General features: G+C 59.3%; 1 protein-coding gene across 1 annotated transcript; it reads right to left on the bottom strand.

Moving 5' to 3' along the window:
- Positions 1-31,518: 31,518 nt before the first annotated feature.
- On the bottom strand, positions 31,519-60,874 carry HTRA3 (HtrA serine peptidase 3). The gene is made up of 9 exons (XM_027971265.2): positions 60,267-60,874; positions 47,219-47,318; positions 44,165-44,387; positions 42,105-42,299; positions 41,179-41,211; positions 40,122-40,236; positions 36,010-36,058; positions 34,230-34,325; positions 31,519-32,619 (listed from the first exon to the last, which is right to left on the bottom strand). Exons 1-9 carry the CDS (start codon positions 60,649-60,651, stop codon positions 32,454-32,456), a joined length of 1,362 nt encoding a protein of 453 aa, XP_027827066.2. The 5' UTR covers positions 60,652-60,874; the 3' UTR covers positions 31,519-32,453.
- Between the last annotated feature and the right edge of the window lie 7,532 nt (positions 60,875-68,406).

Raw genomic sequence — 68,406 nt, 5'->3', positions numbered from 1 at the left:
TGTGGGAAGTCAGTCTGTGGTTTGGCAGCCCAGGCAAGCTAGCACACAGGACCCATTCCCATGCAGTGTCTGTGAGCCCAGCCAGCGGCCAGGCGGCTCCACCCATTTCAGAGGGTGGTTGGGTGGCTGGCCCAAGGCCCCTCTGACAGCGGGCACTCTGCACCCAGAGCGTGCAGTTTCCCACTTCTGTGAGCACTGTCCAGAGGGAAGAGGCTGAGGGGACAGGGACGATGCGCGTCCAGGGAATTCCTGGGTGTGTGGATGCTGGCCAACGGGGACACTGAAAGGGGAGCCAGGAAGAGGTGTGTGCGAGGCTGGCTTAGGGAGGGCGTCCAGGTGGTGCCCGACCTATAGTCAGCATCCCCTCCCTGCAGCCGGGGGTGGGGGTGGTGGCCAGAGCAAGGAAGTGGGCTCTGGGGTCAGCAGTCAGGGCTGGGGGTGCAGACTCAGGTCCCCTGGTCCACAGCGTGCCAGGCTGCCTCTGGAGAGAAACTGCAGCCACCCGATTCCAGGGGTGGTTTGTCCCCACTTTCCAGGTGAGGACATGGCTCCTTGAGAGCTCAGGTGGCCAGCCTACAGCCCCAGGTGCTTCCACAGCTCCCGCCGGGGGAGTGGGGAGGTTCCTGGCTGGGGGCTGAGCCCTCTCTTGAAGGCTAATGTTTGTGAGCCCAAAGGAGGCCTCAGGCCTGCTGCCCGTGTGCTAAAAAGGGTGTGAGAGAGGAGACCGGCCACCTGGAGTTCTGTCTGGGTGGTCTGCTGTGAAATCATCTTTCCAGAAGTTTCCTTTCTCCTCCCTCTGCAGGCGATGGAGATAGCAGGGGCCTCCACCAGTGTGGAGGTTCTGTCTATAGTGCTAGGTGAGTGGGTGTTAGGAGTGGAAAAGACGAGAAGCTGGGGTGACGATCCTCCCCAGGACCACGAGGAACCACGGGCCTCTGGCTGGCCCCCAGGGCATGTTCCAGGCCCGAGATTGGGAGAGTCTCGCCAGGAGCCCCAGTTGAGGGCCAGGGATGGCATCACCAACACGATGAACATGAGTTTGAGCAAGCTCTGGGAGTTGGTGATGGACGGGGAGGCCTGGTGTGCCGTAGTCCACGGGATCGCACAGAGTTGGACACAACTGAGTGAATGAACTCAACTGAGGCTTCCTCCCAGAGAGGGTGGGCTGTTCCAGGAAGGCACCCTGCCCCCCAGGGATGTCCTGGGCGGGGGGCGGGGGGCGGTGAGGACTGCGGGCGGGCTTGCTGGCATCTCTGCAGGACCCTCATTCATCTCTCCACGTGCAGCCTGGAAGGTGGTGACCACTCTGTGGACCGGGCCGCCCCACCCCACCGGGGCCACGGCACCAGAGGCAACACTGCTCAGAGCTGTGACATGGTCCAGCTGAGGGGACACAGGGCCCTTTGTAGGGACCGGAGGGGAGCAGGTGCGGGCGTCCTGCCCAGCTGCCAGCCTCAGACACTGTCTGGTCTGTGTTTGCTCTGTGTCTTCCCACAGCTAGGCTGCAGCAGCGCCCCACCGCGGTCCGGCCACCGGAGAGGGGTTTCCTCTCCCCACTGTGCTCCAGAACCACAGGGGTTTCAACAACCCTCAGCCTTAGACCCGGTGTCACTCTCTCCTGAAGCAGCCTCGAAAACTCCAGGGTGATAAGCTGTCTGAGAGGCATGAAAATCACTGCAGATGGTGACTTCAGCCTTGAAATTAAAAGATGCTTACTCCTTGGAAGGAAAGTTATGACCAACCTAGACAGCATATTAAAAAGCAGAGATGTTACTTTGCCATTAAAGGTCTGTCTAGTCAAAGTTTTGGTTTTTCCAGTAGTCATGTAGGGATGTGAGAGTTGGACTATAAAGAAAGCTGAACACTGAAGAATTGATACTTTTGAGCTGTGGTGTTGGAGAATTCTCTTGAGAGTCCCTTGGACCACAAGGAGATCCAACCAGTCCATCCTAAAGGAAATCAGTCCTGAATATTCATTGGAAGGACTGATGCTGAAGCTGAAACTCCAATACGCTGGCCACCTGATGCGAAGAACTGACTCATTTCAAAAGACCCTGATGCTGGGAAAGATCGAAGACGGGAGGAGAAAGGGACAATAAAGAGTGAGATGGTTGATGGCATCACCGATTCAATGGACATGAGTTTGGGTAAATTCTGGGAGTTGGTGATGGACAGGGAGGCCTGGTGTGTTGCAGTCCATGGGGTCGCAAAGAATTGGACACGACTGAGCAACCGAACTGAACCGAGAGGCATAAAAAGGACCAGCACGCCGTCCTCCAGCCCCCACCTTTGTCTGGCTCCATGCAGCCCCGCCTACAATCATCCGGCCCCACCCCGCCCCGCCCCCAATTCACTCAGGCCCGCCCCCATTTCCACCCAGCCCCGCCCACAACCAGCTGGTCCCGCCCCCAAGCCACTCAGCCCTGCCCCACTTCCATGAAAGCCTCGTCCCACTCCAAGCACCGCCCTCACCACTCGGTCCCGCCTCTTGCACCACCAACCACTTATTTAACAAACACCTACAAAGCATTTTCTGGGCTTTGCTTGTAGATCAGCTGGTAAAGACTGCAATGGGGAAGACCTGAGTTAGATCCCTGGGTTGGGAAGATCCCCTGGAGAAGGGAACAGCTACCCACTCCAGTATTCTGGCCTGGGGAATTCCATGGACTCTACAGCAACTTTCACTGAGCAACTTTGACTTTACTAAGCCTTTTGGGCTTCCCAGGTGGTACAGTGGTAAAAAACTTGCCTGCCAATGCAGGAGACCACAAGAGAAGCAGGTTCAATCCCTGGGTTGGGAAGATCCCTCCCTGGGGAAGGGAGCAGCTATCCACTCCAGTATTCTGGCCTGGAAAATCCCACTGGAGGAGCCTGGCGGGCTATAACCCACAGGGTCGCAAAGAGACCAGACTGAAGCAACTTAGCATGCAGGCATGCACTAACCCTCTGCTGGGTGGTCTCTGCACAGGTGAGTACTGAGTACGTCGGGGTGCTAGCCGGTCACTGCGCTCAGAACCGCCCAGCAGAGAGAGGGCTGGCCGCTCCGGTGCTCTTTGCTGCAGTCTGTCCTCACGCTCTCAGGTGCTGTGGGGACAAAGTCTGGGACGCAGAGCAGTCCGAGTGCCACCAGGAGGTGGCCAGGCCCAGCAGAGCCGCAGCGCTTGGCTGGGCGGGCCAGGGCAGGCTGCTCCTGTGTGCGCGGCTCCCCTGCATTGCTGCGGGCGCCCTCCAGCGCCAGCGGCTCCTGAACCCCTTGACCTCGGGCACCCGGGGGAGGCTGGGTCTGCCTGCCTTCCTGCCCCCTGCCCCACCTCCCCCAGCCCCTGTACTTCTCACGCCCGTGCTCTGGCGGCTCAACTCCGAGGCCCCGCTCTTGGTGGTCCTGGCGCTCACGGCTGTCCCTGCAAGCAAGGCCAACTCTCCACGGGGGCTGATCCATCCCAGACGCGGGGCCCTGGCCATCCCTTATCACTGAGCCTGGGCGTTGTGTGGAGCCGCCCTGTGAGGCCATGACTGCCCAGTTAATCAGCCTGCTTGTGAGTCAGGCCCAGGCCTGGGAGGCAGGCGGGCTTCTGAGATGGCCCAGTCCGCGGGAGTGTCTTGGGACAAAAGCCCCTGAACTCCGACAGCACTCCTTTGGCAAACTCCCTACCTCTCACCAGGCGGCACATTAGCCACTCGGGTTCCCCCGAGCTCGGTGTCCACAGGTGAGCTGCAGGAGTCAGCCTGCCTCTCGGTGAGCACCAGCTGTATACTGCACCCTGAGGCTGGGCCAGGCCCCTCAGCTAAGTGACCTGCTGAATCTCCCGTTTCCCCAGATTTTGAAAGGTGGGCTCAGCAAGGTCATGAGCCTCACCCCAGGTCACGTGGCAAGGCAGTGGGTCCCGTCAGAGCCACTCTCTCGGGCCCCCTTCACTGGCCTGGGCAGACCTGTGGGCGCTCAGTCCAGAGCCAGGATTGGGATGGGGTGGAGGAGGGTGGCGTGCAGAGCCAGGCGACTCGGGTTTCCCTCCCTCCCAGCACGAGAAGGATGGACGACCATGGTGAGTGGGCAGGTGTGCCCCCCACCCTCAAAGCCTGCAGAAGCAGACAGAGGGCCCCAGGCAGGACGGGGACTGTGGGGGTGAGGCAGGGGTGGGGTGGGGTTGGAGCTCCATTGCCCTGCTGGGCTGGCAAACTGGGGGCTCTTACAGCAATTTTTACAACTATAAGCAACAATGACTGTGTGCCCACTGACGCCACTCGTGTAAGTGGCGTGTCCTCTGGGTGTGTGGTCCCTGCCCCTTTTCTCACTCCAGCCGCTCACGGGTCTTTCTCAGTATCCCTGGTCTCAGCCTCAGGCCTTCACTCCCCACAGCCCCTCCGTTCAGACCTCGTCCCTCCCTCCACCCACTGCTGCCTCCCCAGGGCTCCCCCTGCCCACCGGCCCACACCTGAGCTTCCAGCCCCGTCTGCTGCCGCCTGCAGCCCCTCTGCAGGTGGCTGGAGCTTCAAACGGCCTCTTCCCTCTGCCTGGGATACCTTTCCCTCTGCCGTCTGGACGGTGGCCCCGCAGAAAAGTCACTCTGAAGGACCCTCCTCTGTGCTCCCAGCTCTGCTGCCATGCCAGGCACACGCTAGGGGCGCTGTTGGTGCCAGCAGAGCTTCAGAAGCCCTGGCCGTGGAGAAAGCCGACGGACTTTACCAACTTGCTACCTTTGTGCAAACGTTTCGTGGCAGAGCCCATGTATATCGTCCAGCTGAAACAGCAGCAGGAAACTGAGCCCAAACAAGTCAGCTGTCAGCCTTGAGAGTGGAAGGTCTCATGGCCATGCAGAGGCTGGGGGCTCTGTGCCCTTCCTGCTTCCCATGTGCCCTTCACCAGCCTCGGGGCAGGCGGCAGGCCTGCGTGTGTGTGGCCTGCAGCCGTTTCTTCCTCTGTGCGGCTGGGCCTGACCAGCCTGCTTTCCCAGCCTCCCTTGCAGCTAGGGGTGGCTGTGTGTTACGGGCTGGATGGTGTTCCCAAATTCAGCCCCTAACCCCAGTACCTCGGAGTGTGCCTGGCATTTGGAGTTAGGGCCTCTAAAGAGGTGATTAAGGTAAAACAAGGTTCTGAGCATGAGCCTTCTTCCAGTATAACTGGTGTCGTTTCAAAAAGAGATGAGCACACAGGCATGGACTGCAAGATGAGCCGTGAGCCAGGTGGCCGCCTTCAGGCCTCGGAGAGAGGCCTTGGAAGGAACAGCCCTGCCCGCATCCTAGACCTGTAGTCTCCAGGACTGTGAGGAGATGAAGGGCAGCCTGGTCCCTTGCTCTGGGGCCCCCAGGACCTCTCAGCACAGATGGAGCTTGCCTGTTTCCTCTTGACGCGAATGGAAACATGGAGTGTACCTGGTGTCCGGCCTCTTCACCTGGTGCTGCATTTGAGAGCATCGCCTGCTGACATGCCTGGTTGTGGATAGCTCATCCTCTTGCCGTGCTGTTTTCCATCGCGTGGTTACCACATGGTTGGTCCGTGCTCCCGATGATGGGCATCTGGGCTGTGTCCACTCTGGGGTCATTGTGAACAGAGCTGCTCTGAATGTGTCGTGTGTCGTGTGTCTGCCGCGTGTTCGCTGAGGGGACCAGCGTCTGCAGGCGACCCTGCTGGACAGTCTCCAGAGCGGCTGGACTGATTTCTGCTCCCACAGCCTCATCCACACGCAGCCCCATCCTTGGACTCTGTACCCCTGGTGGTCCAGAGGAGCGGCTGGCTGGGGATCCAGTCTGCATTCCCTGGTGGCCCCGGGGAGGGGCAGGTAGTGCGTCTCCATGCGCACGTTGGGACATCTCCTCGTGTGGAGTGCTTGTCTGCATCCTGATCTCTGCAGCGGTTCTGTCCCACAGCCCGTTGTGCTCTTCCCATGCGGGCTGACAGTGTCTGCACTGGGGTACTCGACCCGCTTTCCTTAAGGATTTCAGGGTGTAGACTTTCGTCCCTGGGGAGCCCAGCTTGTGGAGACGGGCTGGGGGAGGAGGAGGTCTCTAGCTTCATCAGTGTTGGGGAAGTGCACGGTTCCAGGTTGTGGAGAGCAGGTTCCCAGGAGCGCTCATCTCTACCCTGGGGGGCTGTCTCCTAGTCCGCCTCCCCTACCCTGTCCCTGCCTCAGAGTCAGACTCCCTGGAGCCCTTACAGCTGCTGGTCCAGCAGGGGTCACCTGGGCTTGGCAGACCTCACCTCGTCTTCTGCACACCAGCTTCCCCAGGGACCACATGTGTGTATCAGTCACTCAGTCATGTCCAACTCTTTGCGACCCCATGGACTGCAGCCCACCAGGCTCCTCTGTCCATGGGATTCCCCAGGCAAGAGTACTGGAGTGGGGTGCCCTACCCTCCTTCAGGGGATCTTCCTGCCCCAGGGATCGAACCCGAGTCTCCTGTGTCTCCTGCATTGGCTAGCTATGCCTGGGAAGCGCGTGTGAACTCAAAGCTCCGACTTGAGCCTTCCAGCTGACATCATCTCTCTCCACTTAGGGATTTTAAAATCAGAAAAACAATATAAACACATTGCATAAAATTTCCAGCTGAAGGAAGAGTCAGTCACCTGGAGCCCCAGTCACTCACCTCCAAACAGCAAATCCTTCATCATGGGACGTTCCACTCCACACCTTTACCTGCAGTAAATTTTATGAACATAGTTATGCTCCTAGGATCACCTGGTCTTTCCCTCATTTCCTCTGTAAATATTCAACACTCAGTATTCCCTGTGGCTCCATGCAGCACCCACATCCATCTTTTTAAAGAGCTGCGTGGTATTCCGTCCAGCGAGGGGGGCCGTGCTCGCCATTGCCGTTTCCCTGCGGTTGGACAGGAGGCTGTTTCCTGGTTCCCGCTGCAGCTGCCAGCCCAGACAGGGGTGGACAAGGCTGTCTGCGTGTCCTCCCCTCTGTGTTTGGGATTATTTCTTTAGGGTGCCCTCCCAGAGTGGGAGGTCTGGGTTGAGGTTGGCGCACATGGCTGATGTTTTACTGGCTCGTACGACTTTGCTTTTCATACCCATTACCCCCCGTCCGTAAAGTCAACAGTGAGGCTTGGGGATGCGGCTGCCAGCTCACTCCCCGGCCTGGGTGATGCTGCTTCAGGGCATTTAACTCTAATAGGTGGGAAGAGACAACCCCCCACAACCCGCCGTGGCTCTAACTTGCCCCGTTTCTTGGCGACTCAGAGGAGCCACACTGAAAGCAGGTTTTATTCTGCACTCTCTAGTGACTGACCCTCGTTCCCATGGCACGGCCAGGACTCGGGGGAGGTAGGCTGGACACAGAGAGCTCAGGGCAGGCCGGCAGCCTGGGTCCCCATCTCACCGCCCCGACGACTGCGGTCAGTTTACCCCTCTGTTCCCCAGGTCTCCCTCCAGGGAAGGGCACGGCCGTGGGAACCCCCAGCCAGACACCCCAGGGGTCACTGTCAGCCCCTAGGGCCTGGTTCTGATGAGGCCCTGGGGGGGCCCTTCCCTTGGAAGGCCCTTCTCCACGCCCACCCTCACCCCTCCCCAACAGCACTCATCACCTGAGCCTGAGGCAGGGGCCGCATTCTGCTCCCCACCCTCCAGGTCGGGTGGAGGGTCCTTGGACTGGCGTGCAGGGCCCTTCGTGGCAGTCTGTGGACCCCCCACCCTTCACCTTGTCCCCGCCTCGCCCCTGCCCAGCACCAGCCATCCCAGGACACTCACCACCCCTTTGGCCAGCTCCACGTGGACCCTCTCTGGAGCACCGCCTGCCTCCCCAACCCACAGAGGCTCTGCTTCACTTCTGAGGCACGTGGGGACCCTCCTTTCTGCCCTGGGTGTGGGAGGGCAGCGAGCGGAGGGTGGAGGGAAGTGAGGGCCCCACCCTAAACCCCTCTGGGTGGCACTGATGCGGGAACCTGGCCGGCAATGCCAGCCTCCATTCCCAGGCTCGCACTGTTCCCCAAGCCCTGCTGCTTCTCACCCCTTGTCTAGGCTGGACCCACACCCCGGAGGGGACAGAACTTGTGCACCGGCGTCAGAGGTGCCGACCCCCTCTCCGGGGTGCAGGCAAGCAACACAAACTGCTGGTGCCTCAGTTGTCACACCTGTAAAATGGGTGGCACTGCCTACCCGGCAGGGCTTCTATGAGGACTAGGGGAGAGAGTGGGCCTGGCTCCTAGGACATGTCCAGGAGGTGGTGACCAGCCACCGCTGTACAGGGTCACAGTGGGGTACACGGTGCTGTTGGGGGCTCTGGGGGCATGGAGGGTGGTCCCAGGCCCCGCAGATGTTCAAGGTGGAGCCCCGGGTTGGGCAGCTGAGGACTCGGACCTGGGCTCAGCCTGGCCAGGTTGAGCTGGGTTCCCAAGGGTGTGAGAGACACACTGAGGGGCTGTGCCTGGAGGGAGACCCTCTCTTTGAGGCCAGTGTCGTGCCGGCCTAAGTCTGAGGCCTGCGGGGGCAGGGCTGTCACCTGGCCTGGCGGGGCGGCGGGCCAGCCCTCCCAGGTAGCCCTGTGCCCAGGCCCGTGGGAGTCAGTGGGGGAACCCGCGCTGGCCGGGCTGTGACCTCAGGAGTCTCTCCAAATGTCCATGCTCTTCTGGCCTCCCAGATGTTTCTCTTTAAAAAGAAAACACAAGCCCAAACCCAAACAATGAAGCAGGGTTTCAGCGGCACATTTGCAACGCCAACAGCTGTGTTAGAGAAAATCCGCCTGAAAGGGCCCTGCACCCACTCCTGCCCTCTGGCTGGAACTGCTGTCCCCCCCACCATCCCACCACGTCCCTCGAGGACAGAGGGGCAGCTGGGCCTTCTGCTCAGAGCCTTTTCACAGGCTGTTCCCTCTGCCTCCAACACTGTTCCCCTCATTGTCCTCCCAGCAGCTTCTCTTTCCCAGACCTACCTTTAGCGAATCTCTGCACCCCAGGTGGCCTGCCTGTGTTCCAGGGACGTTCTCTCTTGGAGAAGCGGGCTCTGTGGTCCCCCACTCCAGGCCCCTCGAACCTCACACCTATACAACAAGGTCCAGTCAATACTTGCTGGATGGACCCCTCACTGCATGGATGCCTGTAGCTCCCGAGGCCCAAAGCCGCATGGCAGGGCCTCATCCGATGCTCCTTCAAAGCTGCGTCCAAATAGCAGAGCTGAGGCGCCTTCCTGAGAGCCCTTGCCGATATAAGCCACTGAGTGTGGGCAGCCATGTAACTGAGCACCACTTCCTCCAGGAAGCCCTCCTGGGCCGCTGAGTCAGAGCCCTTCCTTTCTCCATCAGAACACTGCGCTCTGGGTGGGCCTCCCTGCCCATGGCTGCCCTCTGATATCTTTCTGGAAAAGGTGTGCATGTGTAGGGAGGAAACAGAGAGCACTGCCCCTGGGGGCTGACGTCCCGTGGGGAGAGGTCAGCTAAAGCAGGGGCGCAGACAGGAAGCACAGACCGCCGGGCCGCGTGCTCCAGGGAGAATAAAGGCAGGATGGGCCGGGCCGTGGGCTGTGAGGGCAGGAGCAGGGAGACCCAGCTGACGGCAGCTCCAAGCCACCAGGGAGGTGGGCAGGTTCTAGGTCTGCTGGAGGTGGAACCTTTGGGACTTGTTGGTCAGATGCTTGAGATGGTGGGAGAAAGAGGGGTGATGGCCAGTCTCCAGAACGCCAAGCCCGAGGGCGTAGATTGCCTTTGAAGGTAGGGGGGAGGCGGATTCTGACGGGCCTGAACCCAGCCCTCTGACCCTGTCACTTGGGACAAGTGGCAGGGCCTAAATCTGTTTCCCGATGGCAGAGGGGACACTTGCTGCTGGGCAGGTCTGGGCGCAGCCGCTGCCCCGAGAGCGTCTGGCCCGCGGGTCTGTTTGGGGCTGTTCCTGTGAAGGCTGGTCCTCCGCCCGGGCCCCAGGCGCTGCTTCCGGGAGGGCTCCGAGCTCTGCCAATGTGGCCCCGCTGGACTGCTGCACGGCCTCCCTGTCCCTACCTGGCCCGAAGCCTGTGACCCTGGACCCGGGTCACACTCTGAGCGGCAGGCCTGGGGGTCCCGGCAGAGGGTCCGGCACGTGGAGCCCCTGAGCCACACCCCTTACACTCCACTGCCCTGCCTGGCACATGGCACGGGGCTGGGGGCAGGACAGAGCCTTCTGTGAGGCCCCGGGGTTCACGGGGCGCCAGCAGAGTGTTCACAGCTGTTGCCACAGCTGGAGGATTTGCCAGAAGCTAGCCCGAAGCCTGAAGGACAGATGGGGCCTAGAGTGTGATTCTGTGTGTGCACACACACAGACACAGACACACACACACACACACACACACAAACTTCGAGGGTTGTTTGTTCCCACGCTCGGGGTAGAGGGACGAGATAGTGTATTTTTCTCAGAATACAAAGGAACCTCGGCCCTCATTCCCGCGTCCTCCACTTTGCATCTGATGGAAGCGGGAGGGCAGAGTCCCCGTGGCCCTGGACGTGGTCAAGTCAGCTCAGCGGCAGGCGCCAGCAATTGCCCAGGCCCATGTCACCCCCCAGCCCGACCCCGAGGGTCTCCAGTTAGGATGGAAGGGCAGGCGGGACCAAAGGGGGAAGACCTAGGTCCCCTCCCACACGGTCTTACTGTGACTCCTTGAAGGCCTCTGGGCCCCTCAGCTGAAGGTCTTCTCCCGAGCTGCTATGGGAGGGGGGACCCCCCCCCCAGAGCAGGTGCCCCCACACTGCCTGATGGTCTCTGGGACCTCCATCTCCACTAGGGAACCTCCCTCCCACCTGCCCCTCAGGTGAGGCGGGGTCTGCACCCACCTCCGGGGGCCGACTGCTCTCTAGCCACAGTGAGCGCCCCTTCTGCCGTTCACAGGAAAACCTCGTCTTTACGGCCTTTAAAATCTAAGTTGTATGTGTGCATAATCTTTTATAAAAGTAATTCCTGGGGCTTTTATAAAAACAGCCATCCCCTGCCCCCCTCGACAGTTATTCTTCCCCAGAGGCGGCCACTTCCCCTTTCTCGAAAAAAAAAAAAAAAAGAAGCATTTCTTTTGGTATTTATGTTTGTGTTCCTAAATAACATTCTCCTATTTCTCAATCTCGTTTTTATCGGTTTATGTGGTATCTACTGACACGCCTTATGAGAGAGAGGCATACATTTTCTCTTATCCACTGCCCCCTTCCTCACCACCTCCTTCCCATCGCCAGCCCTGCAATGCAAAGAATGTGGTTGAGTTAGATTTACATGACTGTGTAAGTGGAACTCAGAGCAGAGCCAGGTAATGTACTGTGATTACTCGTCCTGCCTTATCTTTCTCCCCCCGCAGTTATCCATGGCTACGTTGTTTGTTCTGTTCTTCCCACCCTCCCCGTTATGTGCTTATTGTTAATCCAGCTTCAAATCCTCTGCCTCTTGTCTAAATCTCCAGACCTCAGACACATGGGACGTGTCTTCCTTGGTCTGGATTTATTCCCTTCTCGGAGGAGCTTGTACTCTGCAGGCTTTCCAACAAGAGAGCTGGGGAGAGTTCAACTGTCTGAAAAGCCTCATCCTACCCTACACTTGACCAGGAGATTGGTGCTGCTGCAGCAGAATGCCACCGGTGGCTTGGAAACAATGGGCACCTTCCTCTGACGGTTTTGGAGGCTGGAAGTCCAAGATCAAGGCCCCAGCAGACTCAGCATCTGGCGAGTGAGACCAGCTTCCCGCTTCACAGATGCCGCCGTCTTGCCGTGTCCTCACATGGAGTGGGGGTGAGCGAGCTCTCTGGATCTCTTTGTATAAGACCTCCAGTCCTGCTCACAGGGGCTCCACCCTCATGACCCAGTCACACACAGAGATCCTGCCTCTCAACACCAGCACACGGGAGGTTAGGATTCCAACGTGTGAATTTGGGGGTAGGGGACACTCCCAAACAGCATCCAGTCTATCACACTGGGTATAAAATTCTAGTTTGGAGAGCATTTTCCTACAGGAAAGGGTGGCTGGACAGAGGTCCATTTGGCAAGGATTTCGCCGTCATCTTCTGGTTGCCAGCATAGCTATTGTCAAGTCCAGAGCCACCCTGATTCTGAAATCTTTACGTGTGACCTTTCCTTCTGTATTCAGTTCAGCTCAGTTTGGTAGCTCAGTCTTGTCCAACTCTTTGCGACCCCATGGACTGCAGCACACCAGGCCTCCCTGTCCATCACCAACTCCTGGAGTTGATGCAAACTCACGTCCATTGAGTAGGTGATGTATTACAAGAGTCCCTCTTGTATTATTTATTCAGAAATGAAAATAGAGTCGTTTTTAGAAAATAAAGTAATTTTGAACAGTCTCATTGGCCCTCATGCCTGCATCTTTCAAACAGGCAGAAGCAAGTCTTGGTTTCCAATATGGTCATAGGAGTCGATTTCGTGCCCCAGAAAAATCTTAGGAGTAAGTCTTGGCTTTGTTTCCAGTCTAGTGTGGAGCCACTGGGCACTGTGATGTGAGGGGGGGTCAACCTTATTGTCACAAATCTTATTCCTGGGTCTGTGTGCTGTGGAACTGGCCGTGGACGCCCTGTGGAGGACCTGACATGCAGTGGGCCCTCATCAAGGGAGCATCCGACGTCAGGCCATCCCCTGCACCAGGAACACCCCCTGCAGGAACACCCATCTCTGCACCAGCCCCCACCTGCATCCCTGTGGCCCTTCAGGGAGCTGACTGTGGGCATCTCTCCCAACTCAGGGTGGAGTTGGGGGCATGTGAGACCCCCAGTGCTGCAGGTGACCCTGTGAGGCAGGCAGACTGTCCCGTCCTCCTGTCGACCTTGAGTTTGAGTGGAATCGCTCTGGCTTGAGAGTCCCTTGGACAGCAAGGAGATCAAACCAGTCAATCCTAAAGGAAATCAACCCTGAATATTCATTGGAAGGACTGAAGCTGAAGCTGAAGCTCCAACACTTTGGCCACATGATTTGAAGAGCTGACTCATTGGAAAAGACCCTGATGCTGGGAAGGATTGAAGGCAGGAGGAGAAGAGAGAGAGAGAGGATGAGATGGCTGGATGGTGTCACCAACTCACTGGACATGAGTTTGAGCAAGCTCCAGGAGATGGTGAAGGACAGGGAAGCCTGGCGTGCTGCAGTCCATGGGGTCGCAAAGAGTTGGACGTGACCGAGCGACTGAACAACAATGAGCATGGATTAGAAGGTTAAATCACAGGGCTGGAACTTCCTGATGGTCCAGGGGCTAAGGATCTGCCTTACAATGCAGGGCATGTGGGTTCAATCCCTGGTCAGGGAGCTAAGATCCCACAAGCCACAAAGCAACTCTATCTCCACGCCACAGCTGGAGAGTCTGTGCATGATACAATTAAGACCCCAAATTGCCTAATAAATATTTAAAATGAATATATTTTAGATAAAAAATAAAATCACAGGGCTGACATCATATCATGTAAACCAACATTAGGGGCTTGATCCCTTGGGCCATGGTTTCCACACCTACAAGTTGGGGAGAAGAGAGTATTTTGAAAATTGAAGCGGTAACAAGGTGAGGTTTGATGAGCACCAAGCGGCACCCAGCAGGTTCTCGCACTCGGGGTTGGACTGTCTGCCCAGGAAACGCGGGTTGCTGGGCCCAACACTGCTGAGCACACAGACCGCCTTGGGGCTTCACCCAGACAGGGTCCAGGCTGGTCCTCAAGGAGAGGGCATCTGATGCAGACCACAGCCCCCATGTCCCCAGCCCAGAGCTGTACGTACCATTTTGGGATGTGGGGACTCCCGCCAAGAAAGGCCAGGAGCCAGCTCCCTCCATTCCCGTCAGGACCTGTCACCTCCCTGGCCCTCCCTGCCAAGCTGTAGTCTGCTCAGAGCCCCCCTTGGACCATCAGAGCCCAAATCCTGGTAGCTCTGCAGGGTCAAGCCAGGGGACCTGCGACTTTCAGAGAGGAGGTGGCCTGCTGGGGACTCAGGATCTGTGAACAGGGCTGGGCTGGGCTGCGTGCCAAGCCTGTGGGCCTTCCACGCGTGACTGAGGGCCACGTCTGAAGACCCTGTTGTGGGCAGCTGAGTGTGGCTGGAGAGGGTGGCCCGAGGGCAAGCAGCTGTTTCCACGGGCGTGCCACCCACTCCCTTTGCCCTCACTGCCTCCTGACAGCCACAGGCAAGGGGTCAGCTGAGGGCAGCCCCCTTGGTTCTGACAGCTTCCGGGCAGGAGGTGGCTGTGCGTGTCCACAGTGGTGAGGACAGGTCCGAAGGCCCGGCTGAAGTGGGCATGGCGTCCTCCCTCCCTTCCTCTGGACGGCGAGGCTCAGAGGCTGCATGTGGGACTCGGTGCCAGCTGGAGGGCCGAGGAGGCTCCCTGGTGACCTGAGATGGGGGGACTGCCCGCGCCTTCCTGGGGCTTGGACCGCGTGGGTATGCATGTGCACACGGATACATGCGCATGTGTGCGCGTGTGCATGGACGTGCATGTGTGAGCATGTGTGCCTCTGTGTGAATGCGCGTGTGTGTGTGTGTTCATGCCTGTGTGTGCATGTGAGCATGTGTGCCTGTGTGTGAATGCGTGTGTGTGCGTGTGTTCATGCCTGTGTGTGCATGTGTGAGCATGTGTGCCTGTGTGTGAATGCGCATGTGTGTGTGTGTTCATGCCTGTGTGTGCATGTGTGAGCATGTGTGCCTGTGTGTGAATGCGCGTGTGTGTGTGTTCATGCCTGTGTGTGCATGTGTGAGCATGTGTGCCTGTGTGTGAATGCGCGTGTGTGTGCGTGTGTGCATGGACGTGCATGTGTGAGCATGTGTGCCTGTGTGTGAATGCGCATGTTCGTGTGCCTGTGTGTGTTCATGCCTGTGTGTGCATGTGTGAACATGTGCATGTGTGCCCACATGTGTTTGTGCGTGTGTATGTGTGTGCTGGTGCGTGTGCACGTGTGTGTGTGTGAACATGAGTTCAGTGGTTGAGAGCTTGTGAGTCCGTTGAGTACAGATGTGAAGTTCAGTAGAGGGGGAGTGTCCCCTCCTGGCTGGCAACCTCCTTGCTGCCCACCCTTGCAGACCCCAGACTCACCAGCCCAACCCTCTCCCTGGGCTGCCAGGGGACCCAGGCCCACCAGCCCCCAGCCCCCAGACCAGGCTTCCTGGTCACCCCGACTCCCACCTAACATACTTCAGTGGCTCCTGCCTGAAAACAGGAGGGGTGGGGAATTCCCCGACGGCCCGGTGGTTAGGACTCTGCACCTTCGCTGCCCAGGGCCTGGGTTCATTCCCTGGCTGGAGCACTAAGATCCTGCCAGCCATGTGGCATAGCCAAAGAAACAAAACAAATCAAAACGAAACAAGCCCCACGGGGCTGATGCCCCTGTGGTCTGGTGTCCTGGTTGCCTGGGGAGACCAAGGCCTATGGTCCCTCTGAGAACTTCAGGGTCTCCTGGGCCGAGCGGCTGACGCCCTGACGGCCCGCTGCTCACAGGTGGCGCCTGTCACCTCCTTGCTGTCCAGAGGAGCCGCGGGCTGACCACTGAGGCCCCGCCTGCCCGGTCCTCCCTGCCCAGGGCTGCCCGTCGCAGGCCTGTGCGTGCGGCTCCCCAGTGTCTCTGGCTGTGGGTGTCTGACTGTAAACAAGTGACGTTCTCTTTCCCCATGACCTCATCTTCCTGCCCTTGTCCCCCCGTCCCCTGGGCAAGAGGCCTGCTCTGTTCTCTCTCCTGCCACCCAGGTGGAGGCTGGGGTCCAAGTGGGGAAGGGGCTGGGGGCTCACTGCACCTTCGTTTCCCCCAAAGTCCTGCTTTCTGCATCACCCAGGCCCCTCCTGTGCCCACACCATGCCCACAGGAGCCAGGCCGACACAGACACTATCTCACCCGCCCGGAGCTGCCAGCTGCGGGACCGTGGCCACAGCCAGCCGCTGAGAGGGGACAGAAGATCCTGCGTCTGCTTGGAGCTGCCTGTGGGATCCGGGGGTGTTCCCTTCATGTCTCAGACTCATCCTGCTGCTCACAGCCCGAGGACAGAGGGGCAGGAGCTGTGTGCAGCCCTGGACCGCTTGCCCGAGGGCGCTCTCAGACACTCTCCACAGTGACCCCGTGGGGTGGAGACTGTACCCATCTAACAGATGAGAAAACGGAGGTCAGAGAAGCAAAGTGACTTGTTCAGGGTCTCAGGGCTGTGGGTGGAGGAGTCAGGCTGTACCCCTCTCTGCCTGCTGATGACAGGAGGCCCAACCACCTCCTGAAACACCACCCGCGAGCCTCAGGCTGAGTGTGGAGCCTGCCAGAGCCCTTCCCGCCATCAGGAGGGGACAGGTCGCTGTCTCCTGCGGTCTAGAAGTCCAAGGTCGAGGCCTGCAGCAGGGTGGGGCCGGGGCAAGGAGGGACAGGGACCAGAGGCGGCATCTGAGGGAGCCCCGCTCTCTCTCAGGTGTCAGCCTGAGAGCGACACCTCTTCCAGCGCTGCTCAGGGCACCTCGATTTCCTTGTCTGGACCCTGCCAGGCAGGGGGTGGAGGTGGGGCTGGAGGCGTGGTTTGGGCAACAAGGACCTGCCTAGAACGTGAGGCCGGAGAGCTTCTCTGGAGGTCCGGGGGTCAGGGCTCCATGCTTCCACTGTGGGGGGCTCAGCTTCGATTTCCCATGCTGCATGGGGCGGCCAAAATAATAAGAAGAAGAAACAGAATTCACGGGCAGGACAAGGTGTCCGAATCCTGGAGTCAATGTTGCAGAGATGGTCCAGTCTCACCTTAGAGAGTCTGATCTCTGGTTCTGGGAGCGATTCTCCCTGGAGGGTTGCACTGCTAAAAACATTCTCATATTTTAGTTTTTGGTTGAATGCAATTTATTTCTTCCTGGTTTGAAGACAAACGTAGTTTCTTCAAACATGCTGCCTTCAGGCTGTGAGAAACGGCTGCCATTCCATTCGGCCTCCCTGGCTGACGGGGATGGGGCCTGGGACCACCCTCTCCCCTCCCCCCCACCCCGCTCCCACCCTCAGTCGCAGCCCGTCCGCTCCCTCTGGTGTCGGGGAGACACCCGACGCCCCGGAAGCTCCCAGGTGTCCCCCCACCTGACTTCCTCACGTGCCAGCTCCGTGCAGGGCCCTGTCCTGCTGGGCCTGGTGCTCGGGAGGTGGGCGACGGGTAAGGCCCTGCCCAGGGCACCCCACATGCCTACCCACGGTCCCTGTGTCCAGAGGCTTACATGGGGCTGGTCTAGGGTGGGTGCCCAGGGCACAGGTTACCAAGGTGTCTGCTCCGGGAGGGTGGGGCGTGCAAGGCCAGGGACCCGATTTGGGCATCACAGGTGCAGCCTGATGCCAGCTCAACCACTGGGTACCCCAGGGGCCATGGGGCTCGGAGGGGGCAGAACCACCTGGCCTCGCCTGTCAGGCAGCCTCCAACCTTCCAGCAGTGTGGATGGTGGTGGGGGGGGTCCTGCTGATCAGCTAGCTGCACCTGGGCTCAGAGAGGCTCCAGGCTCCCTCCTCTCCCCCAGACCCCATGTGCCTGCCTGGCCTCCAGCTTCCCTGAGAGGTCGCTGCCTTCCGCTCTCTCCCGGTCTGCCCAGCTCCGGCCTCCTCCCAGTCTGGCCCTCCTCCCACCCCCCCGTCTGCTCCGGCTGCCTGCTCCCCAGCTGGTGGCAGAGCTAGCGTCTTGCCTTCCTCCTGTTTCCCGGTCAGGCTCAGTGTGGGGGCTCTTGGGGGTGCAGGCCTCCTGGGTCCATGTCTGGGGTGCCCAGCATGCTGGGGATTCTCCACCACCTCTCCTCTGCTGGAGTGTCCTGTTCCTCACAGGGGCCTGGGGCAGGGTGTCTCTCCTCTCCTCCAGAATCTGACTTGGGGGCCTGTCTGTTGCCAGGGCCCTGTCAAAGGTGGGACCCTGGTGAGCGTCCTCTCGACAGCCGCCATGCCTTCAGTCACCTGTCCCTGACCTCTGAGTCAGGCACCACTCCAAGTCTGGGCTGGGGAGGCGGGACCCCCGCCCAGGCAGGGTGTGATCAGAGTCTGGGCTCAGTGACTGGGGAGGACAGAAGGGACCTGGGGGAATGGTGACCCGACTCCAGGAAGACCCAGTTGAGCCAGGGTTGGTTGTTGGATCATTAAATCATCCTTCTGCAATGCCGGAGACCCGGGTTCGATCCCTGGGTCGGGAAGATCCCCTGGAGAAGGGAACAGCAACCTGCTCCAGTGTTCTTGCCTGGAGAATCCCATGGATGGAGGAGTCTGGCGGGCAACAGCCCATGGCGTCGCAAGAGTCAGACACAACTTAGCGACTAACACCAACCAGAACCAGTCTATGCAGCTAGAAATTAGGATAGACCGGAGCGGGGTTTCCCTGCCCAGGCACTGTGGTCACTGGGGGCTGGGTAGCCCTCCATTTAGGGGCCAACTTGTACAGAGTGGGGTGTTGAACTGTGTCCCTGCCCACTCGATGCCAACAGCACCCTCTCAGCGGTGACAGTCAAGTGTCTGCACTCACCACCAGGACGTGCCCTGGGGGCAGCACTGTCCCAGGCACGAGCCTCTGGACCTGAGGTGCCCGCGGGCATTCCTGGTACTGTCCCCCCTCTCTCTGAGCTGGTCTGAGTGCACGGCATGGTCAGCCTGTGGAAAGCCGCCAGCTGTGCCCTTGGGATGAGAGCTGCTTTGCACGTACGTGACATCCAGGAAAAGGTTCATTAACAAAGCAAGCACGGAAAATAGGGCGGAGGACGTGGGGTGAGGGTCCTGAGTCTTCATCACTTCATTGACAGCGAGCTCCAAGGGTGTCCATGGTGTGTAGCATCTCCAAGAGCCCCCAGGGACTCAGTCTGGGGCACTTAGGAAGCAGAAGGGGCTAGGCCCAGGAGGAGGCGAGTCCCGGCCGCAGGCTGGCGGATGGGGCTCCCGTCCTGACCGTGCGCTCTTAGGACATTCCTGCTTCTCTGAGGGCCCTGGGCTTGCACACACCAGGTCTCAGCATGGACATGGGGGTGGGGGGTGCCGCTCGCAGAGCGAGAGGACAGCTGACTGAGCACGCGTGAGCTGTTTCCTGAGCTTTTTACTGAACTGCTTCCAAGTGTTAGTGAGCAGAGGCATTTCTTCATTACTGCTGCTGTTCGGTCGCTCAGTAACGTCCAGCTCTTGCGACCCCATGAACTGCAGCATACCAGGCTTCCCTGTCCTTCACTATCTCCCACAGTTTGCTCAAATTCATGCCCATCGAGTTGGTGATGCCATCCAACCATCTTCTCTTCTGTCGTCCCCTTCTGCTTGTGCCTTTGATCCTTCCCAGCATCAGGGTCTTTTCCAGTGAGTCAGCTTTTCCCATAAGATGGCCAAAGTATTGGAGCTTCAGCATCAGTCGTTCCAACAAATATTCAGGACTGATTTCCTTTAGGATGGACTGGTGGGATCCCCTTGCTCTCCAAGGGACTCTCAAGAGTCTTCTCCAGCACCACAGCTCGAAAGCATCATTTCCTTGGTGCTTAGTCTTCTTTATGGACCAGCCCTCACATCTGTGCATGACTACTAGAAAAACCATAGTTTTGACTATAAAGACCTTTGTCAACAAAGTGATATCTGTGCCTTTTAATATGCTGTCTAGGTTTGTCATAACTTTTCTTCCAAGGAGCAAGAGTCTTTTAATTTCACGGCTGCAGTCACTATCCACAGTGATTTTGGAGCCCAAGGAAATAAAGTCTGTCCATGTTTCCATTGTTTCCCCAACTCTTTGCCATGACACAGTGGGACTGGATGCCATGATCTTCATTTTTTTGAATGTTGAGTTTTAAGCCAGCTTTTTCACTCTCTTCTTTCACCTTCATCAAGAGGCTCTTTATCCCTCTTCACTTTCAGCTGTTAGAGTGGTGTCATCTGTATGTCTGAGGTTGTTGATATTTCTTCCTGTGATCTTGATTCCAGCTTCATTACTGTTTTTTAGCTCAAAACAAGCCTGGAAACAAGCTAGAGCTGCCGTTTTTAGCCTAAGAGGCGCAATCATAGGGGATGACGGCGGCACTACTGTGTCTCTTCGTGTCAGAAAATAAGGCGAGAATTAGCATCTGTGCTTGGAGAAGGCATAACATTAAATAATGTGAAGTGGGAGAGCAGGGCTGGCCTTTACCTGCAGTATGATCTCAGTGCAACAAGGTTTAGAAAAAAGTTGAACATCAGAGAAGAAAGAGAGAGATTCCACGTTCACGGAAGAGAAGCCTCGAGAATGGCCAGATGTCAGTTCCCCGACTTGATCTATAGATTCAAGGCAGCCTAACCAGAATCTCAACCTGTTTTCTCGTGTGTGTGTGGACGTTAACCAAAGACCTGGAAAGACTCACAGACGCCGGCAGGTACTGCCGCTGCATCCTGACATTAAAAGTGGTTTTTAAAAGAGTTTCTGTGTTTTAACTTTTAGAGTGTTGTGTTGGCTTCTGCCATGGAGCAATGTGGAGCGGTCATAATTGTATGAGTGACTTTAGTTTCTTTTTCTCGTGTTTTTCTGGGTTTTCTACAGTGAGCGTCTACTACTCCTAACATGAGGAAAGAGCACTGGAGTTCTGTATATGTGTATATATACGCATTTAATTGGAGGACAATTGCTTTAAACTGTGCTGACTTCTGCCGGCCAATGGTGTGCGGCAGCCTCCCCGCCCACCGCCCGCCCCCACCGCTCTGGGTCTCCGCAGAGCAGCGGGTGGGGCTGGTGTCACGCGGCAGCTCCCCACTAGCGCTCCGTTTCACACACGGGAGCGTTTGCACTCCGGTGCTTCGCTCTCAGCCTGTCCCGCGCTCTCCTTCGTCCTCTGTGCCTCAGGCCTGGTCTCCGCCTCTCTCGCCCTGCAAACAGCTTCGTCAGGACCAGTTTTCTAGATCCCGTGTCTATGAGTTAATATGAGATATTTGTTTTCCCCCTTCTGACTTACTGAAGCTATATATTTTTTCAAAGAAATAAACACAGAAAGAAGGGCAGGCAGAGAGGGGCCAGGCAGATGAGTTAGGCAGCAGAGCCTTTTGGAGCGGGCTGGACAGCACCCAGGAGCGTCCCGGGGCAGCTGTCCTGTGTCTCCTTCCAGTGCCTGGGGCCCCGCCCCCATCCCGCCCAGTCCAAGGGCTTTGGTGGGGAGACAATCCCACAGGCCGGCCTGGGGTCTGGGCCTCCCTGCATTTTACATCTGCGGAGATGGAACACCTGGGAGGTATCCATTTTCAATGGTCTGGATGGGCCAAGAGGGGATTACTTCTCCAGCTGGGGTCCTTTCTTTTAAAATAAATGATGGGGCAGATACCGTCGAAAAGGCCAACTGCAGTTCCTCACAATCAAGTCCCCCGTCTCAGAGCCCGCAGTGGAGAGGCCCCAAAGAGGCCCAAGGTCTGTTAGGGGCTTGCTTCTCTGTCTCTGCTCAGGCTTTAAGGCCTTTCTCCAGTGCCACCTCCTCCAGGAAGCCCGCTCTGTTTTCCCGGCTCCACAGAGCTTGCTCCTTTGCCTGGAGTCCTAATGCATGTGACCAACGTGTCTTGGGTCACTAAAGCCTTTCTCCTTGTGGAGGAGCCTGGTGAGAGGGACCAAGCCTTGGCACGGAGTGGGAGAAGGAGGGTACACCAAGCATCATGGCTGCGGGCTCAGGGGCTCAGTCCCAGTGGGGTCCCTGGGAGACCGTGGAGCACACCCCCACCAGGCCATGGTGATGGGGATGGCGGTGTTGATGGGGATGGTGGTGTTGATTATGGTGATGGTGGAAGTGATGGGGATGGCGATGGTGATGGTGATGGTGGTGTTGATGGGGATGGTGGGGGTGATGGGGCTGGTGGCGTTGATGGGGTTGGTGGTGATGGTTATGGTGATGGTGGTGTTGATGGTGATGGCGGTGTTGATGGGGATGGCGGTGTTGATGGGGATGGTGGGGGTGATGGGGCTGGTGGCGTTGATGGGGTTGGTGGTGATGGTGATGGTGATGGCGGTGTTGATGGGGATGGCGGTGTTGATGGGGATGGCGGTGTTGATGGGGATGGCGGTGTTGATGGGGATGGCGGTGTTGATGGGGATGGTGGGGGTGATGGGGCTGGTGGCGTTGATGGTGATGGTGGTGATGGTGATGGTGATGGCGGTGTTGATGGGGATGGCGGTATTGATGGGGATGGCGATGGTGATGGTGATGGTGGCGTTGATGGGGTTGGTGGTGGTGGTTATGGTGATGGTGGTGTTGATGGTGATGGCGGTGTTGATGGGGATGGCGGTGTTGATGGGGATGGCGGTGTTGATTATGGTGATGGCGGTGTTGATGGGGATGGCGGTGTTGATGGGGATGGCGGTGTTGATTATGGTGATGGCGGTGTTGATGGGGATGGCGGTGTTGATGGGGATGGCGATGGTGATGGTGATGGTGGTGTTGATGGGGATGGCGGTGTTGATGGGGATGGCGGTGTTGATGGGGATGGCGATGGTGATGGTGATGGTGGTGTTGATGGGGATGGTGGGGGTGATGGGGCTGGTGGCGTTGATGGGGTTGGTGGTGATGGTGATGGTGATGGCGGTGTTGATGGGGATGGCGGTGTTGATGGGGATGGCGGTGTTGATTATGGTGATGGCGGTGTTGATGGGGATGGCGGTATTGATGGGGATGGTGGTGGTGGTGGTTACGGTGATGATGGTTCCGAACATCTGGGGACACCTACTCGGTCTTAGGCAGGGCTTTAATTTTCCTTGATTTGTCTCATTTATCTCAGGAACCCTCCCTAAATGTACATTATTATAGTCCCGTCATGGGTCCTCTGTCCTCGTTGCTCCAAGTGAAAGAGCAGCTCATGTAGGCCTGAAAAAGTCCAAGGGCAGCGTGGAAGGGGGCGCCTGGATAGTCTGAACCTCACAACAAGCCCTTTGAGGAGGAAATGTTCTCTGCCTCCCAGGTGCAGACAGTGAGACCCAGAATAGGAAAGCCTGGGCCTGAGGTCGCAGAGTGGAGGCGCAGAAACAAGATGAACACTCTTGTGGGCTCGGCCCGAAGCTTCCACTAAACACCTAGACCAAGAGCTAGGAAGGGAAAGAAGAAGCAGACAGACTCGGCCCTGCCCCTGTGCAGCTCACATTCTCATGGGGAAGACAGTAAGCCAATCACAGAGGATGAGAAACGGAGGCCACCCCAGCGGACAGGCCAGGAAAGCTTCCTGGAGGAGGCGGCTCTCGAGCCTGGGAAGAGCCAGGGTCTTGTAAGCGCTCCCCTCACATTCTCCTTCCAGAGACCCCAGGCCTGCCTCGGGCCGTGCAGAATACCGGCCTCAGCAGCCATCTCTCCCAGACCTATTTTTAGATCCAACCCAGCTCTAAATGCAAACACATTGTCAAGATAGTGGCCAAGTTGGACCCCGTCCACAGAGCCTTCTCTGTGACACCAAAATAGAAAATGGCTCTATCTGCGGATAAGCTGAGCTGTTGGCGGAGACTTTGCCTGCAGCAACACAGCCAGACCGTGGCCCAGCCCTTGGATGACCCGGACGCATCGATGCTTCCTACCCAAATACAGTATAAAAATGCTCATAGAAACGTGCTACGGTTAACCTCACAGAAAGGCAACGTCTTCCTGAGACCGATCTTGGGGCCAGGCATGTGGGAACAGGCAGACCTCGGAGAGAGAGCAGGTCCTCCTCACTAAAGGGAGTGTGCTCAGGGTCGTTTACCATTATCATGGCTTCCCAGAGTTAGAAAGCCACTAGAGGTGGAAACACAGAATTTGGACCATTTTAGGAACGCACAATCACGATGGCCCCTGGTTACTCCATCTCACTATGAGCCAGCTGATTCTCCACCTGCAGCCTCTCTCAAGCCACGTAACCACTCCATGAAATGGACATAACTATCCCATCACAGATGAGAAAACGGAGGCTCAGACAGGAGCCTCCCCCTCCTCCTTCCCCTTCCTCTCCTCCCCATAGGACTGCGCCCCAGCTGCCCTCAAAATCACCAGCTTCTTGGCTTTTTCTAGTCCCGACCTGTCTCAACTCTGCACTCCCTGTAGTGCTTCTGGGGGCCACCTGAACCTGAATCCGTGGCTCCGGCTCAGCCCCGGGGGACCCAGCCTCCGATACCATGTGTGTAAATGTTTCCGCACGGGTGTGCTTGACCCTATAGCGTGCACATATGGGAGCTTGGGTTCTGACAAAGGGGGAAAGAATTGCCTTTTATGGGACTGTGATATCTCCAGATGTCCAGGTGGAAGAAGTCAACCTGACCCCGCCTTTGCCTCACACACGAAAGGCAGTTCCAGCTGGATTATGCATCTAAATGTAAGATAATAAAGCTTCAGGAAGGTAGCGATCCCAAGGTGGGAAGAGTCTTTCTAAATCAGGCATTAGAAAGTATAGCTAGGGGAAGATCCCACATGCGTTGGATCAACTAACCCTGCTGAGCGCGTGTGCCCAGAGCCTGGGCCCTGCAACAGCAGAAGTCAGCTCCGTGAGAAGTCGTGGACGGCGACAAAGAGCAGCCCCCGCTCGCTGCAGCTGGGGAAAACCTGCATGTAGCCAAGCAGACCTCAATTCAGTTCAGTCGCTCAGTCGTGTCCGACTCTTTGCGGCCCTGTGAACCACGGCAAGCCAAGCTTCCCTGTCCATCACCAACTCCCGGAGTTTACTCAAACTCATGTCCACTGAGTCAGTGATGCCACCCAACTATCTCTTCCTCGGTCGTCCTCTTCTCCTCCCACCTTCAATCTTTCCCAGCATCAGGGTTTATTCAAATGAGTCAGCTCTTCGCATCAGGTGGCCAAAGTATTGGAGTTTCAGCTTCAACGCCAGTCCTTCCAATGAACACCCAGGACTGATCTCCTTTAGGATGGACTGGTTGGATCTCCTAGCAGTCCAAGGGGCTCTCAAGAGTCTTCTCCAACACCACAGTTCAAAAGCATCAATTCTTCTGCACCCAGCTTTCTTCATGGTTCAACTCTTACATCCATACATGGCCACTGGAAAAACCATAGCCTTGACTAGACGGACCTTTGTTGGCAAAGTAATGTCTCTGCTTTTGAATATACTATCTAGATTGGTTATAACCTTTCTTCCAAAGACCTAGTGAAGCCAATAAATAAATAAGCACATAGACAATAAATACCAGTAGCCAGGAAGGAAAAGAAGGGTAAACTGGGCTATTAAACAAACCCATCAAAGCACACCAATTCAAGAGTGGAGATGCAAACTACAGAGAAAAGGAAGGTATTTTCAGCGCAAAAAAGACAAACGAGCTCATTTCTACAGGGCATAAAAGAACCACCAAGCAATGAGGAAAAGGCCATTCTAGAGACTAACAGGCAAGAAGCGAAAGGCTCTGCACCAGAGAGGAATCTAATCGACCAGCGATGCTGGCAGAGCTTCCCTGCCTCCCAGGAGTCTTGGAGTCACAAGCCGAAACCCACAGCTCCAGCTCCGTGGCCACGGGATGCCTCCCATGCAAAGCGGACCACAGCAAGTGCCGCTGAGGGTGTGAAGCAGCAGGAACCCTCGTACGCACGGTGGGGGAGCGCAAGTTAGTGAAACCACTTTGTAAAGCTTGTATTTCTACCTAGAGGGGACATCCATGCACCCGGTGACCTTGAAGTTTTTACTCCTAGAAATGCACCCAGCAGAAATGAATGCCCAGTCATCAGAGACACACACTCACACCGATGCTCAGGGCTGCATGGCCTGGGGCCAGGGGGTGGGCACGGCCCTGAGCTGCAAATAGCCTGGGTGTCCATCACCAGGAGGCCGGATCTCGTGGACTGGACACGCTACAATGATGAGCATCGGTAGCTACTGTGGAGGAAACTCACAACACGATATTCCGAGGAAGACTCCAGTGAGGACGCGAGGTGGGATCCCATCTGAATAGTGAAAGGTGCAGGCAAAACTCGCCTCGCATTGGGTGACGCAGACGGAGGAGGTAACACCTCAAAGCAAGGGGAGGAAGCAGCGACTGCGGTGTGAGGGGAGGAGGGGGCATCGGGGAGGGGCTGCAGGTGGTCTGGGGCCGGCGGGGCTCTGCTCAGGACTCGGCGGTGGGAGGCTGGTGCGGCTCTGTCTCCGGATGGTGCACTCCACCGCGGGCGGGCCCTTTCCTGCCTGTGTCACGCTTCACAGGGAAAAAATTTTGAAAGAATTAAACCATTTCAAGCACGTCAGCTTGCCTGTCACACCTGGGGCTTCCTTTAGAAAACATTTACTTGAGGAAACACTTCAAAGAAAATGAAAAAGAAATGATAAAAGAAGTCGACACTGAATCCAAGAAAGGTGGGCGTCACATGACATGCAGTGTGAAAGGAGTCGTGTACAACACGGCGCGCCGACGGACGGGGCGAAGGGGAGCAGGGCGGGCACGCGGTGTGTGCACGCCCACGTGCCTGTGCGTGTATTCACCCGTGCGTAGTCATGTGTGCTATGGGCACACACACGTGTGTGTATTCGCCTGTGTGCCGTGTGCACAGTCACGTGTGCAGTGGGCACATTCTGTGCATCCTGGTTGCATTTGCCCTGGCTTGGAGAGCCCGGGGGTACCGGGGGTTCAGGACGTCAGCGAGGACTTGGGCAATCAGTGGGTGAGGGGTAAGGTGAGGGGCTCCTCCTCGGAGCCCTGGGGGGCCCAGAGTGGGGGCCTCCTTTGAAGTAGGGGGAGGGAACGGGGCAGAGGCTGGGGCTGGCGGGTGTGAGGAGGAGGGTCCGTTCCCCCGGAGGCTCCCCTGCCTGGGGGTGTCCCTGGAGGCTGCCGCGGGTCTCAGGCAGGGCTTGGTGATAAAGGAGTAGCACATGGCCGCCCCATCTGCAATGACGCTTGCGGGTGGGGGCGGCACTTGCTCCTGGGGTTCAGAGAAACGTGTGGCAATGATGAAGGTGGTGCCCTCCCCTCCCCGGGTCCTGCCCCTGGCACCTGGTCTTCCTTGATGTGGAACTGGGGGTCTGGTCTGCAGTGATGCGGCAAGCGTGGGCCCAGGAGGGTTCTCCCCAAGCATCTGCTCTGCTGCGGGCACTGAACTGGCTCTGGGGACACGGCTGGGACCTCAGACACGTTCACGGTTCGCCTGATCCTGGAGCTGGCCTTCCAGGGTAGGGAGCGGTCAGTGTGGTGCTGATCAATGGGACAGGCGGGATGCGGGAGAGGTGGATGGCCTTCTGAGATGGTCTGGGGTTCCTGCCCTCAGGGATCACAAGTAGGCTGACTGAACAAAGCCCCTGACTGTCACGGCGCTCAGGGTCAGGGTCACCGCTGAAGTCCAGGTGTGGCCGGGGCGGGTTCCGCTGGGGGTCTCCAGGGGAGACCTCATTTTCAGCTTCCAGAGGCTCCCACAGTCTTCAACCCCTTTCTCACGTCACCCCGACCTCGTGTCTTGTCTGACCCTCCTGCCTCTTTCCCTAAGGACCCTGTGGTCACGTGCCCGGGCCCCGGAGAATCCAGGATCTTACATCGGATCACACCTGCAAGCTCCTTGGGGCCAGGTGAGCTGACATGACAGGTTCTCCGGGGCTATGATATGGACACTTTGGAGACCACTTCTCAGCCCGTCACGAAGAAGATGGTCAGTAGAAAGAAGCAGACACAGAGCAGCCTGGAGCAGATCCCAGGAGAAGGGCAGCTTCCACAGAGGCGGGGAAAGCGCGGGGGATGAGACCAGAGCCAGACCCCGAAAGACCGCAGAACTGTGGACCGAGGTCAGGGCAGCCACGGGGCAGCGAGCATGGAGACGAGCATCCGAGCCTGCGGGCGGAGGGGAGGCGTGAACAGGAGGCGGGAGGCTGCCTGACACAGACCCGGAGCTGGGCAGTGTTGGCAGGCGGGCCCCAGCCGACCCCCCAGGCGCCGCTGCTCAAGTCTGGGGCAGCCATGCCAGGCCCCCTGCTGTTTCCCTCGCATCTCACCCATTCCAGAACTTCCATCTTTGGTCACTGTGTTCTGGATTCACTAATCCCGGAGGGAAAGGGGAGGAGGATGCCTTGCAGGTCCGTAGCTCACAGGAACAACAGCCATCCACCTCCAGAACGCTGGCTCCTGGAGCTCCCGGCCCGGGCCCCACACACTCGGACAGATGGATGCTTGTCCGTCTGCAGCTGCGGCCACAGCTGTCTGCTCCCGCTCAGCCCTGTGCCCTGCAGGAGCCAGTCCCTGGCTCACCTGTGACCCCATGTCCTTCTCCCCTTTGGGCCTCAGTTTCAGCCTCTGTGCAATGGGTTGTTTGTACCAGGGAAGCTGTGATGCCCCCTTCCAGTCCGGTCCATCTAGAGATCCAGGTGTTTTGGACGGGGGTGGAAATCCCAAAGCCAGAAGTGGGGGCTGGTGCTTCTGACCTTCTCAGAACCCTGTTTTCAGCTCCCAGGACACAGAGCAGGGGAGCAGGGGGGTGGAGGGCTTGCGTCAGGAGCCTGAGGGTTGCACAATGGCTCGGGCGGCAGCTGGCGGGCTCTGAAAAAGTTGTTTTTCACCAGGATCCGCTGAAACAGCTGCAGAGAGGCCAGGTCTGCCTGGCTGGTGGTCGTCAGGGCTGAGTGGCAGACAGGGATCAGAGGCCTCGACCCTCACAGAGCCCGCTGCTGCAGAGCCAGCCCAGGGGCAGGTGAGTGGGTCTCCTCCAGCCTCAGGCAAGGGGTCCCTCCGCCCCAGTAGTGGTATCCGTGGGCCTCCCTGAAGGCTGAAGCATAAAGTCAAGGGCGCCCACAGACAGGCAGCAAAGGGCTGAGCTGAGACCCCAGCCCAGGCCTGAGCTGAGACCCTCGCATCCCACCTCCCATTTCACACACAGATGGCCTGAGGTCGCAGAGGGCCGGGTAGCCCTATTCCCCAGGGCCTGGTGCAGGAAGTGACCGGATATGAAGTGATATTTTGGGCACTCTGGGGCCAGACTGTGAGTCAGGAACCTCCTTTGTGACTTCTTTTTTTTTTTTTTTTCTGATTACACACAGGGCTTGCAGGACCTTAGTTCCCTGACCGGGGACGGGACTCTTGCCCCCTAAGTGAAAGTGCCAGTCCCTAACCACTGGACCGCCAGGGAAGCCCCCCTGTGCGACATTTAATTTGACACTTGCTGCAGCAAAGCAGCTTTGGGGCCAGACGGGCCTCAGCCCCGCCCTTCGGGGCCACAGTCACGACTGCCCTCCAAACACGAGGGTTTCTGGGTGGTGGTGGAAGTGGGGGGCGATGCTGATGGGCTGGTCATCATTAACGCCCGCAGAGACCATGTCAGGGAGCCTGGTGCACCCCAGCGCCAGACCTCAGGGGAAGATGGTTCTGGACAATGCCCGGAGGGCGCTGGTGACCATCCTGGGCACTTGCGAGTATGTGATGCCCCTGGACCTCTGGGCAGGCGACGGGCACCCTGCTGTCTGTCTCTCCAAGTCTCAGGCGGGAACGGCCGGCCATGTTCCCCCTACACCGGAACTTCTGAGGACGCCTGCGGCTGCAAGGGACAGTTCTGGGCTCAGGGCTCCCTCTGGGGCCTGGGGGCCCCCTCTGGGCCCAGAGGACACTAACTCCGCCCTCTGGAAGGAGGGCAGGGGGGACCAGCACTGCCACCAGCTTTCCACCTGCACAGCTCTTCACAGAGGCTCAGCCAGCTTTGTCACCCCCTGATCCCTCCAGCACAACACCCACAGGCCTGTGTGTTTCCCTTGCTTCCCCGCTCCGTTCCTCCCGACCGGCGCCGCTGCGCCAAGGACTGGACTGTGTCCCCCAGTTTCACAAGCGGAAGCCCTCCCTATCCTCAGCGTCGCGGGAAGTGGAGGCGAGGCCTTGGGGGAACGAGCAGGGTTAGACGAGGCGGGGAGCTTCACGGTGGGATTACCACCCCTGTAGGAAGGGACTCCAGTCCTCTCCTGCCCACTCCCTATTCCCACCCCTACCCCTGCCTCCTGGGCATAGAGCCATCAGCAACTTCTGCCAGGCCAGGAAGCAGCTCTCACCAGGAATCGAACTGACCCCCTTGATCACGGGCCCCAGAGCCCTCTCAGACACCTGGCCCCATTCAAGTCCAAGCCTCCGCTCTGAGTGCCCTACTTCCCGCTTATCGTCCGGCCAAGCCCAGGCCCCCAGGCCAGCGGCCTTGATCTGGACAGATGGCCCAGCTCCCCCGGGCTCCCCACCCCCAGGGGGAACCACGTGGCCGCTGGGCACACTGTCAGGGGGCCGGAGATGGAGAACAAGGACCAAGCTCTGTGTGCTGTTGTGGATGTGCAAAGCAGGGGCCCGCTCAGGGCCGGTGAGAGCAGGGACCTCAGCAAGTGGACTGACCCTGGGCATCAGGACTGCTCCGGATTGGGCAGTGGATGGGGGGAAGGGGCGGGGGGTGAGATGGCACAGGCCTGCTCTGTGGGGATGGGCTGGTCCACCCTGGGTGGGCGAGTGGCATGGGGGCTGGCTGCAAGGTGGGTGGTCCCACAGTGCGGGCTGGGCCAGGCTCCGGGAGGTGCCTGGACAGTTCCGGAGGACGCTGGCTGCGGGGTGGGCTGTGGTAGGAGCCCGCTCAGGGTGGACGGGGTGTGGGGGTGGGCTGGCTGGTGGGTGGCAGGCACCACTGTGTGGTGGGGCTGGGAGGGGCCTTGCAGGGTGGCCTCTGTGCCCTGGACGTGGCCTGGCAGCTGGGGAGTGTGCTCTGTTCTGTGATCGTCTGAACCCTGGGATTGCAAGACTAGGCTGGTGAACGGGATCACAGCATCATCAGACGCGCTCGGGTTCTTTTACGGCTGTGGGTGCTGAGAGCTCTTCAGTCTGACTCCCTATCCACCCCCACCCCATTTGTCCAGCCGGCCTGTGGCCACACAGCCCCCTCAGCCCCTCCAGCCCCCCACCTTCTGGGCCCATCTCCCACGAGTCCCTCTAGGTACTGAGCGGGATTCCAGCTACCTCCGTGGCCATCCGAGGCTAGCTCCTAAAATTAGCCCCCTTGGCAGGTCATTTAAGTTTGGACCTGTCGAATCTCAGGCTTTAGGAGTTGGGAAAGCGTGACATCTGTAGTTCCCCCACCCCCGAGGGACAAGCTGGCTGGGTCACACAGAGGCCAGCTGGGGGCAGGCCCTGCTGCTCTGAGAGGTTTGGACCAAAGGGGTCTCCATCTTTCCAGGATGGTGGTCCAGAACTCTGGGCTGGGCTCTCCTTCTCAGCCTGGATCAGTGCCCCTTACCCTCCTGCTCATGCGACCCTGGGGGCGGGCTCTGGGTGACTTCACAGCTCTCGGTCCCTGCCGGCAGCCCCTGCTGGGGTCCCGGGCAGCTGACTTTGCTCCGCCCTCCCCGGTACTGCCTCGAGCCCCCTTGCTGGGCGGTCTGCAGTGGGGATGACCCAGGGAGACTTCACCCCACGGCCTGACCGGGCGTGCACTGCACACTCAGTGGGCTCGCTGCTGCCAGCCAGACCCCTCTCCAAGTGGCCAGGAGGCCACTGCCAGGAGGCGGGTGGTCTCAGGACCCTCCTGTGTCAGGGGAGAGGCTCCTGCAATGGGGAGGGGAGGCATCTTGCTGGGGACCAGGGGCCAGGAGTCAAAGTGGGGAGCCTGGGGCTGAGGGCAGGCCGGCTGGGGCATGGCGATGCTCAGGCGCTGCTCCTGGCGGTGGACCCCCCGCACTCTCTGTGCCTGCTGACGGATGGGTGGGCTCTGGGTCAGGAGAAACTGTGCAGCAGCGGGCAGGGGGCCCCAGACACGCCCTTGCTGGCTCAGAACCACGTGCTTGTAAACTTTAATTTCCATACAGTAGAGAGACACACAGTACAAGCAACCGGGGACCGGGCTGCACTGGGGAGCTCACGGAGCCGCCCGGAAACAGGCGCCCCGCCGAGAGGGGGCGCCATGAGTCCCCGTTGCCCACAGAACAGCTGGGGAGGCCAGCGGCTCAGTCCTCACCTCCCCTTGCCCGTGGGTCCCAGCTTCCTCCGCAGCCCCCACCCCACCCCAGGGTCTTCTCCAGGAGGACAGGCCAGCCTCCCGGGAGGTGGGGGTGGGAGTTACTCTCTGCTCCCTCTCTGCTTGCTTCTCTCCCACCTGGGAGGCCAGGGCTTGTCGCCAAGCCCTAGGGCTCGGCTAGGTCGTCAGGGGACCCTTCACAGTGCCAGCTGCCGGCCAGACCCGCCACACCGGACTCCTCAGTGGGAGCAGGTGAGCCAGGCAGACAGCCCTGGTCATTTAAGGTGATAGGCGCTGTGCTGGGTTGGGGGGGGGGCAGAGGGGCACCCCAGGGAGAGGAGGAGGCTGGGGGCCTGAGACCTGATCAGTGAGAGCTGGGGAGGTGCGGATGGGGAAGGAACGGCAGGCGTTTACAGAGAAGTACCCTACGGACGGGTGCAAAGGCAGGAAGGCGGGAGAGAGGAGGGGCTTTGGGGGGAATACGAGAGTCTTCTAGATCTGGGAATGTGGGGGGCCCCCCGGAGCATTTGGGGGTGGGGTGGGGACACCGTGATGCGGCTGAGATGCGGGCCCCCGGCCAAGCCCAGCCAGCCTGTGGCTCCGGTCCTGGACGCCGGGAAGAGTCTGCTGGCTGTGCTGAGGACCGACCCGGGTCCTTCGTCCTGATCCCGTGAGGGGCAGCGGCTCTGGAGGGAGACAGCCCAAGGGGCCCCCGGTCCTTGGCAGTGGGCGGGGTGGGGGAGATGGCCCTGCCTTCACAGGACCACCTCGGGTGCGATGCTGAAGAGCAGGTCGTCGTTGCCACGCCGCACCTCCAGCAGCAGGGCCGACTCGGTCAGCACAGCCTCCTGCAGCTCGCTCGAGTCGGCCAGGGGCCGCCCGTTGACCTTGACAATGATGTCTCCATCCTGGATGCCCCCCCTGCCAACAGGAGAGAGAGGTGGTCACAGCTCATCCCTGAGAGGCTGAGGCCGGGGTGCCTCTAACAGCCGCAGGTTTAAGGAAAGTCATTGCAACAGGCGAAGACAGGGCCGTGACCGCCAGGCTCTCACCCCGGGCAGAGGCCACTGTCCAACCACCGGCTAGCACTTTGTCGGTTGACTTTACTGCACAGCAGCGGGACTGGGGTCACGTTCTGGCTGTGGCCTCCCCACCTGGGCCAGGGACGCAGCCCCGTGAGCCTCGGCTCTCGCCGCTGCAGCCCTGGATGCGGATACTCTTGGCAAATTACAGCGAGGTCCGGGGTATCGATTCCACCACACTGCAGTTACTAAGACTTTCCTGTTAGGGCTGGAGCGAGCGAGGCCAGCCCCCTTCTGCACCTGACTTGCCATGACCTCCCCCTCCATCCAGAGGGCAGGCAGGGTGGCACCAAGGTCAGGTTCACGAGTGACAGGACCCAGATCCACACGGGCTAGCTGCATGACCTCGGAGGACTAGCTGCATGACCTCGGAGGACTGACTGCGTCAAGGCTCAGTCTTCCCATCTGAGCAATGGGACGGGAGCCCACACCTCGCAGGCTGCAGTGAGGAGCCCCTGAGGGGACACACCTGCAACGCCCAGCTCACGACCCAGCCTGGGTCAGCCGCAGCCACCGTCGCCACCAAGCTCCCCTGTCCGGGGCACCCTGCATGTGGCCACTCTCCCTGACGCTGCCTGCTACCCCAGAACCCCCATAGAGAGCCTGAGTTGGGGGTGATTATTCTTTGGCATCACAGATCTGTATCTTGACAATTTTTACTGCAGGGCGGCTGCGGGCTGAGCACGCGTGCCATGTTCAGGGCAGGAAAACTCCAGGGATCTGCGTCTTCCAGCCCAGCGCACAAAACAGAGAAAACGGGTCCTGTTGGGTTGAAGGGGCTGGGGGACCCTCCTGCCTGGCTCCACTCTCCCCCCCGAGGGGCCCCAGACCCTACATGGGCCACTTCTTGCTCCTGAAGCTACAGTTTAGAAGCAGGATGCAAAGGAGCCCACCCACTGCACAGACGGACGCCAGGGAGGAGGAGGGGCGGGCGCTTGTCCAGAGCCGGTCCAGGGCACAGGCTCACGCGTGCCATCACCCCCCAAGCCTGCTTCAGGCCACCAGGCTGCAACATTCGACCTTTCTGTCACGTTCCATTTCCGAGAAGGCAAGGCTTTGTTCCCTAACTGATCTTGACAGTGTCCCGTGGGGCAGGAAGAGTAGGCAGAGTCATACCCATTTTGCTGATGAGGAACCTGGCCAGGAAAGACCCAGGCTGACCCGTAAGGCTGATGAGAGTCAGGCTGGCATGCAGGTCTCAACTTGGGGGGTGCGGACCTCCACTACACTGTCTCTCTAGACCCAAAGGGAAGGACATTCTGGGCCAAGGAGGGGATGGCCTTCACCCTCCAGCCTGAGCCCAGCTTAGAGGACTGGCCAGGATCCCGCCTGCCACTTTCACGTTACACCACGTTGCCAGGACGCTCAAGGTCATGCAAGGTCAGTGAAGTCCGGCCCAGGTCCCAAGCCCACCCGCCCGGCCTCCTTGCTTCCTCTGGTGGAGCCTACCTCTGAGAAGGTGAATTCGGAACAACCTCTTGCACATAAATCCCACTGCTGACTGCAGGGAAGTCCGGGTTACTGGCCTTTAGCTCCTCCACCAAACTGAAAAGACAGTTCCACTGTTAAGGCGCTTCTGGGCCTCTGAGCTGACTCTTCAGTACAAAGCTGCCCCTCGTCCCCTCCTCCACCCGGGACGAGGAGTCTCCTCTGACCCCACGCTGCCGGGTCCTGCCACTCGCCACTCTGGGTTGTCACTGGTTCTTGCCTGTGACCCCCACTCAGCTCGGGCTCCTCGAAAGAACTCTGTGAGGGTGAATGATTGGAAGCGTGGAGAGGGGAGAGTGACGGACAGATGGGAGGACGAGCGGGAGGAGGGGTGAGGAGGGAAGGAGAGGAAGAGGGATGTGTGATCAGATGGCAGGATGGAGGGAAGGAAAGAGCGATGGACAGACAGGCAGACGGTAGGAGGGCGAACAGACAACGGATGGGCGCGGAGAGACAGGAGGCTGGAAGGGAGGCGGGGTGGACGGATGGCGGGACGGAAGAGAAAAATAGCACCTTTAGACGGTGACTTGGCACATTGGTCTTGATTCCAAATCGCTTTCAGATTTACTCCCTAGAGGAACGGTTGCCGACACAGGCACGAATGTCATCTTAGGGACCGTGTGGGTGGGAGGGTCACTCAGGTGAGCTGGGTTCTCCCCAGGTCTCCCCAGCGCAGTGACCTCTTCCTTCTCCAAACCCCTGGACTTTGCATCTTCTTCGCTTCTGCCTCCCTTCCCTCCTCCCTGTCCCTCCTCTTCCCCAGCCCCTCCCCTATTTCACGCACTCAGAATTGCAGACACCTGCCGTGTTATAGTCCTGGCCCTGGGGGTGAGCAGGACCCAGCCCTTGCTCACAAAAAGCTCGTGGCCACGGTTGGGGGTGGGCAGGTCTGCCACCGGGGGACCCAGTGCAAGCTGGGGAGGGAAGCGCAGCTGTGCAAGAGAGGAGACATCTCCTCCCCTCGAAGTGGCCTCTGGGGAGGCAGAATGGTGTCCCATTCCCAGAATTCACGTCTGCTCAGGCCTCAGAATGTGACCTTGTTTGGACATAGGGACTTGGCTGATGCGGCTGGTTAAGAATCTCGAGATGAGATTAGCCTGACTTAGGGTGGTCCCGAAACCCAATGGCTGGTGTTTTTATCAGAGAAAGAAGAGGGAGAAGGCAGCAGGGGCCACCCTCCTTGGACCAGCCCAGCTCTTGTGTGATCAGGCGCTCAGAGTCACCTCTCCCCACGTGGCTGCTCTTGAGAGTCTGGGAGATATCCTGGCTCTAATCTGGGGGCTTTGTGCCCACCATGCAACGAGAAAGGCAGAGCTTGTAGCGATGCAAATGCAACCGAAGAACCACCAGAAGCTGGGAGATGCAAGGAAGGACCCTTCCTCGAAGCATCCAGGGAGCGCAGCCCTGGTGACCCCTTGAGTTTGGACTGAGGGCTTCCAGAACTGTTGACAGAAAAACATTTCTGTTGTTTTAAACCACTAACTTGGGGGTTATTTGTTGTGGTAGCCCCAGGAAAACTAATCTGGGACGCTTCCTGGAGGAGGAGCACCTGAAAGGAGTCCTTTGGATCAGGCTGAGGGGGAAAGGCATTCCAGGCCGAGGGACTGACCTGAACAAAGGCTCAGAAGCCTGGTGCGTGGCCCATGGGAGCACCTGCTGGTGGGCAGGCCCGCCGGGGCCAGGGCCCGGGAGGAGGGTGGGGGTGAAGGGCGGCGGGCGCCAGCGTCCTTCGGACACTCACCTTGGCGTGATGGTCCGCATCCGGATGCCGATGAAGCGTTTCTTCCAGTCTGGAGACAGAGCGTTGGGGCTCGGTTAGAGCCGCCGTGGGAGCCTCAGTGCTCCCAGAGGGGCCTGGCCAGGGAGCAGAGGGCAGCAGGGGCCACCCTCCTGGGCCCAGCCTGGCTCCTACATCACCAGGTGCCCAGAGGCACCTCTCCCCATGTGGCTACCCCTGAGGGCCTGGGAGAGGTTCTGGTTCCGATCTGGGGGCTTCGGGCCCACCCTCATCATCAGGCACCATTCACCCACTTCAGCTCTGATATCTGCTCTCTTGCTGGTCCCCTCCACCCGACCCCAGTGGAAAGCGGAGCTCCAGCCCCCATCCCACAGGCTCCCTAAGTCGCCTTGCTCTGATCTGAACTGGTCACCTTCTCCTGCCTTCTCCCAAAACCAGATATTAATTGATAACACCCAGTGAGCTCTAATGGCGTGGCAGGCCCCCTGGCTGGAGCAATATAAACACAGAAGGCTGAGGTGGTAGCTCTGTGCCCCCAGCCTCTCCAGTCTGTGACTTAGCAGATGCCTTAGACTCCAAAACAACCTCACACAGTCTAACCCTAAACCTGGTGAAGGACGGGGAAGCCTGGCACACTGCAGTCCAAGGGGCCACAAAGAGTCGGACATGACTGAGCAGCTGAACAGCAACAGCAAGCGCTAAACAAGTCTCAGCACGTTTTAAAAATGTCGTATCACAAAAATGTGCTCCCTGGCCACAGAGGAACTAACCTACAAGGTGTCTACAAGGTTCACAATAACTGGGAAAGTAAATATACATACTTCTAAATAACCCAACTTTAAGGAATAGAGCAAAAGAGAAATTAGAAAGCATTTTAAATTGAAAAAAACAAAATACAATATACCGAACGTCGTGGGATGGAGGTCAAGCAGTACTTAGAGGGAGATTAATAGCACTGAAGTACCAATATCAGGAAAAAAGAAAGATATCAAATCAGTGACTTCAGCCTTCTCCTTAAAACTAGAAAAAGATCAAATGAAATCTAACGCAAGCAGAAGAAAAGAAATAATAAAGAACAGAAATCAAAGAAGTAGAAAATGGAAAAAGCGGAGAAAATAAATGAAAACCAAAAGTTGATTTTTTGTAATCAGATACGTTTTTAGCCAGACTAATTGGGGGAGGGGGGGAAGACAATGATCAATATCGGGGATGGGAGAGGTGACGTCACTACAGATTATACAGGTATTAAGAAGATAAGAGACTAATATGAACAACTAGATCTCAGTAAACTGGACGACAGAGGTAAACGGAACAAATTTCTTGAAAATTTCAGACTACGAGAGTTCCCTCAAGAGGCAACAGACAGCCTCCGTAGCCCTATATGGGCTTCCCTAGTGACTCAGACGGTAAAGAATCTGCCTGTGATGCAGGAAGCCTGGATTCCATCCCCAGGTCAGGAAGATCCCTTGAAGAAGGCAACGGCAACCCACTCCAGTATTCTTGCCTGGAGAATGCCATGGACAGAGGAGCCTGGTGGGCTACAGTCCACGGGACTGCAAAGAGTCAGACAAGACGGAAAGACTAACACTTTTTATAGCCCCGTACCTAGGGAGGAAATTGAAGTAGTTGAAAGTCTCGCCACAAAGTAACTTCAAGCCCAGATGGTCTTACAGGAGAATTCTGACGCCTAGGGAAGATATATATCAGTTCTACACAAACGGTTCTGCAAAACTGAAAAGGAGTGACTATTTCGGTGATTCTTTGACTAATAATAAGAGATGTATGCATGTTTTGGTCTTCATCCAGGGTTCCTAACACATAGCTCCTAAAACTTTTGTACTTCCCTAAAGTGATCAGATTTCTAAGGGACATTTTTTTCTCACAGCTACTGAAATAGTTCCCAGACCTCTAAAGGTGAAGTTGTTATTGTTGGTCAGTCACTAAGTCGTGCCCGACTCTTTGCAGCCCCATGGACTGCAGCACGCCAGGCTTCCCTGTGCCTCACCATCTCCTGGAGCTTGCTCAAACTCATGTTCATTGAGGCGATGATGCCATCCAACCGTCTCGTCCTCTGTCGGCCCCTTCTCCTCCTATCCTCAATCTTTCCCCGCATCAGGGCCTTGTCCAGCGTGACAGCTCTTTGCATCAGATGGCCAAAATCCTGGAGCTTCAGCTTCAGCGTCAGTCCTTCCAATGACTATTCCATTGTTGATTCCCTTTAGGATTGCCTGGTTTGATCTCTTTGCTGTCCATGGACTCTCAAGGGTCTCCAGCACCACGTTTTGAAAGCATCAATTCTTTGGTGCTCAGCCCTTTTGTTTTTTTGGGCGCTCAGCCTTCCTTATGGTCTAACTCTCACATGGTTTTTCATTATACACAAGTCCCTTTCAATCACATTTGACTTTAATCAACGAGGTGACCTTTGGAAAGTCCCTAAGGGTGTCTGTTGGTTGCAAGGGGAACCGACCACATAACTGGAGGATTGGAACGTTTCTCCTCAGCCTTCTCTGCCTTGCTTCGGGGAGAGGAGATGAACTAGAAGTTGGATCAATTGCCAGTGGCTAATAACTTATTCAGAGGCTTCCCTTGTGGCTCAGATGCTAGCGTCCATCTGCAATGCAGGAGACCCAGCTTCAACCCCTAGGTCGGGGAGATCCCCTGGAGGAGGGCATGGCAATCCACTCTGGTATTCTTGCCTGGAGAACCTCGTGGACAGAGAAGCTACGGTCGACCGTAGACGGGCGACAGGCCGTGGGGTCGCACAGAGTCGAACATGACTGAGCAACTAACGCATACACAGCAGCTTAGCCAACCATGCCCACGTCACGCGGCCGCCACAGAAACCCAGAACGATGGGTATGAAGAGCTTCTGGGTTGGTGATCTTGTGGAGGTGCACCCAGAGACCACGGGCTCCGCATCCTTCCCTCACACCTTGCCCTATGCATCTCTTTCATCAGGCTGTTCCTGAGACATATCCTTTACAATAAACTGTTATCTGTTGAGAAAACAGTTTTCCTGCTCTAGCAAACGATCCAACCCAAGAAAGGGGTCATGCGCAATTCTGGTTTATAGTCACAGTGTGCAATGGGCCTCTGAAGGCAGGGCTGGGGGCAGTCATAGGACCAAGCCCTTAACTTGTGGGGTCTGATGCTATCTCCAGGCAGACAGTGTCAGAATGGAGTTAAATTGTAAGACACCCAGCTTGGCAGGGAGAAACCCCACTTATTGCTGACCGGATGTGTCAGAAGTAAAACAGCCCTGCAGTGGAAAATGGACAGTAGAAGAGACGGACAGGGGGACTGTTTTTCCTAAGCCACTTCTCAGCTCATTATCCCAACACCAGAACCAGAAAGAGAACTAGACCCACATTCCTCATGAAGATAGATGTGGAAAGTCTTGAAATGCTTTCAGCAAATCAAGCCTAGCAATATATAAAGCAGGATAATACATCACGACTAAGTGAGGTCTATTCCAGGAATGCAAGGATAGTTTAATATTATAAAACCAACCAAAGGAATTTACCATATCAAAAGATGAAGAAGAAAAACCATCAACTCAAAAACTAGATAGATAAAAAGAGGCAGGAGGGGTGGATGCATGAATGAGCAGGAGGAAGGATGGAAGGAAGGAAAGCAAGAAAAAGAAGGAAGAAAGGAAAGACAGGTGGATGAAGGGATGAGTGGATGGATGGCTGAGCTGGTGCGTGGGTGGGATGGTGGGTGGAAGGATGGATGGGTGGGTTGGTGAGTAGGTGGATGGGGTGGTGGGTGGGAGGGCAGATGGGTTAATAGGATAGAAGGAAGTTCTGTCTGGGTCTGGCAACTATGGAGTGGCTCAGGCAAGTGAAACCTAGGGGCCACCACCTTAGAGGCGGGAGGTGAGATGGATGATCCCCAGCCAGAGGGGACCGTCTAGAGGGGTGGGGGTGGTCATCGTCATGAGGTGAGGAGAGGATGGGAGAGAGGCTGAGGTATCCCGGGTGGGGGTCTCGGCACATCAGGGTGGGCTGGGGGGTGGGTGCCGTCACGGAGCACTGTGGGATCCCCTGGCCCTGCTGGAGGCTGTGAGCTCAGCCCTGGGACAGCGCTCCTGACCCCACGTGGGGGCTCCGTACCTTTGCCGGTCTTGTCCTGGAACTCTGAGAGGAAGCGTGTGATGCGGTCCGAGGGGATGGCAAAGGAGATGCCGGCCGCGACCTTGAGCGTGTTGATGCCAATGACCTCACCGTCCTGGGGAGGAGATCAGAGCGGGCAGTCACTCCGAGAGCCCAAGTGGCCGCTGCCCTCAGCGGCAGAGCAGCGTGTCCGTGGGACTTGGCTCCCAGATGGGGGCCCTCCCTGAGAAGCTCCCTAAAGGTGCTCCAGGGTCCAAGTCTGAGTCAGGGACCCCCACCTCTCCTGCCATTTGCCTCCACACCTGACCCCCTAGCTGCATCACTGCAGAGTGTTGGCCTGGGAAGCTACAGTCTGCCCCCTAGAAGCTGTGCCTACTGACCGAGGACGCCCCCAGCCAGCCTTCTGAGGGGCTGGAGCCAAGAGGGATGTGGTGAGGACTGAGGGACCCTCTATCCTCTCTTTCAAGAAGCAGGGTGGGGGGACGTGGGGCCAGGGCAGCCCCCAGCATCCTCCGCTGACTGTCCCTTTCAACCTGGGCTCCCTCCCTGTCCTGCCTGCCCCCCACATAAGGAGGCAGGGGCAGCTTGGCCTGATCTGCCACCTGAGACCCCACTCCTGGACGCAGCTCCTCCCAGGGGTGCCCAACAGACACCCCTGTCCCAGAGCTCCTGCGGGACCCCGCCTGTGTCTGTCCTTACATGGCCCAGACACCAGCCCCAGGGAGCCTGGGGGCTGAGGTGCGTGGCAAGCCCAGCTCCTCTCCCATCAGCATGATGTCGAGGGGACCGGCCCCTGACCCGTGTCCCCTGCCCCAGGTCCACCACAGGCACCGGGTCCTGCTGCTCTGAGAACTCCCTTGCTCCGCTGACAGCACCAGCTCCCCTGGGGGCAGCACATGCTTGGGGTCACATCCTCCTCCAGGGCCCGCAGACTGTTGGGTGTGAAGGCGTGAGGGCCGTGTTCTGGGTCCCAAGTCCCCATCAAGGCTGTGCCGCCCACCCCAGTGTGAACAGGGCCCCAGGAAACCCGAGGCTCCCGCCCCCAGGGGACACTCACCAGGTTCACCAGTGGTCCCCCGGAGTTCCCGTACTGCAGGGAGGAAATGCACGTCAGCCAGGCCCGCACCTCCCCTCCCGGAGGCCTTCTGAAGCTTTTTCTTTAGAAACTACCATCCAACCAGCCCAGAAACACGTAATTGAATTTCCTCCCCCAATAGGGTTGAATGGAGAAGGAAATGGCAACCCACTCCATTATTCTTGCCTGGAAAATTCCACGGATAGAGGAGCCTGGCAGGCTACAGTCCGTGGGGTCGCAGAGTCAGACACGACTGAAGCGACTTAGCACAACAGGCTTCAAAGGCCTCAGTGCCCATTCCACAGACAAGAAGGCTGAGGCCCACAGTGGCTGAGTGCACAGCCGTCTCTGATCATCGGGGTCTGAGCTGGCCGGTGCTGTCCAACCAGACCTCACGGGCTCCCTCCAGCCTCTCATCCGTGTCTCTGCCCTCCCCAGTGGATGCAGGACAGGGCACCGCTTCTCATCCCACTGGCATCGAGAAGTCTTTCAAAGACCAACACTTCCCAGAAGAGGGTCTAAACCATGGCAGAGCAGAGGTGGCGGGTGCTGGGTGTCTGGGCAAAGGGCTTCGTGAATGCAAGAAGTGGCATCCAATAAAATAACAGTAGCAGCAATAATAGTGGTAATGATGTTGATGGGGTGAGTGATTGAGGCAAAGATGTTTCTGAGGTCTTGGCTGCATTTCCATGACTCTGAAGGGCTGGCGTAGATCAGGGCTGCGGCCTCTAAGGCTGCGAGGGCCGGCCTGGTGCCCACGGGCAGAACTCCCGGGAGCCAGAGCTCCACTTAATGTAAAGAAAGAACTTCCAGCTGGTGGACATTGGCGAGATAGAGGGGCTCTGGGGGGGCGGGGCCCTGTGGGCGGGGCTCCGGGGACCGGCCTTGAGGCCGCTGTGCGGACTCACGTTGATGATGGCGTCCGTCTGGATGTAGTCCATGTCCGAGTCCCGGAGGCCCAGCTCCCGGCCGTCCCGCTGGGCTGTGCTGACGATGCCAGTGGTCACCGTGTTCTGCAGGGCGAAGGGGCTGCCGATGGCCACCACGAACTCGCCAGGCCGCAGGTCTGCCGAGTGGCCCAGGAGCAGCGCCGGGAGCTTTTTCTGGGGGTGGAGGGAGGCAGGGAGGACAGGGAAGGGAAGCTCAGTGGTGGGCCTTTGGTGGGACCAGAGCCAAATTATGGCCAGGCCCCCGGCAGGGTGGTCCCTGGAGCAGCAGAGCCATCAGGGTGCAGGTGACCCTTGGGGCCACCAGACCCAGGGCTGGGCATTCGCAGAGCAGGGCCTCAGCCCACCAGCGACCACAGGTCTCCCCAAGGCAGGCCACGGGTCCACGTCAGGGAGGACACAGAAAGGTCTGGCTGGGCACAGCCAGGAGGCACAGCCACGCCCAGATCCCAGGGGCCTCTGCTGACTCTGGAGGTCAGAAGGCAGACCCTGAGCCACAGACCCTCAGGACCGTGGGCTCCATCCATCTGGCCTCTCCTCCCATGTCAGGAGCATCCCCTGTGTACTGTCTGCCTCCAAGTCAAGTAAGAAGTTTTCTGTTTTCACAGCAGCTCTTGATAAAGCAGGAAAAATGCTGTACACAGAAGTGAGGGTTAAGGAGGCGTTGAGCAGCTGTGCCCACGTGGGAGGCATGGAGCCTCAATGTGCCACGTTCTGTGCTGCTGGGCAGTAAAGCCTCTGCAAGAGGCACACGAGGTCCCAGGTGAGGACCTAGGAGGTGGCATCTGGGATGAGGACCCAGAGGGGACAAAGCAGGTCAGCAGCTTTCCCCAAAGCCCAGTTTAATGCAGGGCTGGGGGCTGAGAGTCAGACTGCGGTCAGGAGAACCCCATCTGGGCACCAGGGTACCTGGTCTTACTGACCCTGCCAGCATCTTTGGTGGCTGCTAAGATGCACCCCTCCACTCCCCAGGGGGAGATTCCAGTGCCTGGAAGGGGAGAGACCCAGCGGCCGCCCACCCAGGGCTCTGAACGGCTCTGCCTCTCCCCACAGGGGTCCTCGGGCAGGGGGCGCATACTATGGCCCTCGGCCAAATCCAGCCAGATCCAGCAGCCTCTTCTGTAAACACATCTTTCCCTGGACTGCAGCCCAGCCATCTGTCTGGCCTGTGGCTGCCTTCCCAGGACGGTTCCGAGTGGAGAGGTCGCGACAGAGACCACGGGGCCTGCAAAGTCTACGCCGTTCACTGTCCGCGCTTCACGGAAAGGGTCTGCCAACCTCTGACCTTGCGTACGGCCCTCCCGTCGCCCCCAGTTTCCCCGTCTCCAACACAGAGGTGGTGCCCCGGGCTCAGGAACAACTGTCACAGGGCTCCGAAAGTGGGCGAGGGTCTCCCTTAGGATAATTTCGTGGAGTCACTGAATTCCCTCTCGCCTGACCAGGCGAGAGGAGGCCTCCTTGCAAGACATTGATCATCTCAAGTCCTGGCAACTTTATTCAGAAAGAGCAGAAGCTGGGTGCAAGCTCAACCAAGCTGGACTCACCAGCCCACATGGGCCCCCACCCCCACCCCACCGCTGCCGCCTCCATGGACTTCATGGCGTGGGCTGGGCACAGGTCAACCCAGGTGAGCCCACGGTGCCCCATGGAGCTGGGACCATGAAGCTGAGCAGCAAGAAGCATGCAGGAGGGAGTCACCCCTTCTGTGACCCCCAGGGGGACAGTGGCATCTCCAGGAATAGGCCCAGGAGGGACAATGGAAGTGTCCCCAGCCTTGGAGACCCTCCACCCTCCATGTGGGAGCGGCATATTTCCTGGACGGCAGCCTGCTCTGCCCTGCATGGGCCACTTAGGGCCCTGCAGGGCAGTGTCCAGATATCGGGGTTGTAGTCTGACTAGACCCAAGACTAGGACATGTTGCCAGTCCCCAGGGGCCTCAGTTCCTCTGAGTGTCTGACGGGAAAGTGGGGCTGAGAGGTCCCTGAGCCCCAGGGTCCAGGAAGGGCTCCCCCACCACTCACCTTGGGGTGGATCTTGATGGTGGCGATGTCCGACTTCTTGTCGATGTCCTTGATGGTGGCCTCGTAGGTGTCACCATCCTGCAGCTGCACCCTGAGCTGCTGCCGGCCTGAGACGGTGTTGGTGCTGGACACCACGTGAGCGTTGGTGACGATCAAGCCCGCTTCCGACATGATGAAGCCTGAGCCGCTGGACAGGGGCACATTGCGGCCAAACAGAGGGTGTCTGTGGGGGAGGCAGGTGGGTGGGCTGGGTCAGCCACAGCCAGGGTCTGGGGGAAACGAGCATCCACCAGGCCTTAGGATTGAATCCTGGCTCTGCCACCTATTGGCTGTGGCCTTGGCCAGTCGTTAAGTCTGGACCCATTTCACAGCCACAGAGAGGGCAACAATGGCCTGTGACTTGCCATTTGCGAGGACGAGATGTGAGGCCTGTGAATGTCAGCTCCATGACAACGCAGCAGGCACTTCCTGCCCTGGAGCCAGACAGACCAGGATTGTAACCTTGAGTCCAATCCCCACTTACACCTGCCTGACTGTGGACAGCCACGGGGCGGACCCCTCTGGGCCTCAGTCTCCCCATCTGGGAAATGGGCCGATACCACCTGCTCCACCAAGCAGGTGCAGGCAGTCGGTCAACAAGCCATAGGGAAGACAGGAGGATGTGCACACAGCTCCACGGGACTCAGCAGGCCCTCGGGGAATGTCAGCTTCCTAATCTCCAGCTGCACAGAGAGAGGGTCATAAACACTGAGGGGCCCATGCTCCCACCTCCCTCCGGCGCCTTGGTTGCCTGCCCTGAAGCCCTGGAAGGCTCAGGGCCTTCCCGGGGGAGGGTCGCCACTGTCTCTGGGGCCGCAGTGCAGGGTCTGGACGGGGCAGGTCAAGCATGCCTGAGGCTGCTGGACAGACACCAGCCATAAAGGGTCTAACTGTGTGTGTGTGTGTGTGTGTGTGTGTGTGTGTGTGTTAGGGGGCGGGGATGGGGAAGGGCGGGGAGGAAGAACAGAGAGGATCTCTGGGAAGCGCAGAAACGCCACCTCCCCAGCAGGTCAGGGACTACCAAGGTCACCAAGAGTGCCCACGGAGCCAGAGACCGAGTCCCACCGTGCTCACGGCCGGCCTACAAGAGAGAGAGGCCCTCCAGTTCACAGGTGGGGAAACAAGGCCTTCAGCCGCCTGGGTCAGTGGAGGTGGTGTCAGCCCCTTTCCTGGATGAGGAGACTGAGGCTCAGAGCGGTCAGCCTCCTGCCCACAGTCAGTTCACAGGTGGTGACCCAGGCCTGGTGACATGAACCAGCCTCCCGGGTCAGGGGAGGTGGTGTCAGCCCATTTCCTGGATGAGGAGACTGAGGCTCAGAGAGGTCAGCCTCCTGCCCACAGTCAGTTCACAGGTGGGGACCCCGGCCCAGGGACACGAACCAGCCGCCCGGGTCAGGCAGGGGAAGGGCAGAGCCAGGCTTTGACCTGGGCAGCCTGGCCACTCAGCCCCTCCAGTGGTGACCAGAGCATCTGTCTGCTCAGGCCTGAGACCAGCTCCAGCCTCCACCCGGTTCCGTGCAGTTCCCTGAGCAGTGGCTGCACCCAATTTTGGGGCCTGCCGGGTGCAGGATTCGCCTCGGGTCTGAGGAAGAGCCCCAGGCAGTCCAGGGCCCCTCCCTGTGCACTCGGAGGTCACAGCCGGAGGTGCCTGTGCTGGAGGACCACGCTGCCCATGTCTGGGATGGTGCCCACCTCGGCCTCACCCTGCCCTCACCCCAAGACTTCAGCCTCCAAGGAAGGCTGGACCCACCATTGCGGCCTCCCACTGTAGTCAGCAACTATCTGGTTCAAGGGCTGGTGTCTGGAAGGACGCTGCCCCCCAACAACCACCTGCAAGGCCAAGGACGGGCCATTCACACATTGGGCTGTCGTTTCCTTAAAGACACATCTCAGGGTCTGGGGCCCGTGGGAAAGGCAGTGAGGGGTCAGCGTGTTGCAGGGGGATGGGCTTGGCTCTGAGATGCCAGAGACCTGGGGGGCAGCCCTGAGCCTGGGGCAGCTGCCTGGGCCACTGTTTCCACATCCAGAAATGGGAACATGGGACCCTGCCTTCCTGACCCGTGGGAGGGCCTCGGAGTACGGTGCAGCTGCTGTCGGTCAGCGCTGAGGTATGGGCTGCTGGGCCTGGCTGTCTCCTCCGGGAGGCGGCACCAGGCCGGGGCGATGGGAGAAGCTCAGGAGGGCAGGAAGGGCAGCCCGTGTGGCGACGGGCACAGAGCAGGTTCCGAGGACCGTGCTGAGCTCGCGCCAGGCATCTGCTCAGCCCCTAGGCCTCCAGAGGTTGGGGGCGGGATGCAGGTGCTCCCACTGATCAAGCTCCACGGCCAGCGGGCAGGGGCGGGGTCCCGTGCCGGGGTCAGGAGTCAGCGTGGGAGCGATTCTGCCCACTCCTGGCCCCCTGCTCGGGGTGGGGTTGGGGGCGGGTTGCCTCATCCCCTGTGCTTTGGGGGGCTTGATGACGCTGGCTGCCCCCACTGCTTGGGGAATGCCGTGAAGTCAAGTCAAGCGAGGCCCCGGGGTTGTGGCCGAGGCCTTGGCGATGGTCCCCTCGGGCAGCATGGCATGCAAGAGGCTGGCTCCCTCTGACCCCAACAGGATGGAAGGGGAGTGTCTGACCCTACGTGTCCTGTCTGGGCCCCTGCCAGCCCCCTCCACACACAGCGGCCGTGAGGTTAAGACAGAGCTGCAGTGTCGAAGTTGGTCTGGGAGGAGACCCCAGGATTCTGTGGGAGCCGGGGGTTTGCAGGGCGGTATCAGCTCAGACAGCCCTCGTGACCCTGCAGCAGCCGCTACAGCTGGGTCAAGTGCGAGCTGCTTTCTGCCTCCTTAGGCCACTTGGTCAGGGTCGGGGAGGGGCGTCCTCCCCAGGGCAACAGCGACCAGGAAGTCTGAGCAGGGTCCGCTGGACTCCACAGCCACTCTCGTCTCTACTGGCCCCCTTCCCCCCAGTGCTGGGATCGAGTCTAGTCTGGGCCCAGCAGATGGTGGGGTGGGGGTAGGAGGGGCTCCACGCACCTCAGGAAGAGCTCTATGTGGACCACAGCCGGCGCGATCTTCTCCACCACATCGGCAATGAAGTTGAACTTGTACCGTGGGCTGGTCAGCTGGTGGAGACCTGTACTGGCAGGAAGAATCAGGTGCATTAGTGAGGCCCAGACCTCCAGGCACAGGGCTCGCTTCTCCCAAGGGTGGCGGATGCCGGGCTTCCCCACCTTATATCTCCAGGGCCGCCGGGAGGCTCCGAGAGGTCAGGACACTTACGCTAGGACACATAGCACTCACAGGAAGTTCGGGCTGGACCTATCTGGGCCAGCTGCCAAGGGCCCTTGCCCTTTCTCTCCTAGACAGCAGTGTGCTGGTGTGAGGAAACCGTCCCCCACCCCAGCTTGCAGCTCTGGCCTGTCCCTGCAGGCCCTGGGCCCATGCAGTGGTTGGACAAGGTCACGGCCGAAGCCCCCGGCCATGGGGTGGCCCCCTCCTGGGCCGCGTTGGGCTGCCGCCGTCTGAGTTGCCAGGGCCCCTCCACGTGTGTGCCAAGCTTGGCCCGGCCCCAGGATGGCCTGCCAGGCAGCTCACGACCTTCCCTGGAGCTTTCACTGGCTCAGATTTCTGCTGCCATCAGCAGCCGCCTGCCGGGACCACAGGCCTGAGGTATGTGGGTGCCACGAGACCCACTCCCCTTGGTCTCCCTGTGGGCACATGTGCTGGGGTCTCCCAGGTCCTCCACTAGACAGCAGGGTCATCTGTAGCCCGTGCTGCTCAGCACTGCTTCTAAGAGGCTCCCAGGGCCCTAAAGGAGCAACGGGCTGGGCTCCAGCTGTGTGGCTTCAGGCAAATCGCTTACAGTCTCTGGGCCTCTCCACCCCTGCCCGCTCCAGAGAGCTGAGGGAACAGGCCGTGACTTGCAAACCTTAAGGCTCCCCGAAGTTGCTGAGTAAAGAGGGCTCAGCCCGTAAAGCCCAGCCCCGCAGCTGAGGATCTCTGGGAAGTGGCTGGACACCAGGATCTAGAGAAAATCTGGTTTTTCCTGACTGTCCAAAGGGACGGGAAGGAGCGCAGGCCCACGGTCGGGGCCTCGGAAACCTCTGTGGACAAGTGAGGTCCCCACCCACAGCCGGACTCATCTCCCCAGCTGTCCAGGGGGCAGCCAGGGCAGGGGTCATCAGTTCCATCCCGAAGGTAGAAAAACAGAAACTCCGTTGGAGGAGAGCCAGGCTCTAGACAGGGCCACAGATCTCCCTTAGGTGACCCTTAGGCCACCCACCTTAGGGACCCCCTCCCTGCTGGATCCCCTACTCAAGGCCCTGACTGTGCATTAAAGCCTGACTGGGACTCGGGGCCCAGAAGAGAGCTTGCCTTGGGCTCTGTGGTCAGGGGAGGCGAGGAGGGCCCACCCTACTGATCCTGTGATGTCTGCCTCTCAATCAGCCCATGGTCACTGACCGTTCAGGGCCCAGCCTCCCGCGGTCAGCCTGAATCAAAGGCCGCCTGTCCAGGGTGGCTGGAGCCTAGCTGGGATGTGCCCCACTCTTGGCTCCTTGACAATCAAACGGCGGGCCGCCAGGGACCCCCTGCAGAGGCGGAGCCCAGTGGAGGGATAGCATTTCAGGTTCAGAGGTCGTGGTCAGAGACCTGGGGCCCACCCCGGCCAGGGCTCTATGGCTCCCAGCACACACAGGTGCCCAGCACGCTTATTTCCATGTGGATTGCTAGTGGTCCCCGAAATTCTGGAGGAGAAGCTACTGGCCAGCTAGCCCGTGGAGGCTGAGCCTAGCTCTGCGGCCCTGCCCAAGGGCGCTGGGAACCTGCATTCATGTCTGCCTTCAGGGCGGAGGGGCCACTTCAGGTTCTGCTGTCTCACAAATTTCTCCCCTACCAGGCAACCCCCCTGTCCCCAAGGTTCCCGGACAACCCAGGCAGCGGAGGGCTTGGCACTAGGCCTGGATATTCTTTAGTCTGGGCTCGTGCCCACCCCCACTCTGCACTGGGGCGGGCAAGGCCGGGTGTCACCCCTCCTGGTGGAGCCGCTCACCCCCAGGCCCTGCTCCGTCACCCGCTGTCTGTGCCTCCTCCTGCCCGCATCTCTCCCGAGCCCTCCCCACCACGATGCTCCGGCCTGTCCCAGGTGTAGCTCAAGCCCCTCCTCCTCCAGGCAGCTCCCCCACCCCGGCCAGCAGGTTCCTCCAGATCCTCCCTGGGGCTCCCGGCATAAGACCGGTCTGCTGCCCTCGCTCTCATGGGGTGCCGAGCACCTTCTGGGCACACAGCCCGTGCTGGGAACGGGCCAGTGACCGGCCAGTCCCAGCACCGTGCGACCAGCGATGGGACCGAGGCAGGCCTGGGGTGTGCTGTGGAGTCCAGTGCCTGGAAGGGCGCACTGAGTTGGGGGAGCAGAGGTGCAAAGACACAGCGTGAGGGCAGCTCCGGGTGGATCTGGCTGAGCACAAACTGGGCCCAGTGTGAACAAGGCAGAGAAGGGTGAGAGCATCTGGCCAGAAGAGGCCGTGCCACCACACAACCCTGTCCCCGGCCTTGGGGACCCCGTCCCTGACCTCAGGGACACTGACTCCATCCCCGACCTCAGGGACCCCGTCCCCGACCTCAGGGACTGACTCTATCCCCAATCTCAGGGACTCTGACTCCATCCCCGACCTCAGGGACCCCATCTCCGACCTCAGGGACACTGACTCCATCCCCGACCTCAGGGACTCTCACTCCATCCCTGACCTCAGGGACCCCATTCCCCATCTCAGGGACCCCATCCCCAACCTCAGGGGCCCTGTCCCCGACCTCAGGGACCCCATCCCTGACCTCAGGGACTTCATCCCTAACCTCTGGGACTCTGACTCCATCCCCGATCTCAGGGACTCCAGAGCTTTAGGCACGTCTGCTCCCCACTGGCTGACCCTGCCCAGCAGGTCCTGCCAGCTGGCAGAGCGTGCCCTGAGCTGCCCAAGCCGCTGAGGCGCTGACCCGGCTGCCCGCAGATCCAGACCGCACATGGACCGTCCCCCAGATGCTCTCCTTTCCAATGCAGCCTCTCCAGAGATGAGTTAAAATAGGCCACACTCGATTTCATGTAACGATTTGAAGACAAAAACCCCCTGTAAAACATTCACAGGTTACAGGCTGGTGGGAAAACACATCACAAGATTTCATGGTGGCCACCGGGGCAGAGGCAGGGCGACGGGCGACTGTGCTTCGGTTTGTGGATTTCCTGAAGGTTCTCCTCTAGGCAAGTTAGACGCAGAAAAAACAGAGACTGGAGAGAGGGAGGCCTGGTCCGGGCTGTGTGTGCATGCGTGTGTGTGTGCTCACGTGCGTGTGTGCATGCGTGCGTGCGTGCGTACACGTGTGTGTGCGTGTGTGTGCACATGCGTGCTTGTGTGCACATTCATGCATGTGTGTGCGCGTGTTTGCATGTGTGTGCACGTGTGTGCTCACGTGCGTGCGTGTGCACGTGTGCGTGTGTACACGTGTGTACGTGCGTGTGTGCACATGTGTGCATGCTCACGTGCGTGCGTGTACACGTGTGTGCGTGTGCACATTCATGCATGTGTGTGCACGTGCGTGTGTTTGCATGTGTGTGCACGTGTGTGCGCTGGGCTAGGGGGGTGTGAGAGCAAGAGTTTCCAGCGCCGCAGGCGGCAGGGCCCTGGTGGCTGCAGGAACCCCAGGGAGAAGGTGGGCAGGACTTACCTCCCACCCATGCACCAGCTCCTTTGGGACACAGCAGATGTCGGGATGCCCCACAGCCCAGCTGTCACCAGCAGAGGTGACCCCCAAGGCAGCCCCTGAGAGGGGGAGGGTGGGAAGGATGGAGATCAGGGATGCTCTGCCAGACCTCAACTGACCCAGCAGCACACAGTAGGTCTGCAAACACCACCACAAAGGTTGTTCAGCCTGCTAAGCAGGTCTCGCCGTGGGAGCCGTGTGCCAGGAAACAGGCTGGAGGTAAAGACGGTTGAGGGTGGACACAGGCCTGGTGCCTCCAGAACCTCTGTCCTCCCTGACCCTGGGCCCCTGCAGAGCTCCTGGGTCAGCCAGCTGGTTCACAGCAACTCCCCCACCCCCCACCCCCCCGGAACCAGGTCCTGTCCCTTTAAGAGGGCGAGGTGGGTGGTGGGGATGGGGGGGAGGCGGGGCAGGGCGGGCTGCCTGGGCTGCCTCCCCACACACAGATGAGTCATCCCATGAATCAGTGGGAAAGGAGAGACGCGGTTCCCACCGCCGTGCTCCACATGAAAACCGCGGGCCCCACGGCTGGGAGGCGGACTCTGTTTATTTGGGGGGTTTTTGACAACCCCCACCCCGGCCTCACCCTGTCCTGGAGCCAGAGTTCTGAAGTCAACAGTGAGTCTTGACCAGATTCAGCTGTTAGCACTTTGTGCGTGTGTGTGTGTTAGCCCTAGCCTGCGGGCCTTGGAAGTCCTAGTCAGGAAGACCTTGAAAACAGCGCAAAGCAGTCAAGGCCAGGTGTCCAGTGGCACCTCCCGGGGATGGGAAAAGAGCCGAGTGTGCCCAGCGCCCGCCTCCTGCATTTCTGTGTGGCAGCGCTTCCGGGAGGGCTGACAGTGGCGGACCCTGAAAGAGGCTCTACTGTGTGTGCTGACTCTGGGTGCTCACGACGGCCCGGGGAACGGGTGGGGAAGTCCCGGCCCAGGAAGGCAGAGGGACTGGCCCAGACACCCCACCCAGGGCCACGCGTATTGTCGCACAGGTTGTGAACTGTACAACCCTGGCCGTTGTTAACAGAGATCACAGCGTGGCAGCTGCCCTTGGAACTGTGCAGTGCGCAACCTGCCCAACTGTACACCTCACCTGTCTAGCACACAGCGGGCAGAGCCAGGACTGAGACTCAGGGTTTTTCCCTCTAACTCGGAGGTCACTGCCCATTCTTCTATTGCCTCCTGCAATCAGAAGACTCCCCTGCTGCCCCCGTCCTCACCCAGCAGTCAGCTAAGAACTGAGGATGGAGGGACCATCAGCAAGTGCCCACAAGGTCCCAGGCTAGGCCCATCCATCCACAATGCTGACAGCCTGCAGGTCGGAGGGCAACCTCTCGCCCAGGCTCGGTGGCCGGGGCTTCCCCTTTAGTCCCGCAGCCTCGCTAGTGCCGTACCTGCCTCCCGGTGGCCTCGGCTGTGGTTCCCCAAGCACGCACGTTCTGCAGTGGCCCCCCCAGCCTTTGTAGTCAGTCCTCCTGCAGACCCCCAGGCCAAGGCCCACACACTGCCCCTGGGGAGGCCACCCTGCCTGACTCAGTGGGCTCAGGGACCAAGCTGTCTCATCTGGGGCCCAAGGCCCTGTGTGACCCCCTCCCAGACCTGTCCTTCGAGAAAGTCCCCATGGCCTGGGCACCCCGACCCACAGCAGTGAGCAGAGAGCCTCAGAGAACGGGGGGCCTGAGAGTGGGTGCACCGTCCCAGGGGCTCCTCCGCAGCCTCTCGTCCACACCCCTAGGCCCCACCCACCACCCACAAGGGGCCGCTCTGCAGCCCCAGGGGCTGCCTTCCGGATCTAATTAGTTCCCAGGATGGCTCTCTGCCTGTGTTTTTCTTTTTCTTGAAAACATGCCTGTCCCGGAGTGAACTGTCTCCCCGCAGCCAAAGACGGTGACTTCAGATCCCTCTGCGGCTCCAGGGGTGGGGTAGGAGGGAGGGGGGACCCCTGCTGTCTGTGACCCCCAGGCTCTCATCCCTGGAACACAGGGCTGAGGGCTGCAGCCAGACCCCCACTCCACAGGCCACACCAGCCCAGGCTCTGGGCATTTAGGCTTCAGGGAATTTTCACAGCTGTTCTGCAGGGCAGGGATCATCATGATTGTACAGGCGAGGAAAAAGGCTCAGAGAGGTCAGGGCACCCAGCAAGGCTGGCAGCCAGGTCCCCCGACCCCTAACACGTCTCTTTCTCCTCGTTGATCCTTGTCCAGGGTGGCGGGCTGTCCTGCTCCCAGGAGAGCCTGGCATGGCCAGTCCTCAGCTTGGGGCCAGCCCAGCTCTTCCAGCTGTGAACCCCACTGCGGCTGCAGCCAATGCCACAGGGCAGAGGGCTCTTCCACCAGCCTGTTTGCGCTTTATGAAGGGGCCCCACAGGCCAGGCAGGACTCCAGGCCACCCGGAAGCTAAGGTGGGGTCAACCCCCTGGTCTCCCTCTTACAGGAAGCCCTCCCTGCCCTACTGGCTCATCAGTTGACTCCTCTGGCCCGTCAGTTGACTCAGCTGTGACATGGGGGCTAAACGAGGCCAATGGAACCCCCGTGGGCAAGGCCTGGCACGTGGCAGCCTTTCTGCCAGTGCTGCCTTCTGGCTCCTTCCCATCCTCAATGGCCCTGCCTCCCTCTCATAAACTCCATGCACATCAGAAACGTCCACTTGGCAATGTTTAGGTTTCTTTCCACCAAGGCCTGTTAACCCTTACACGGGGGTAAATTATCTCATCGACTGTCAGTGATCCAGGGAGGAGGGTCTGTTGGCCCCCCTTCACAGATGGGGAAGCTGAGGTGTGGAGAGCCTAGACTTGCAGGGCCTCACCTCGGAAGTGGTGGAACTCGAACAGAACTGGGTCTCAGTCCTGGCTCTGCTAGAGGGCTAAAGCATACAGTCGGGCAGGTTGTGTGGGGCACAACCCCAGGGGCCCCCTGCTCCCCTCTGCAGCAGACCTGGTGTTCTGTTTGGGAGACACACACCCACATGTCCTGGCCATGTCTGTGCTACTCTAGGACGAGGAGTCTGTGCTTTCTTTCTTTCTCCAACTATTCAACACCTTTATCAAAGCTGGGAGGCCACTTCCTCAAGGGGCTGGAGGCCTGCCCGGTGGCCAAGACCAGTCTCAGGGCAGAGCTGTCTCTTCCCACCTGCTGACCTCGGGCAGGCCACTGCACCTTGCTGGGGTCTTTTCTTATAAGAGCCATGACAAACACACCCAGACATGACGGGCGTTCAGCCTGCAGCACAAGGCCTCGCCTTTGACCCTGGTAAAGCCTGCTGGCTTCTCTCCATCAGAGCAGCCCAGGAGGAGGTGGCTTTCAGTGCCTCCGGCGGGACTCAGCCAGTGGCCCACCACTCCACACCCGGTTTGTACAAACCCCAGGCCTGCAAGGAGGCCACGTGACTCTGCTTGTCCTCATTTCTCCCAGGCTTTCGGCAGCTGAGGGGCACGTGTCGGGCCAGGTGGACGCCGTCAGTGGGTTGAGCCTGGCTCACTTGGGCTCTGGCTCCCCTGGCACAATGCTCGCGGCATGATGGACTCGGGACAGTTTATCCCCCAAGTGGCTGGGTGGTCTCCATCGGGTCCCCTTGGGATGTGGACTTGAAGACAAGCTCAGACCTGGATTTGGATGGAGTGGGGGTGGGGCTCCATGGGCCCCGCAGGTCATGGAGGGGGCTCCCACAGTCAGGAGGGGCGATGAGCCTGCGGCCCTGCCCCAAACCTCCAGCCGCCCCCCTCAATGATGCAAACACAGCAACACAGCAGCACCAACCCAGGGACAGGGCCGCTCACCAGCCAGGCTCCTGCCGCGGAAGCCCGTCTCCCACTGGATACCCTCCACACCAGAACCCACGCCAGAACCTAAGAGCTCTCCAAACCTGTTCTTTCAGGACAGGCCCAGCCACCCGCCTGCCCTGCACCCTGCCCCCTCAGTCATGAGACCCCAGAGCCTCTGGGGCCTGTCCCCCTCGGCTGCCAGCCGAGCTCAGACCCACTCAGGCACCAGACTCCCATGAGCTGGGCCCCATGCCCTGCTCTGCACACCTGTTACCCAGAAGCTTCAGGGGTCTCTCACTTCCTGAAGATGGCTCACCCTCACTGTTCCTCCCGCCTATGCTTAGCATTTCCTGCTATCCTCCTCTGCACAGGCTCTGCCTGCATCGGCCATCTCCACGGCTGTTTAGATGCCACCTCCTCCAGGAAGCTCTCCCTGATTGCTCCTTCTCCTCATCCCAGAGATGTGTTCTCCCTCCCCTTCACGGCACCGATGATCAGGGATTTCACAGGGACTCGGCTGGTAGTGGTGGTGGTGGTGGCAGTGGACAGGAAGCAGAGCCCAGGATATACTGAGCCGGTGGGCTGCATGGGAAGTCCTGCTTGGTCCCCAAAGGCAAGTGGGGGTCCCGTGTGGAGGTGCACTGGAAGGGGACAGGCCTGGGGAAGGCAGGACCGGATGGGGTGCTGTGGGATCCCAGCGCACCTCCAGATCAGCTTTAGGGAGCGTGAGGTGGCGGGGTGAGGGTGCCGTCCAGGCCAAGCCCTGGCCGGGAAAGGATGGCAGCACAGCAGTCCAGGCCCTAAGCTCCTCTTGGCCGGATCCCTGGCTCCTCACGGGTCCTCAGGAGCCACCAGAGGCTGCAACTCAGCCCCTGGGCCGGGGTGGGGGGTGGCGGAGGGGAGAGGTGGGGGCCCTGGTGAGTCCTGAGTGCAAGGCCCAGGAAGCTGCTAAGAGGATTAAGCACCGAAAGTCAACAAAGCTCTTAAATAAACAGAGCCCAGAGTCTCCACTGGCACCTGCTCTGGGGCTGAACAATAAAAACTGGTGATTAAATGCCACGTTGTGAATTGCCCTCCAGGATTCTTGCTGGGAAAATCCCAGGGACAGGGTCGGACGACTGACCTCTCAGCAACTGAGAACAAATGAACTGCCCTGGGGCTCGAAATTCTGAATTGCAGACGCGCAGGCCTCCTGGTCTGCAGCTGTGGGCAGAGGCTGTGAAAAGAGACCCCTCTGCTCCATGCAGACGCAGCTTTCTGGCCTTTACTTTCCCCTTGATGGATACTCTTCCCCGACACGTGGCATCTGCCTTGCACAGACATGGGAAGGCGCAAAAGCTCCCTGGGTAGGTAGTGAGCCCACCATCACTGGGAGTATGCAAGGAGAGACACCCACCATGTGGGCCGGCCTTTCATTCCAACAGCACCAACTGAGCTCAGCTGCTGGACCAGGCCTGCAGAGAACCAACAGACCAGACGTCCGCCCTGTGAGGCTCAGAGCCTGGTGAAGTTGAAAATAAGACATTGAGTCAGAGAAGAAATGAGAGGTGGTTCAGAGGAGTCCCCATGGTGCGCCCATGAGGCTGATGCAAGGGACCACCCAGGCAGTCAGGGAGGGCAGCTCATCTAGACTAAGGCAAGTTGAGGACTCGGTCCTACGAAGGTGAAGGAATGGGAATTGGGTGCAGCAGACACTGTACTTGCAACGACCCCGAGGCGGAAAGGAGACCAGTGTGGCTGCAGCAGGGGAGGAGAGGGTGTTGGAGGGGTGGGCAGGGCCAGACGGCACAGGGGGTTGAGGCTCAGGGTAGGTGCTGGGGAACGGCTGCAGGGGTCCCACCCGTGATGGGCAGCACGGATTTATCACGGTCACCCTGGCCGCCGTGTGAAGAAGTGACCGAAGGGAGGATGAGGGAGGTGGAAAAGGTCCGCGGAGGCCAGCGTGGCTGGAGGGACCCTGGGGGGAACATCTCAAGGTCGAGCTGAGGACCCTCCTGTAGACAGGGAGTGAGGAACGAGGGGAAGTAAGGGGTCAAAGCGTGATGGAGCCTTCTGACCTAAACTCCCCAGGGGTGGTCCTGTCGGACCAGGACACAGGACTTCGGCTCAGGGAAGGAGGGGGCTGGAGACAGGACCCTGGGTGCATCCGAAGGCAAGTGAGGGTGGAGCCAGCAGGACTCACGTCCAGGGGGATATGTTGAAGATAGTAGCCCCTTACCTGCCGCTACACGTGGACATCACCCAGTGATTTCTGACCAGGCCCTGGGAAGGCCCGGGGTCGGGGAGCGAGTATCGCCACCAGGGATGCTCTATAGAGGTTGAGCCTATTGGCGCTGGAGACCCAGGCCTGATCCTGACCCCAGGCCTTGGGGGCCCGCCGCCCTGCCTGAAGAAGAGTGTCAGCCGGACCCGGGCCAGGCCTGCCTCTGTCATTTCCCAGCCGAGTGACCTCAGCCCCATCACTTGGCCCTTCCCTGCCTCCGTGAGCACATCTCGGGTGCATGAGTAAGGAACGGATTCGCCAAGTGAGATGGCGCCAGTCCACAGGGGCTGGACTCTGCCCCTGCTGCCTTGCGGGAAGCCGGGTGTCTGAGGTCCCTGTGCCCGGGCGCCGGGAGCAGGGGCGGGCCGCGAACCGTGGTGTGCAAGGTACCCATGGGAGGCTGGGCCCATCTGGCCCCGCCCACCGAGGCCGCCGTGGCCGCAGACCCTCTGGGCGCCCCCTGCCCCGGGGGGCTCTGAAGACAGGGCTTGTGGTCTGCACGCCCACCCGGTGCGGCTGGTCCCTCTGCCTCTGCCCGGCTCCCAGCTCCCTGCATCCTCCCCATCACCTGTCCAGAGAGCCCAGGTCACCTCCCACCGCTCAGCACTGGAGCTCCGCCTCTGGGGAGCCTCCCAGGCCTCGTCAGGTGATGGAAAGGGTGGTGGGAGGCTTCAGAAGCGCGATCATGACACAGAAAGTAACCGGCCGTCTGGTGACCGCTGGTTGAAGGCACGTGTCTGCGTGCCGTAGCTCATTACTCTCTGCACCAATTCACCAAAACTGAGCATTCGTCCCACTTAACAGGTGAGGAAACTGAGGAGCAGGGCCTCGTGGGCAGCACCGCGTTCGGAGGAGGGGCAGGGCCAGCCCCAGCTGCGGGCCTCCCACTCCACCCCTGAGCCCTCTGCGGCTCCCTGTGGCCGCCACGGTACCGTTCTCTGCTCAGCCTCCAGTATCTCCCTCCATCCGTTTCTCCAGGGCCCAGCCGGGCTCTGCCTCATTGCAGGGGCCTTGTTGCCAGCCCACGGTGAGCAGGACACGCAGAGCAGGGGCTTCGCAAGCTGGGACTCCATCGGCCAAGAAGAAAGGTTTCATGACGCCCCTGGTGGTCCAGGGACTAAGACTCTGTGCTCCCAATGCAGGGGGCCCAAGGTTCAACCCCTGGCCAGGGAGCTAGGTCCCACTTGCTACAACTAAGAGTTCACCAACCACAACTAAAGATCCCCTGGGCCTCAACTAAGCCCCGGCGCAGCCAGGTAAATGAACATTTTAAAAAAGAATACAACATTTAATAGTTATTAAAGAAAATAAAGGCTTCGAAATGCCTAGACCACCTCCAACCCACTCCAGCCCTTGGCGCCCTGGAGCCTGACTCTAAGAGCATCCACTACTTGGGAGAGTTGGCTTTGGGGAGCCCACCCTGAGCCCTCTGCCTATCTGACCTGCCAGCATGGCCTGAGATGGGCCTGCTGGCTCTGAGCCCCAAGGCAGAGGGTGAAGTGGGCACGAAGTAAATGATAACTTTTCCACCCCCGTGACATTGAGTGGCCCCACACCCCCAGTCTCCCAGGCACAATCCAAGCACAAGCCTGACCACATCACACTCACTTCTCTTAAAACCCTTCAAAGGCTGTCCCATATCATCATGGCTAATCCCACATAATGCTTCCCAAACCAGGCTCCCTGGAACCCCGGCGTGCCAGGGGGAGGCCCCGTGCGTTCTCCCAGGAAGGAGCTTTTTGCTGGAGTTCTCTTGGGAAACCCTGGGTGTTTATCATTTTTTTTTTTTTACCGTGTTGCAGGGAGCTCTGAAAGACTCAAGCTGAATGTGACTCCCCACTGCAGGGCTGGAGTTTACTTTCTAGAACGTTTGGGCCCCAGGACACTTGTTTTCAGAATCCCAGACCCGATCTGGGGAGCCTGGCCTACAGGGTGAAATCTAAGGCACAGTGTTTATGGGACACGCATGGTCCTGTCCCTGACAAGCTGTCCAGCCTTGGGTGTCACACACATGCACACACATGCACACACGTGCACACATACACGCACACGCACACACACACGCACATGCACCCCTGCTCTGGGCTGTGTGTTCTCCCTGACCTGGCTCACCACACACGCTAAGGTCTCCATGTGGCGATTCACACTGCCGTCTCTTCCCAGAAGAGCTGGCCCTTCAGCCCTTCCAGGCTCCCTGGCTCCCAGGTGGCCTTGTGCCCCACGGTGGAGCCCGTCCTGGGGGTCAGCATCTCCCCAGCTATGGGCTGAGGGCACACTCGGAGCCTGATTCCTCTTGGTTGCTGTGAACTCAGCGCAGGGTGCTGTGCTCAGAGCGCCTAAGAACCAACGCGGGAGCCTGCCTTCCCAAGAGATGCCCCAGACAAACATGGGCACAGCAGGGTTTTCTAGCATTTTCTTTCACAGGGTCAGCCTGTGTGGCAAGAAGCCACCTGGAGCCAACCCCAGGTTAGGGGGTCTACTCTAAGGTTGGGCTTCTCCTGCGGCTCAACGGTAAAGAGCTGGTCTGCCAAGGCAAGAGACGAGAGATGTGGCTTCCATCCCTGGGTGGGGAAGACCCCCTAGAGGAGGGCATGGCAACCCACTCCAGAATTCTTGCCTGGAGAATCCCATGGACAGAGGAGCCTGGTGGGCTACAGTCCATGAGGTCACAAAGGCACGACTGAGCGACTTAGCACGCACGCACGCACGCATGCTCCAAGCTTTGATGGGACTGAGAGATTTCTTACCCCACGGCCTGTCCACACAGAGCCCCCTCACACAGTCCAGAGACGCCACACACTGGCTCACCATTCCTAAACGACCTTCCAGAGACGTATTTTAAATGCAGTACAAAAAAAGAAAAAGAAAAAGAAAACACCCTATGTGGCTCAACTGCTGTCTGTCGTACGGATACCCAGACATGGAAGGCCAGGAAAGAGTGCTTTGCATCCAACTCCCAGGCAGGGCAGGGATGTGGGGACCAGGGGAAACGAGACACAAGGTGGGTACATTTTAATGAGGCTGGAGAAATGCTGGGCGGACCAGGCCCACTGAGGTGGTCAGAGCCCTTGGTCTCACCACCGGTGGGCTACTTCTGCGACCTTGGGGACAGCATTTTACCTTTCCCCGTCTTGGTTCCCCGACCTGAAAACCGGAAGCCTGGTTAGAGATCTCTAAAAGAAATCGTCACTTGTTCCCTGGGGAGCGCTCCGCCCTGGCTCTGGGCCCCGTTTCCCAGGAGACGCTTCTTCATCCCCACCCCCCCCAACCCCGCCAGCGATGCTGGCGCTCCCTCCCCGGCCGAGCGCTTACCCGATGGGCAGGCGCCCTTCTGCAGCTGGCGCACGGGCGTCCCAGAGAGCTGCAGCGCGCGGCGGCTGGCCGCCTGCAGCGCGCACACGTTGGCGTAGGTGTGCCCGTCGGTGCCACACACAGCGTGCGCCCAGCGGCAGCGACACAGCCCGCGCACGCACTCCAAGCTCTCCCCGCACGGCGAGTCGACGGCGCGGCCGCACGGCTCGCCCTCGGTGGCGGCGCACACCAGGCAGCAGTTGCAGAGGTCCGGCACGTAGCCGCCAGGGCAACGGGGGCTCGGGCACCGCGACACGTCGCAGCGCGCGGGGCACGACGCGGCTGGGGGCTCCCGGGCCAACGCCAGGGCGGCCAGCGCGGCCAGGAGCAGCGCCCGCGCCTGCATGGCGGACCGGCCGGCGGCGGGCTGCAGCGCGGGAGACCGGCCCGGGGAGGGGGCGCGCACCGAGGCCGCGGCTCCGGGCGCCGACGGAGGGAACGCGGCCACCTGCGCCGGCGGCTCGGGCTCAGGCGGGCGGGCCCCGGGACCGCAGGGACATGCCCGGGGCGCGGGGAACGCGGCGGCGAGGGACTGGAGAGGCGCCCCGTGCCGGCCGGGCCGACGGTCTGCGGGGCGGCCGGCCCTGCCGCGTTTTAAGGCGCCGGCCGCCCGCCCTCGCAGAAAGGGGGTGGCCCGGCCCCTCGCCAGCTCCGCCCCAGCCCAACCGCCGCCCCCCTCCACCCCCGCGCCGGCCTTCCGGGGCCTGGACCCACCCGCGGCCAAAAGCTGGGCCTGCCTGGTCTGGGGAACCGGGTGATAGTTATGCAGCGGCCCGCCCGGCGTGTCAGGGGCCTTGTAGGGGAGGAGCCACCGCGTGCAGGCCGCGGGCACCATCCCGGGAATCTCTGACCCGGCCCGGTTCGTGTCCCAGTTCCAGTGACCTCAGCTACTCCTCCGGGTCCCCCCCTTCAAAGAATGGGCAAGGCCAGACCGTTAGTCCCGGCCCCTCCTCCCCAGCCCGTCTCCTCTCCCTGCCCTGCGGCCCAGCGCCCCCACCCCCACCGCGGGCCTCCTGGGCCTGGGTGCCCTCAGGACTCACAGGCCTGGCCCCCGGCCCACCGGCCGTCGAGGTGGACATCGCCCCCCCTGGGGAGATGCTGGGGACAGACCTCCAGGAAGCACCTCCACCCCACCGACCGCGCGGTCCTTAGAGCTCGGAGGAGTTGCTTCCTCGGGCTCCGCACAAGGTCTGTCTGGTTCCGCCCGAGCTCTCGGTGCCCTGGAACCCTGGCGGGGTCTCCTGACAGCCCTGTGCCTCAGTTTCCCCTCTGGGAAAGGGGAAGGCGTAGGGCTGTGCCGTATATGGGGCGTCTCCTGCGTTGGGGCATGGCATGCAATCAGCCCACAGGGGGCGGATTATTCGGCACACGTTCTCAGAAAAGACGCTCCAGGCTGGGGGCCCTGCCCCGAGGGCCCAGAGCCTGGTGACCGGACTGCCTGCAGTGTGACGAGGGCTGTGGGCGGGTGTGGTCCAAGGAGACAGAGGACAGAACCCTCTTTGGAGGTGAGCTTCAAGAGGGTGTAGGATCTGGATGCTGTAGTGGGCCTGTGGGTTGCTGGTGTCAAGCAGGGAGCTAATTCCCCCCTGGGTGAAGGCTCGGAAGCAAAGCCAGGTCAGAGGGGCGACCTGTCAGGCGGAGAAAGCCTTCGGCTGAAGACCCTGGAGCTGGGGGTCCGCACCTTCTTTGCAAGGCCCTGCGGCCGCCTGCTGAGGTCTAGAGAGCCCTGCTCAGAATGATGGCTTTACATGCATCAAACAAGCTGCACAGCATTACTGGGGGGGGGGGAGCCATGCTGTCATGAACACAGTTGTTAAAGTATGTGGTAAAGAGCCCACCTGCCAACGCAGCAGACTCAAGAGATGCGGGTTTGATCCCTGCATCGGGGAGACCCCCTAGAGGAGGAAATGGCAACTCGCTCCAGTATTCTTGCCTGGAGAATCCCGTGGGCAGAGGAGCCTGGTGGCTACAGGCCATGAGGCCACAAAGAGTCGGACACGACTGAGCGACTCAACAACAGTGGGGAAACTGAAGCCTTAAGTGAAAGGACCCATCCCTCGCTTTCCTTCTCCCATCTGAAACTGGGGTGCAGGCCCCTGGGGTCGCCTTAGTTTTTGCCTAGAAAGGGCAGGCCCCCCGGTCGCAGAAGCTGCCGTGAGCATGGCTGTCTGGAGGCCCCAAGTGCTCTGTTGGTAAAGGGAATCGGGTTCCAGGTGTCCTGGCAGTGCCCAGGAGATGGAGGGAGCAGTGCCCCCTGCTGGTCAGACTCTGTCCTGCCTCCGGGTGCAAACCAGGACACCTTCAGGGCTTCCCTTTGGGCGGCAGGAATCCTTCACCACCACCCCTGCTCCCCGCATCTCAGTCTCCCCCAGAGCCCCGCCCCTCCTGAGGGTCAGTTCTGTTCAGCAGTCGCTCAGTCGTGTCCGACTCTTTGTGACCCCACGGACTGCAGCACACCAGGCTTCCCTGTCCATCACCAACTCCCGGAATTTAATCAAACTCATGTCCATCGAGTCGGTGATGCCATCCAACCATCTCGTCTTTTGTCGTCCCCTTCTCCTCCCGCCTTTAATCTTTCCCAGCATCAGGGTCTTTTCTAACGAGTCAGCTCTTAGAGGCCAAAGTATTGAAGCTTCTTCACCTTCAACATCAGTCCTTCCAATGAACACTCAGGACTGATCTCCTTTAGGATGGACTGGTTGTCCTTGCAGTCCAAGGGACTCTCAAGAGTCTTCTCTAGCACCTCAGTTCAAAAGCATCAATTCTTCAGTGCTCAGCTTTCTTTACGGTCCAACTCTCACATCCATACCTGACTACTGGAAACACCATAGCTTTGACTAGACAAATCTTTGCTGGCAAAGTAATGCCTCTGCTTTTTAATATGCTGTCTAGGTTGGTCATAGCTTTTCTTCCAGGGAGCAAGCGTCTTTTAATTTCACGGTTGCTGAGGGTGGGCATCCTCAAAGCTCTAGGATGCCCCTGGGTGGAGCTTCAGGATGCTGGAGGTTCCTCCTGTTTATTATTCATTTACATTTAACCCCCCAACCCCCACCGCTGCTCTCAGTACTAAAGCCCCTTTACAAACAAGATCAAGATAAAAAGGAAAGAAGAGAAACCAAGTAAAGCCAAAAACAGTGATAGAAAAACAAAAAACCAGGAAGCCAGAGGTAGGGCTGGTCCACAAATTGTTGCCCTGAGATGCTGTTTTTTGGTGCCGTGGTCCCCAACCTATTTGGCACCAGGGACCAGTTTCCTTGAAGACAACTTTTCCACCGACCTGGGATGGAGGGGATGGTTTCGGGATGAGTCAAGTGCGTTACATTTTTTGTGCACTTTAATTTCTATTACATTAGCTCCATCTCAGAACATCAGGCATCGGATCCCGGGGGCTGAGGACCCCTGTTTTAGTGCATGGCTGTAAGTTTGGCTCCCAGCTTCCTAGCAGCTGGGGCAAGGATGGAGATGAGATGCCCGTGTTGCAGAAACAAGCCGTCACTCCAGAGCAGCCTGACTTCTCACTACGGAGAGGAGAGAGCGTCCCCAGGGGAGCCTCAGAAAGGATGCTGTGGTATGTCCAGGCACCCCCATAGCGGGTCCCGCGTGGCTCCCCAGAAAACAGCTCTCAGTGGGAACGAGGGACAAGCAGCCTAGGCATGCTTCAAGAAACGCCATTCGTTAGCAGGTGGGATTCAGACGCCCCGGGCAGGCAGGGGAGCTCTGCAGTAGTGCCTAGGCCTGGCAGAACATCCTGGAAGCTCATTCAGGAGCGAGAGCGTATGATACTGAAAGTGATGAGAACCGGCCTCATGGATTCATAAGCATGTCTTCCCTGCACACGTCCTTGCCCCCATGACACATTAAACCGCAGGGAAAGAGCTCCAGGAACCTTTGTTCAGTGCACGGGCTGGGTCGGCCCATCCAACTAGTGGCCCACAACCCAGTAGGGCAAGAAGGTTCCAGAAGAGGTGGGAGGCCCGAGAGGACTGAAGGCCATCAGAAACAAGTCAGCGAGGGCCCCGACACTCTGCTTCGGGGCCCTCTAACAAAACATAGCCCGGGACCAAGGTAATCTCCCCATAGCCTGGCGCCCAAGGGCCCCAAGGGTTGCCCAGCACGTTCCTGACCACCAGCAGAGCAGCGGCAGGCAGAGGACAGTCCTGCTCCCTGCAGACTCCACCGCCTCTGTGAACTGGGGGAGAAGCGCCCCCCAGGAAACACCCACAAATTCTTGGGCTAAGGGGATGCTTTCTGTGGGGCTCAAGGTCTTGCACCTGCCGGTGGGGCTTCCTGCTACAGAAAGTGATCTTGCTTCAGCTCTCCATCACAATACGGTCACCCTCTGGGTCTGGCTCCCATCTAGACATCAGCCCCTTGCGGACAATGGGGACAGTGTCTTACCTCCCCAGCGCTGGCCAGGCTGGGCGTCGGCCAACGTTACTCCCACTGATAGGAATGGGGTCGGCTCCCTCCAGGGGGGATCCTGAGCTGGGCCAGGGTGTGCGGGCCCCCTGGGGCACCCCCATCCCATGCCTCCATCTCTGCACAGAGTTGGACAGCCAGCGGGGCCTGGGTCCCCAGGCTCTGGGCAGCCTCTGCCCTTTGACCTCAGCTTTGTCTACAGCTTCACTCTGGATGAGGTCATGACTCATGTAACTTTGGGGACCTGAAGGCCATCCCAGCCACACCTCGGCTGCAGTAAGACTCATCAGTGAGTGACTCAGAGGGTGGGCCCTGCACAGGGTTGGGGTGGGGAGGAGGGTCGGGGTGGGTGGGACCCGCTCTGTCTTCAGCCCCCACCCCCTGGGCCCTCCCCACACTTAGAGGAAGTGAGTCCTTCAGAGAGAGAGACTTCTCTCCCCAGCCCTGTGCCCACCCTGGCCCCTGGCCTCAAGGGGAGGAACACGGACAGGCACCGGCCAGCACTCAGGACTGCTCAGGGAAATAGGGGCTACTATGATCCCTGCTTCTTGGGATCCCTGATAGCTCAGTTGGTAAAGAATCCGCCTGCAATGCAGGAGACCCTGGTTTGATTCCTGGGTTGGGAAGATCCCCTGGAGAAGGGATAAGCTACCCACTCCAGTGTTCTTGAGCTTCCCTGGTGGCTCAGCTGGTAAGGAATCCGCCTGCAATGCGGGAGACCTGGGTTCGATCCCTGGGTTGGGAAGATCCCCTAGAGAAGGGACAGGCTACCCACTCCAGTATTCTGGCCTGGAGAATTCCACGGACTGTATAGTCCATGGGGTTGCAAAGAGTCAGATAGGACTGAGTGACTTTCAGAAAAAAAGAAATATCCCTGCAAGTGAGGCAGCTAAGGCCCAGAAAGGTGGAGTAACGTGCCCAAAGGCACACAGCCTGCCCCCAGACAAAGCCAGCTGTGGACTCAGGCTGTCTGGCTCCAGAGTTCATGCCCAGGGCCAGTCCCCTGCGCTGTCTCGGGGCGACCACACTGTGACTGCACATCCAGGAGATGCTGGGGCAGAGGGAAGCCCAGGGACTGGGACCCCCGGAGAAAGAGGGCCTTCCCCGAGCAGGCTCTGAAGACAGGAGGGGCTTGCCAGGCAGAGCAAGAAGACAGGGGGCCCCAGGAGAGGTTCAGGGGTGCAAAGGGGGGCAGCAGGGCTCAGGAAGACAGGCCTTCTCTCTAGGGCAGCAAGGACCCCCGGAGGAGGGGAAGCAGCAGCGTGGCGTGGGGTTACCTGAGGGCCCGGGTGGGCCAGAGCAGGGTGTGTCAGGGTCCCGGGGGCAAGCTGATGCTTTGGCCCCAAGTTGTATGCAAAAAAAATGAAAGAAAGCCTGACTACAACTGGCTTCAGCTGAAGAGGGCATATGTGTGCACCTTCCCCACAGGTCCCGGTGGGCTGGCGTCAGGTGTGGCTTGATCCAGGAGCTTCTAGTGTCCTGTGGCCCATCTAGGCTGTGCTCCCCGCAGCACTGGCCCGGGGGGGTTGCAGGACAGCTGTCAGCAGAACCAGACCCACATACTCTGAGGGTCCTTTTCCCTCGCAGTCCTAGCAAAAATCTCAGTGTGTCTTACAGTGGTTCTCACCTCCATCCCCAACTCAGTCATGAAGGCAGCAGAGTTGGGGGCTACCGGCAGTCCAGCTCTGATCACCTCCTGCTGGGCTCAGCATTTCCCAACCAGATGGCAGGAAAGTATGCCTCAGAGACTGAGCTGAAAGAAGCTGCCCTGTGACTGACCCTTCACAGGCTTGCACACTCTGCTTGCACACCCCTGGTGATGGGGAGCTCACTACCCATCGCGGCAGTCTTTTCTATTGTTGGAATGCTCTTTCTCTGATTGAGCTAAGTGCTGTTCCTGCAACTACCGCCTGTGGGCTTTGCTGGACCCCAGGAGGCTGGGGAGAAAATGCCGATTCCTCACCTCCAGAAGAAGACTGCAAACATCAGAGGCTGGGCCTCATGTTCTTCCTTCTCTTTTTAGTTCCCGTGTGACCCTGGGCCTCAGCTTTCTCTCTATCTATCTGGAGAATGAAAAGTAAACCTTCCTGGGGTTCCTAAGGACCATCAGAGGCAGGAGGTAGAGCTGTAAGATGCTCCCCAACACTCCTGCCCCCGGCGGACACATCCTTCCCACTCTCTGAATATGGGTGGGCCTGGCCTAATCTTAAAAGGCCCTGGGCGCTTTCTGAAGTCAGACACACAAGTGTAGAAAGATTGGAAGTGTGAGGGACCCGTGGAGGGGGTCACAAGGCAAGGATCTGGGGTGACCTCTAGGAGCTACGTGGTCCCCAGCCAACAGCTTGCAAGATAGTGGGGATCTCAGCCCTACCCACAAGGAAAGGAATTCTACCAGCAACCTGAAGGGCCTGAAGATGTTCCCCCTGCTGAGCCTGCAGCCGGGGGTGTGGGCCACTGAGTGAGGACCGGCTGAAACGTGCCGGGGTCTTGAGCCACAGAGACCAGGAGAAAATAAATATGTATGGTTTCCAGCCACTAGGTTTGTGGTGAGCATAGAAAACAAATATAGGCAGTGAGGACTGAGTAAGTGGGTGGCTGACTCAGAGGAGCAGAGGGAGCGAGTCAGGGGAGCAGCTGGGGGGCTGGGGGGACAACGGCCTGGAGGAGGGGAGGCATCCCCCTGCACCCCGGGGCCGGGCCCCAGCCTTGGGAGACAGCCACTCCAGAGCCCTGCAGGCTGGGCCAGGTCTGCCCTTTCTTGCGAGCTTTTTTTTTTAAAGTTCCAGGGAGGATACAACAAGGTGGGCACTATTTATACCCACCAAATGGGAGGAGAAAACCAAGCCGGGAGGGCTTGTGGTTTTCCAAGGCCCCAAAGGCATTAGGTGATGATGGACCCAGGGTTAGAACACAGGTGGGTCTGTCCCCAAAGCTCATGCTCTTACCTTACCCCACGTTTCTGTTCTACGTCCATTTTACAGAAGGGAAAACCGAGGCTCAGGAAGGAGAGGTGGGTTGCAGAGACACCAGGCTAATTGATAACAGAAGGTCACACGGACTGAGCCTGTACTACGCAGAAGCCCGAACACCTGTATCTGACCCTGACCACGTGCTCTGGCTGACGTGCTCATTTCACAGATGAAGAGGGAACTGAGAGGGTCAGTAGTTGTCCGAGGTCACAGAGCAAGCGAGGGAGCTGTAGGTCGCGATGGGAACCCAGGCAACAAGAGCTGGTTCAGAACCAGCGGACACTGAGGACTGGGTAAGCAGAGCCGGTAGGAAGGAGCGGACAGACGTCTGTAAGGGGCCCCAGCTGAATGAAATGACGAAATCAGGGCCACCCAGCCAGCAGGGCTTTGTCCTTTTCCCTTCTTTTAAGACAACAGCTTTCAGCTTTGACTGTCTGCAGCCCAAGACTTTCTTGGAAATGACCCTGCCCGCCCCACCCCAAAGCTGATAGGAGTTGGACGTGAAAGTTCCCCTAGACGAGACTGCCTCCCCACGCCTGGGAAGGTACATATTGTCCATCCTGTCCAGCAAGGCAGCCCTCCCTGGACTGCCGGCTCACCCCTCTCCCACACCAGCTGACGGTGCAGCTGTCCTGGAGGCTGCTTGGCCTCTGGCCACTCTCTGAGGAGCCTGAGACCCTCCTCCATCCTCCCCAGAGCTGTGGCCGAGCAGA

Source organism: Ovis aries, chromosome 6 (genome assembly GCF_016772045.2).
Source record: "Ovis aries strain OAR_USU_Benz2616 breed Rambouillet chromosome 6, ARS-UI_Ramb_v3.0, whole genome shotgun sequence".
NCBI lineage: Eukaryota > Metazoa > Chordata > Mammalia > Artiodactyla > Bovidae > Ovis > Ovis aries.
The sequence above is the reverse complement of the archived record's forward strand: the minus strand, read 5'-3'. Positions and strand labels throughout refer to the sequence as shown.

Bases quoted from the DNA above. Each gene is read 5' to 3' on its own strand.
- HTRA3 (XM_027971265.2), bottom strand. From the start codon at position 60,651: ATGCAGGCGCGGGCGCTGCTCCTGGCCGCGCTGGCCGCCCTGGCGTTG. The intron at 41,212-42,104 runs GTGAGTCCGCAC...TCCTCCCTGCAG, and splicing joins AGACGGACGCCATCATCAAC to TACGGGAACTCCGGGGGACC. The intron at 34,326-36,009 runs GTGAGTGTCCGA...CTGTCTTTTCAG, and splicing joins ATGCGGACCATCACGCCAAG to TTTGGTGGAGGAGCTAAAGG.